Source organism: Otolemur garnettii, unplaced genomic scaffold, assembly GCF_000181295.1.
Source record: "Otolemur garnettii isolate 467f Iridium unplaced genomic scaffold, OtoGar3 scaffold00008, whole genome shotgun sequence".
Classification (NCBI taxonomy): Eukaryota; Metazoa; Chordata; class Mammalia; order Primates; family Galagidae; genus Otolemur; species Otolemur garnettii.
In genome coordinates, this window is record NW_003852403.1 from 36,302,760 (window position 1) to 36,374,848 (window position 72,089).

Consider the following 72,089-nt stretch of genomic DNA (forward strand, 5'->3'; position numbering starts at 1 on the left):
ATCTACTTTTAATCTGCTTAATCACATTTCTCCTAGGCAAATCACAAACTTCCTTTGATTATTTAAAACTCCTTCATTTTAGGTGTTCTTGGTGACTCTCAGCCTTCAGTTGTCAAGTTTCCAGACATATTCTTATTACTGAAACTTCTTCCCTAAGGCATTTCAGTAACTCTCTGTGATTCCACACTATAGTAATAAAACCAAAGGAGAAGGTAAGAAATAGGAAAGGTGCAGAGAATTCATTACTGGAAGCTCCACTGTTTCCAATTTCATTTATTTCATCACATAAACCAACCTTCTTCAATATATGATGTTTTCGGAATTTCTTTGCATTATGCCTGAAAGAAAGGGGCATTTCAATTTTCAAATAAAAAACAAAGATGAAACCAGTTTTTTCATGGTGTAAAAATCATGGGTGTTACATACCAGCTCTTCCACGTTCAGCATCATCATGTTGGCTGAAGTGCGTCTGTGTGTTTTTCTCCTGGAGAAGGAACCCTGCCGGGGCCCTGCACACCGGTCGGCTTATATAGCGTGGGCTGGGTGAGATAATCTTCCAACCTGGGAACCCAAGTAACACCCCTCCCCCCACCAGCAGCCAACTCAGAGGCAGGTGAATTTTCATTCCAGACTCAGTGTCTGGGAAGCCAAAGAGGGACAGGATGACAAGCTAACCCCGCTGAATCTGTGATTCAGGAAGAAATGTGAGAGGGCCATTCCTTTGGCAGTGATCACACCGCTCAGCAATGCAAGCCATCCTATTTATCGAGAAGGCAGGGGACAGCTGTCTGTTGATGTTGCACCATGTTGGTGCCCTTTTCCCTTCTTTGTCAGCTTGCATATGACTAACATATCGGGAAAATGCCCTGCGTATCACACTGCCAGTAATATCTTTCTGATAACCAGACTTATCAACACTTCACTTGGGGGCAGTTTGCCTCGGGACATCCTATTCCGGTGGGTAAACAGCCTCAGAGGAAAGGATTGGAGCCCTACGGGCACTTGTCTATATCTGTTTGGAATTCTCTGGGGTGATGTCTGGGGCTAAAAAGGCCCCATGACAGGCCACTTTACCATCATTATAAAAAATTGAAAGCACCCAGTAATGCACTTTTGTTTTATGATGTCACTGGCCCTAATTAGCACATGACATGCGTAGTGTGCTTTAAAACAGCATACCAACTGGAACGCTTTTGCTTCAAAATGGCTCAGCGTGGTCAAGAGAGAGCTTGTGTGAGACCAGTTATTAATCACGTGACCCCGATTAGGTCATGAGCCAGAGATGTCAAATGCTGTGGGAGAGAGAGTCACCTGTGGGAGTCTGTCCAAAATGCAGATCCCTGGGCCCCACTCCAGGGGATCTGAGTCAGTTTATGGTGACTGCTAGGAATCATCTTGACTTTCCAAAGCACCCAGATGATTCTGATGCAGGGACATTTGAGACCCATTGCCAGAGGGGTAATGAATGAGCTTTGCTGGGAAGGGTTTCGGTTTGAGGTCTGTTTTAGATTCTCATCTCTGAGGTGTCAGATTATGTAAAAATATTTAGGTCTGTCTATGTTCAGGGGAAACTGAAGTTATAATCTTCAAGCCATTTAAAACTTATTTAAAACTATGTATATGTGTGTGTATATATATATATATATATATTTCTTTTCAGTAAAAGAAAGAAGAATGGGGGGGTATTAAGAGAGGGGAGTATTAATTAGGATGTTGGTATTTGGTCTTTCTGTACCTCCCTCTCTTCAACCTCACCCAGTCAATAAACAGGGCTGCTATGCTCATCTTCTGCCCTTGAAATGATCAGCTGTGGGTGGTGTTTCTAGAATTTGTGGAAAGTTCTAGAAACTCCCCAAAGCCACAACACTGACAAAGAGGAAGCCTCCCAACCCCTGCTGCATCATATGTTCTGTTTTTTTCTTTCTGTCTGGTGTCTTCTTGGAGGAGAACACAGCTATCCTTATTTTCTTTAATCTCTTCGTCTAAGTGAAAAGTGGCCATGGGAGCTTTTCTTATGCTTTGTTGTTCTAGGCCTGATCCAAAGGTGGTTATTAAAGAAAACTTTTTTTCTTTTTTGAAACAGAGTCTTACTCCGTGCCCTGGGTAGAGTGCTCTGGCATCATAGCTCACAGCTACCTCAAACTCTTAGGCTTGAGTGAGCCTCTTGCCTCAGCCTCCTGAGTAGCTAGGAGTACAGGAGTGTATCACCATGCTCTGCCAGTGTTTTCTATTTTTTAGTAGAGATGGAGTCTTGCTTTTGCTCATGCTGGTCTTGAACTCTTGAGCTCAAATGATCCACCTGCCTCAGCCTTCCAGAGTGCTAGGATTACAGGTATGAGCTACCATGCCTGGCCCCTGACACCATTTTTTCAATAGCATGTGCTCACTTCCTATCTCCCCTATGTCACATTTTGGTAATTTTCACAATATTTGAACCTTTCATTGTTATTGAGCCCAGAGCAGACTTTTTGGGGCAGGTCTCACCTAGAGCCACTCAGGATGCAACAAAAACTTATTAAAAGGCTCTTCAGGGTTCAAATCACCACGGAGAATGCAAGTGACACTGGGTAAGGGGGCTTGTCAAGCCCTTTCTTTCCTCTGGTCATTAATTATCCCCTCAAACCTGGTTGATTCTAAATGAAAGGCCCCAGAAAGTGGTAAAACTTTGCACAGGATGACACTTGAAGAAAGGTTGATGGAATGGGCAGAACGTGTAAGGCGTGAGCTGGGCGGATGTGTGCATTTTGAGGCTGGAGGTCCAATTTGCCTTAACGAAACACAAGATCTGCTTTTCAAAAAGAGATTCTGGGGCAGGACACAATTATAAGAGGGTCTTTACCTAACAAATGCAATCAGCGGAAAACTAATTCTTTGTATCCTCAATGAATCCCAAACATTAAAGAATAAATAAATAAATAAAGCATTAAAATAGGAAAAAAAAAAAAACCAGAAAAGAGATTCTGGCTACACTTAGCTCCTTAACAACTCATAAAACAAAATTGTATTTTCAAATCATCCTTATTCATCAAAATTTAGAACAAAACTCAACTGGAGGATAGTTTTTTGTCGTTTGTATTTAAGGATGCTTCCCATAAAATTTCACCTGGTGGGGTACAATCCTGCTATTTCTATGTTTGGCTTTATCTTAGTTTCACACTGGACATAACCTTTCCTTCCTAAGATGAATGAAAACAACAAAGGTCCTAGTTGGCTCAGTATCAATGGTCTATGACCAGAACGAAGGATGATCGCTGAACTCTGTCCCTCTTAGGTACCTCATGAGCCTTTCCCCCTTTCCTCAGGATTTATTCATTTCGATGGATAAGACATGTGACCAAAATTATAATCCTATTTATAGCTGGAAAAAATAAGGAGGGGGACATAAAGCACTTCCTGCAGCCATCCAGGGGCCAGAAGAGGCGCCCAGACACCAGCAGGGTTCATGTGCCATAGCTCAGCTTCAAGGATAATTTTGCCTTTCTGTGTAAAGTCTGAAAATTTAAGATGTTCTACTTCTGCCCAGACTTTTCATTTTTCGTACATTTTAACTTCATAAGCAATATACACATTGTTGTTAAACATTAAAATGGCACAGAGGAGGTTGCTTAGTTGAGGTCTTACAGAGTGTTAATTTGATCCTTGATTTTTTGTTTCCGCTCAGTAACATGTCTTGGAGATCATCTCTGTCAGCACAAACAAATCTATCTCGTTATGTTAAACGGCTGCATGGATTTCCACATGTGGACATACCATCTCTTATTTAAATACTTTCTGGTTTGTGAGCATTTAGGCTGTTTTTCAAAATGGTTGCTTTTACTTGCTACAGTCAGAGGCATTTTATGGCACAGAAAATTTTATTGTTATTAACGCTCCTTAGAACATCCACTCTGATAGTTAAAAGGAAGAGCTCCAAGGACTGTAGCCAGATTCTGCCTTAGAAGCCTCCTCATCCCACTGGTGTACATATAATTGCCATTTGCCATCCCCTTAATAGCCTGCCCAGTCCCAGCTGCTACTCACCTTCCTTGGCCCAGAGAAGTGGATGACTTAGCCTGACCGGGAATCCAGGCGTCCTAAAGGCCATGCCATGGCTCAGTTACACAGTAGAAAATGCCAAAGGGGGGTCTTAACAGTGACGTGAACAGGTTTGAGGTTTTCCCACCTCCTCTGCCAACCTGGAATGAAGTTACCTGTACTTAAAAAGGGAAAAAAACATTTTGAGCAGGGTTATAGCATCTATCTTCATCTCCTCTCAAAGAACAGAATCAAAACTAAAGTGTTCTGGCCAGAACACGCACACAAACTGTCCAAGATGATTGGACCACCACAGAAGAGTCCTCTTGGGACATCTCAGCAGTGTCCTGACGTTAGAGGTGGGGGAAGGTGTCTCACCCCAACAGTACGCTAGGTGCCTTGTCACAGAAAGTAATGCGTCTCAGTACAAATTCTGCCACATATGGAAGCCCAGGTAAGCAAAAAGGCACAAACAGCTACACAGACTATTCTGTAAACTCAACGAATCCCAGCCTTCTGGTTATTTAGGCCCTTTGATGGGGCTAATGAAGCAAATGAAACCACATTCTAGCAGCAGATTTCAGCTAATTTCCTAATCTCAGACTACAGAATCCTCCCTGTATGGCCAGACACAAGACCTGGTGGAATTCTAGAGCACCTAGTGTTAGGGATCTAGGACTCCAAAAGGCTTAGAAGCGTGCTGGACCCACAGTGGGGCTAAATAAATATTTAGCTGAGACCTGGCTAAGCCAAGCACATCAATTTTCCTGTCAATGAGAAATAATTTGCAACATTTCTCATGCTAATTAACAAACAATCCTTTAAACATGACCCAGAGGTAAACACAGTCAAAGCATTTGTGGTCGCCGGGAGTGGGAGGAGCTCTTTGTGTCTTTCAAATGCTAACTTTCCCTTCAAACGTCATCTCCTAGTTAGGGCCGCTCAGGTGTGAACTAACCTAGAGCAGTGGGTCTCAGGGCTGAGTACATCTTAGAATTGTTAGTGAAGCTTTCAAAAATTGCTGACATCCGGGCTTCACCCCAGGTAAATGAAATCCAGCTCTTTGCTCTCTGGTCCAGGAATTGGTATTCAAAAAAAAAAAAAAAATTGCAGCTGATTCTAATTTCCACCCCACATTAAGAATACCACAAATTGAGAACTAAAATGAAATCTTCAGGCTCCCTCCTCAGCGACTGAGTGACTAGACCCCCCTCTTGGCCAAGGGGATCCCTAAAACTGAGTTGCTGGCCATAACAGAGGAGATCAAACATGCCTCAACATACCCCCTCTCCTTCTTAGAGATGTCCTCTGTGACTCATTAAGAGGCCCGAGGCTATGCAAGACTTACCTACAAGTCCTAGATGCATATGACAAACCTCTTGGTCTGTCTGTAATTAACAGACCCATTATCTTAAGCTTTTCTTTTCACTGACTCCTGGTTTTTTAGACAAAGCCTAACTCTTTCAGCCAATTGTCAGCTAGAGAATCTTTACATCCACCTGTAATCTGTGTCCCTCTCCCAAATGTCCCACCTTTGGGGGCCAAACTAAGGTATGTTTTCCACGTACTGATTTATGATCTCCCTGGTAATCCCTAGCTTCCTAAAATGTATAAAACCAAACTATAACCCACCAGGACAAGTCCACTTGTTCAAGGCTTTTTGGGTGTGGCTCACGGTCATGGTCCTCAAATTTGGCTCAGAACAAACCTCCTTAAATGATTTTACAGAGTATGTCCTCTTTTCTGTAGAAAAGATACACATGTATACTTTCTTGAAGTTGTGTAGACAGTCAAGCTATCTTTAACCTGGTCTCAGTGTTTCGATTGTTAAAGACTCTGCCTATGCCAGGACCATGGGAAACGCACAGACATAACGTTTACTCATTTAACATTTATTTACCCTACCGTGTGTCAGGTACTTTTTCTAGAACTGAGGTATAATATATTAATGCTCACAAGAGATAAAATGCTTCCGCCTTCATGGAATAAGTATTTAAGGAAAACTGCAGACAATATAACAAGCATCTTTCTCTGTGAGGCCAAGGAGGGTGTGGCAAGTTTGCAGTTGCCGAGAGAGAGGTACAGAAAGGCATGGCTGAGGCAAGAGAATCACTTGGGCCCAAGAGTTTAAAGTTGCTGTGAGCTATGACGTCAAAGTATTCTACAGAGGGTGACAAGGTGAGACTCTATCTCAAAAAAAAAAAAGTCATAGAATAAGGAATTGGGATGCTTGCCTCTAACCCTGTGCCCTGTGTCCACTTGAGGAAGTCCTCTCACCTTTTGCTGTCTCAAATCCTATATAAAAGGAGAGCTGTGAACAAAATGATTTCTAGTGCCCTAACATATCGTGCTTTCAAAATCACCCAATCAAAGGGGGGGGGGATGAACATTCCTAACTTCAGCATCACATGCAAACAGCAAAGTTGATTCCGCAGTGCCTCTAAAATAGGAACCGGTCCATAAACCTTTGGCCAGCACAGAGTATTCCAAGCCATGCCCCCATTTGATAAACATAAAAATCTCACACCTTCTGTTAACATGAATAGAAATTTCACCTTGGAGCCATAAGGAGATCAAAGCAATGGCAATTCTGAATGTGTGGTTCCAAACTTCCCAAGACCTTAGAGACTTTGCTAAGGCCTCCACCCTCCTCCTTCCCTCTCTGAGAATCCCTGCCCAAGGAAAGGTAGTGATAAGTGCTCCGGAAGGGCTGTCAGGGACTTTCTTTTTTTTTTTTTTGAGACAGAGCCTCAAGCTATCCCCCTGGGTAGAGTGCCATGGCATCACAGCTCACAGCAACCTCCAACTCCTGGGCTCAAGCGAGTCTCCTGCCTCAGCCTCCCAAGTAGCTGGGACTACAGGTGCCTGCCACAGCGCCTGGCCATTTTTTGGTTGCAGCCATCATCATTGTTTGGCGGGCCTGGGCTGGGGATTCGAACCCTCCACCTTAGGTGTATGTGGCTGGCGCCTTAGCCGCTTGAGCCACAGGCGCCGAGCCAGCGACTTTCTATTAGATTCTTATTTCCCCTAACAATGGGTAGATAGGCCTCCTACAGTAACTCCCACCATATTAGTAAGGCAGAGCCTTTAACATCAACATTCTGAGTCTGTGATAAGGATGACCCGACTGTCTAGTGTGACTTCAGGAAGGATGGATGTGGGCAGAGAATCAGTTAAAATGTGAGTGCCTAATGACTCCTTCCCCCACCCCTCAGTTTTCTGAAAAGCCAAATTTACTTCATGAGATGAAATTTCACTCAATGGATGGTGGGATGATGGAGAGTTGCATTAAATTGATTTTTTTTTAAAAGAAGTTCGATTGTCATAGCAACCCTCTGAAAAGATTTTGATGCAACTTTGGAATTACTTCACACCCAATTACATAGGGCATCCACTTGGGGTGAGAGATAAGTGCTTCTGTGGCTGCAAGCATAGAAAAAAATCCATTTAACCTTTTTTAGCCATTTATTAAAGCAGAAGAGAAATATTATTAAAATGCAATTTCTGACTTCATTTATTTTCTTGGTGTACTTTGGAGTTTCCTAATAAAAAAAGAAAATGCTGCGAGATATCGTAACTGTGAATTCTTTGGGAATCAGAGAAATGTGGGGCCCATAGAACACTGAGGGGGTCACTGAATCCACTCCCCAGCCATCAGGAAAAGCCAAGCTCAGGCAGGTGGGACCCTCCTACATTAAAGACTGAAACCTCCTTTGTCAATATCCTGATGCTTAAAATCTTACTGAAACACAGCTTCTTAGGGTTTACCTCGATTTCAGTTGAGTCTGTTTGTCTCATTCTAGCTTCAGGAACAACCATCACCAAAAGCATTTGCTATGCACTTTTTTACAATGACTTTTGCTAGTCAAGGGGAAAAAAGCTGGAAGGCAAAGTTCTTGTTATTGAAATCTTATGTGAATTGAACTACCTCCCTCCATGGTTCAGAACCCCTTACATAACCAGGTATTATTTAGTTCTTCAGAACACAGACTTTTGGAGCACACAAAGAGCTTTACTATTGTCTAATCCCATCCCCTAATTACACTCATTGGAGCAAATGACACCTGAAGAGGTTATAGACATAGGTATCACTTAGTCATTCAACGACATGTTTATTAAGCCTGTTCCTGTGTGGCAACCTGCCATTATGCATTTTCTGAAGTGTTGCAGTAAGTAACACAGTGCACACCATCACTTACGCAATATTCTTGCCCCAAATGTTCAACCCGAATCCAATCATGGGACAACATTCAAACAAATCCGACCGTAGGACATTCAACAAGGCAACTAGCTAGAGCGCTTCAAAAAGATCAATGAATAGAAAAGCAAACAGACAAGAAGTGAGGGATTGTTTGAGATTAAAGAAACAACCGCATGAACATTGGTTCGATCCTGTCATTTAAAACACAAAAACCATGAAATGCATTTTTGAGACAATGGGGAAATACGGATGGCATGTTAGACCATATTCTTGACTTTATGATAGTCTTCTATTGTGTAATAGAAACTGTAGTAACGTAGGCCTCTCTCATTATTTTTAGGCAATGCATTCTCAGTATTTAGGAATGAGATGTCATGCTTTCAAATGGTTCAACACAAATGTGTGTGTGGAGAGAGAGAGAGAGGAAAAAGAAAGCAAGACAGCACAGTGAAGAGTGAGCATACGGGTGCTCACTGTCTTTCAACGGTCTATATACTACTTCAAAATTTAAAAATTAATAAAACAGGCTCGGTGCCCGTACTGCAGGAGTTACGGTGCCAGCCACATATACCAAGGCTGGCAGTTCGAACCCAGCCCAGGCCAACTAAACAACAATGGCAACTTCAATAAAAAATAGCTGGGCATTGTGGCAGGCACCTGTGGTCCCAGTGACTTGGGAAATTGAGGCAAGAGAATCATTTAAGCCCAAGAGTTTGAGGTTCTGTGAGCTGTGAAGCCATGACACTCTACCACTAGTGATGTAGTGAAACTCTGTCTCAAAAAATAATGATTTTATTTTTTAGTAAAATAGGTGCCCTAGAACATAAATTCCACACAGCAAGAGATGTTTGTTTCTTCCCCTGATGGACACCAAACCCCTAGAGGGCTCCCTGGTACACAGCTGGCACTCAACAAATTATATTTAATGAAAAACAACAAAGAAGGTGGCCCCAGCTTGGGGTCAGAGGGAACTAGCCATGGCAAGTGGCCCTGATGTCAGCAGTTTCGAGAGGCGCCCCCAGAGCCACAGGAACGCTGCGGAGTGGGGCAGCTGTGGGTAGTGCTCTCTCAGCTGAATCCGTTTTTGATGCAGCCAGTTGGGCAGAAGGCTGGGGAAACTCATTTAGCCAGAATGGCTTCCCTGTGACCTGCTTTCTCTCCACCTGCCACCATCGGACTGGAAGTGGCATAGAGATGTTTCTGATGAGAGTATAAAAATGTGGACATTGGTCAGCACACACCCTGCCTCAGCCACCCCATGTACTCAGGGGGAAGCCTGAGCCCTGTGAAACCTCAGGGAACATGAGACTTTACATTATGGTGCAAGGCAAGGGCTGACTTCTTCATTTTATCTCCTTTAATCCCATTAAAATTATATAATGTTTTAAAAAGAAGAGTTTTCAAAGATTCTGCCAGTTGCTGACTTATTACCTCATTTCCAAATTCCAGGGTTAGGGAAACATATAGGCTATGAAGAAATGGCTAAAATGTGAATAAAGGAAAATGCCCAGGAGGCCGATGGAGGAGGAGGCACCAGGCTGGTGGGGAATTCCACAATGTGCCATATTGAAGGCCAAGGAGCTAAAGTGTCCTTTTTCTTTCTTTCCTCCTCCTTCTCTTGTTTTCTTTCCTTTCTTCCTTCTTTCCTTCCCTACTTCCTCCCCCACTCCTATTTTAAAACCCACAGTGAAGCTGAAGACCCTGTGATGCTCCTGCCTCCCTCTCAGGGTTGCAGGCTGATAGTGACCGCTGAGAGAGAGGCATAGACCCTTTTAACGTACACCTCCTCCCCCCAGGCATGTCTTTCCTTTCCTGTGTCTACTTGCAAGGGAAGTGATTCTGCATGCCTCTCCCACTGAGAAGGAGACTGGCAGTTCTTTCTAAACTGAATTCACATAAGAAAGGGAAGAGCCTGTTTGCAAAAACATACTCTTCTGCTGCCAACACAAGCAGATCTTTTAGGGAGGAGGGAAACTGTAACCCCTCCAAGATCTTTGCTCTCTTTTGGAGCCAGAGCGGGGGCTCTCAGGTTTCACAAAGGAATTTATAGAGCAGACTGACGCCTCTGTGGTTGGAATCAGCTCAGGACTGAGTGGAGAGCAGGAGAGGGACAGACACCCTTGCCCGCTCTGTGGAGGTTGGGAATTGTTTACCAGGGGATGAAAATGTCCTCTCCCTGGAAAGGAATGTTTGGCAAGGAAAAGCCCTCTGGAGGCACAAGTGAATGGCTCCCTGAGGAGTCAGTTTGGGTTAGTAACAGATCAGAAGCACCAACCTGGACAAATCACCCTGGGCGGGGCAGGCCATGATCACAGGGACTCTGGGATGTTTAAAGCAACCCAGCCTTCAAAGGCAGCTGTCTCCTTTTCTAGATAAATTACATATGGTAAAAGAAGAAAAAGGCAAAAAAACCAGAGATTAGAAATCAAATGAAAAAATTAAAGGAATGTTTGATTTGTCCAGACACATTTACTAACTGTACCAGTTGTTTACTGCTTGTCCTCGATCCTCTCAAAACCATATTCGGGGGAGTGAGATGGCATGGAGTGAGTTACTCTGCTTGCTGCCATCCACCCTGGGATGACAGGAGAAAGATGTTGTCCTTCCTTATTTGGTGGCTCAGGAAGCCACATTCCCTTTTCATCTGTCTTCCCATAAAACCTGGGGCTGGTCAACAGACGCTCAGGCATTGGACAGCCCCCACCCTTGGCATTTCCTTATCTCGGAGTCTTCACTGTGGAATTCCAAGGCCCACCCAATGCTCCGGATGTGCCTCAATCCATGGCCTGCCACTTGGTTCCTCTTGTGATGACAAGCAGATAACATAGCTCACATGCCTTCTTTTCCTGCATACCAGCCAGACCCCAGCTCCAAAAAGGAAACCAACCACAAACCAAGAGAGATGTTTTACTTTTATATAGACATTGTTAAGACTCTGCAATAAGCCTGCATCGTGGAAAGTGTTTCCCCATGTTGTTCCAGTTAATCCCTCCAATTGCTCTTGTACTTAAAAAATGAGGAAATCAGTGGGTGCAGAGGTTAATTAAATATATAAAGTCACATAGGAAGTGTGTGTGGGGGGGGGGTTTGGGGGTGATGCCAATTCAAAGTCAAACTCCAAGCCCACAGCACCTTTGTTGCAGTTAAATCCCATCCAAACTAAGCATGACCCCATGAAGAATCACTGTCAAGAGCCTTACCCAGTTCCCACACTGTTAACTCCAAGACCACTATTTGTTTTTCAAGACATCGTATCAAAAAGTTCACTTCTATTATTCATCATCACTACGGTTACAACAACAGCCCATCTGCAATTTGCAAAAACCCTATGGCTGAGACACAACAGAAAAGGAAAGAAAATATTTGCTGAACAAGATAGTAAACAAATGGATATAAAATATGACACAAAGTGAGTGTCAGGAATATATCCAAATCCATAAATTTGAATGAGTTAAATGCCTCTTTTAAAACATAGATACTCTTAAGATCCAACAATTCCAATTTTGAGCATATACTCCAAAGAATTGAAGGCAGTCTTTTTTTTTTTTTTTTTTTTGAGACTCAGTTTGTAGCCCTTAGTAGAGTGCCTTGGTATCATAGCTCACAGCAACCTCAAACTCTTGGGCTCCAGAGATCCTCTTGCCTCAGCCTCCTGAATAGCTGGTACTATAGGTGCCTGCCACAATGCTTGGCTATTTTTAGAGATGGGATCTTGCTCTTGCTCAGGCTAGTCTTGAATGCCTGAGCTCAAGCAATCTGCCCACTTTGGCCTCCCAGAGTGCTAAGATTACAGGTGTGCACCACTATGCCTTGCCTAAAGGCAGAGTCTTAAACAGATACGTAGTATTTACACAACCATCTTCCACAATAGCTAACACGTGGAAGCAACCACATGTCTCTGAATGGATAATCAAAATGTGGCATATGCAAGCAATGGAATATTATTTGGCCTTAAAAAGGAAGGAAATTTTGAGACATGCTTGTAGCATGGATGAATCTTGAGGACATTAGGGTAAGTAAAATAAGCCAAAAAGAATACTACCTTATAATTCCACATGTATGAGGTACTTAGGGTATTCAAAATCATAGAGACAGAAATTGAATGACGGTTGTCAGGGATTAGAGAGTGGGAGAAATAGAGAGTTACTAATGAGTGTGACATTTCAGTTTTACAAGGTGAAAACACGTGTGGAGATGGGAAGTAGGGATGGTTGCACATTTTGAATGCATTTAATACCACTGAACTATGCTTTTGAAAATGGCTAAGATGGTAGATTTGGGGAGGGGAAGGAACTGAAACCCTAACAATTAAAAAAAATAATTTTCTTAAAAACAAACCCAAATACTCTTTCTTTCTTTCTTTTTATACACAGGCTCTCACTTTGTTGCTCAAGCTAAACTCAAACTTCTGGACTCAAGCAATCCTCCTGCCTCAGTCTCCCAAGTAACTGGGACTTCTGTGTGTGCCACCATTCCCAGCTTAAAGATAATCTTATATGGTATAAAACAACAAAAACCTAGCTGCTGTTTAGAAAAGATATACCAGAATGGTACTGGGAGGTTGAAAACAAAGGCGGAACGAAAAAATACCATGTAAATGCCACCAAAATATGCAAAGGGAGCGATATTATTAGCACCAGACAAAACAAAATTCAAAGCTAAATCACTAAATGTGAAAAAGAGGAATGAAAGACAATCCAACAAGAAGTCATACCAATAATTAATTTTTGTGCAATAAGTAACATGGCATGAAAATATATGACTACCTAAATCTGTGTACTTAGGCATGCTAAGAATGGGGAAATATAGTAAAAAGTACTGTTTTGGCCTGGTAGGCACGTGCTATCTCTCTTCCAGTGGATAATTTATCTGCAGTGTATTTATTTATTTATTTGGAGACAGAGTCTCATTTTGCTGCCCTTGGTAGAGTGGCGTCATAGCACACAGCAACCTCCAACTCTTGGGCTTAATCTCTTGCCTCAGTCTTCTGAGTAGTTGGGACTACAGGTGCCCGCCAGTGCCCGGCTATTTTTTGTTGCAATTCTCATTGCTGTTTTAGCTGGCTGGGGCTGGGTTCAAACCTGCCACCCTCGGTATATGGGGCCGGCCCCCTACTCACTGAGCCACAGGCGCCTCCCACTGCAGTGTATTTAAAGCAGGGAGCTTACGCTCAGACTTCCAGATTGGAAAGATCCAAAGTACTTCAGGGAGAGGTTATTTATGCTGTATGAGTATTTTACGTCAGGGAAGCATTATAACAAATAGACCATAAAAATCACACCGCGTCCTAGGGAAAAACAGAAAGCCACAGAAGGTTCTTGGAGTGTCTCTTCAGGAAATCCTCAGCACTCAGGCCCTTGCCAGTCAGGGTAATGAGTTCATAAATTTCTTCTAACAAACTCATTCCAGCGTCAGAAAATGACAAATCAATCAAACTTTAGGGGATTGATAGCTAAACTCTTCCAGGACTGTGGGCATGAATCCAGGAGAGGAATTTGTGCCAGAAAAATTGAACTGCTTCCTGCCAGAAATGGAAATAAAGACAGAAAGAAAACAGAAATAAACAGTTCCTTCATTTCGACTCCGATCTACCGCATTGTAGGCAAGAGAGCAAGGATGCAACTTAGAGCTTCTCACAGGTGAGACGAAATTTTTAGCAAAAGTAAGGGACTAAAGCACTCTGTTCTTAAACAGCGCTCATCTTCTCCAGGAGGTTATTGGGTGAGCGGAGGGAAGGGGCCAGGGAGGCCAGTGACAGGGGGCAGGATGAACTGGGACCGAGGTTTCTAAATGACATCTTTCTAGGGGCATAATTTGAGTTGATATTAAAGAGAAACCTGAAGCTACTAAGTGCTAATCTAGAAAGTTTTTGTTCTGAAAAGGCTAAATTAGGCACAGTGAGTCAGTGAGTTGGTTAGAGAGGCTGGGTAAATAATTTCCAAGCAAAGAGGGCTTTTTCTTCCAGATCCTTTGTCAGACACACTGAGGCATGACCTCTATTCTTGGCAGGGAGTTGATATCCTTGAGCTCACTGGTATTTTATGTTCCCCATCTGAACCAAATAAATACCCCCGAACTCTGTGAAAATAGGGATAGAGACCGTACTGAGTAAGTCCTTGGCCAGCAAGATCTTTTTGGTGTGTGAATGGATTGAACACACACACACTCTCTCTCTTATGTGTATCTAGAGAGATGGAGGTTAATTTCGGGTCTCTTTCTCTCTCTCCCTCATCTTTCCTTGCATTCTCTTTTGTCTTTCTGCCCTCCTTGGTCTGCCTAGCTGTCCACTTCTGTTTCATTTCCTTTGTGTCTGCCAGCAGGGAGGTCTTGTCCCTCTCCGTGTGTCTCTCCATGGGACTCCGTGCGTGTCCCTCCGTCTGTCGCTGGCTGTCTGCCCTTATTTCTTCCTCTTGGCTCCTTCCCTTCCTTTCGTCTGCCTTCTGCTCTGGTGATGGCTGCTTCTTTGGCTGCTCTGATGTGTATGCTATTGATGGAGTGAGCATTAAGGAGGCCCAAATATGGTCATGGGTTTCTGTTAGCACTGATATCCTGGCAGCCAGGCAGTGCTCGCCCCCTGCACAGTGGTTGAGACATTTAGGCCTGTCACAAACACTGGCCCACCTTATATCCAGACACCTCAAGTCAGGAGGAGACAGAGTGATTTAACCAGAGTCCTTTTTATAAAAGGCAGCAAAGTCTCTCTGCTGGCAGCTGCCACTTGTTACAATACAGCAGTTTCCATCCCACAGCAATCTACATTCATGTCTGATCACTTTGCTGTGCTCTTATTGGAAGGGAAACCATTTTCCTCAGCATCATTCAGATAATTAGAGTAAATCCACCGGTTAAGCAAAGCTCAGGTACAACAATGAAACTATTGAAATATCTTTTTTAAAAAAAAACCCACCCTCCTCTTAAAAGAACTTTCAAAGAAATTGCCACATCAAAGTTCTGAAATGTCAAGAATTCCTACCATTTCCTGCTGTGCCTAATGCCAAGAACCTTCTAGAACACTATAATTTCTTATTCCTTAGAGTGAAGGATAAAAGATAATTTTGTTTGCCTGTAATTTCACCCACCTGAGAAGCATTTTTTCCAGGGTGATGCTTGCGCTTTTAAAAGGCTAGCTGAAAAACTAACCAACATATGGGGAAATCACTTTTTCATTAAAGACCTTTGATTTTTCTCCTTTTTTATTTTTTGAGACAGAGTCTTACTATGTCACCCTCGGAAGAGTGCCATGGCGTCACAGCTCACAGCAACCTCAAACTCCTGGGCTTAAGCAATTCTCCTGCCTCAGCCTCCCAAGTAGCTGGGTCTACAGGTGCCCGCCACAACACCCAGCTATTTTTTGGCTATAGTTGTCATTATTGTTTGGCAGGCCCAGACTGGGTTTGAACCCACCAGCTCCGGTATACGTGACTGGCACCCTACCTGCTGAGCTACAGGCACTGCGCCAAGTGTTTTGATTAATCAAGCACCCCACCATGGCCTTTTAGGGAATTCATTTTTACTGAATCCTAGAACCTACAGAAAATCTTCAAAATGGATAGCACCAAGGTGAGCCACCGAAGACAGCTGCAGCTGAGTGGCAGAGACATCAACTGTAAAGCAGAATGTTAAGGACACAGCTCCATTTTTTGACATTTCCTTTTTGTGAATTTTTCTTTTAGTAGAATCTAAGTCAGAAAATCAGGAATGCCTGTGTCTTAAATTCATGGCTCAGGAAATTATTAGAAAAGGTTTTTATACCAAGGGGAAATTGGATTGCTAAAAAAAAGACTTTTAAAATCTTGTGGAAAGGCTATGTAAGGTATGAAACGTTCCACCAGGACACAAATTCTAAACACTGTCGTGGATTTTTCTTCGAACCCAACCTGTTTATTACCATTTATCAAGCACTTACTATATGCCAAGCCCTAGAATAAGTATTTAGTTTGCTCATTTAACTCTCACAGTAACCCTTTCATACAAATCTATTCCTCCCCTGCCACCCCCATTTTACAGATGAAAAAACTGAGCCTGGTGTGTTAAAGATGGAGATCACCAGCTAGGAAGGAAGAGATCTGGAATTCAAACATTCTGGGTCTGGGGACCTTATAGTCTGTGTTTTCAAATACCTGTCTCATGGCCAGGCCAGCTGCTCAATGAGTCCAGAAAGAAAGAGAAAATTAGCTCCAGAAAGTGGCAGAAAACGACCACAGACAAATGTATAGGATGGGTAACCTGCTTACCTGGGGCCTGTGCAGGAAGCCTGCATAGTAAATTCTGTATGGAATGTTACAGAGACTCTAGTAGCAAGAACTGTTTAGATTTGTCTAGCTAATGCTACCTGCAAAGTCTGATAACTGTGACCTCAGATGATCTTTTCTAGGACTTTATGACTTAGAGGTTTTTGTTTCCATTCAAACAGGAAAAAAGACTAAGACCAAGGGCAGTGAAGAGACTTGATGGTTGCCCTATCCAGGGCCCTTTGAACTCCTTCTCCTGGGCCAACTCCAGTCTATTGATTATGATGACTGTCTCAAAGTGTTATTTTAAAAAAGTAGTCCCAGGATGTGTCAAGACTTGGCAAGAAAAAAATGTCACAGTGATAAAAACATATCCACAAGGACACCAGCATGAAGGGTGGCAGCTCACGCACCACAATGCTGTCACCTCTAATCTGTTCAGTGCAACCTCATAATTCCACAGACAAGGAAGTGGAGGTCCACTTCAGAGACTCTGAGACTTCCCCAGCTACTCTCAGCAAGGCTGCTGCAGAGTCAGGAAAGGATGGCATTTTGAGAAGTCCACATCTATTGTCACAGAATTTTAAATATGGGATTCAGGGTCATGCTCACTTAATTCTAAGTCCCAGAATCCCTCATGGGTAAGGGAGAGAAGGTATTAAGCAAATTTATGTGGGGCTGTTTCCAGGGAGGCCAGAGAAAGCTGGTGTTGGTACCATACTGCTTCTGCCGCCAGAGCCTGCTCAGCCCTCACAAAACACTTGGCCTTCTGCCTCCTTCCCTCACTCTCAGCATCACCAACACTGACCACTCCCACCCCTGGCCCGAGACAATCCTTCTTGCCTTTGAGAAGGAGCCATATTCTACCCTATTGCTCCCACAAAGCTGTAAGCCATCCAAGGTCAGCTCTCGTGCCCTGCCTGGCCTGGCCTGGCATCTCACCCCACAGAACCCCTGCACATATCCTTATTAAATTGAATTGATTCCATCCGGACTAGAACTGGCTTAATTGAATTGAATTGAACTAAATGTACCTGGGTCAAAGTAAGTAATAAGTTAGGCCTGGTAATCAATTTATTACACAATGAAAAGTTGAAATAAAACAGACACAGACTTTGTGAGACAGAAAATTCAGGGCATCTTCCTATCCCATGTTTCTAATATCTCCCTCCAAATCACCAATAAATTAATGATAGTAAATAGTGCCACCTAATTTACACCTATAAGGATGCATTGAGCGGTCCTCTTCAGCTTGTCCTAGATCTCGTGACTAGGGCCCACAGCTAAAAAAGAAGACCATCTACACACTGTAAGATTTGGGGCCAAAAACCCTACCATGGGGAAGAAGTGGTAGAACTAACTTTATGGAAGCCCAATTACCACGCCTTCCACACTCCTCCTCAGCTTATATCGATGACATCAACTCCATTGGACTGCACATCTTCTTTTAATAACAAGCAAAGCCAGTTTGCACATCAAATAGAATGAATAGATGGAACAGCTCTGTGTATGTGTATAAAAATTTCCTCCCAAACCAATAAAATGCCCTAACTTTATTGAAATAATACAAAAAGGAGGAGATTTGTTATAATTAAAATAACATGTATTTTAGTGGGTATTTCCTGGGGCACAGCAACTCTAGAAGTCGTAATGAAGTAGTCAATTGTTTGCTTATAATGAATACGTTTGGACTAAAAAGAAAGCAAGCCACCAAGTGTGGCTGCTCATATCTGTAACCCCAGCATTCTAGGAGGCCGAGGTGAGAAGATTGTTGAGCTAAAGAGTTTGAGACCAGCCCGAGCAAGAGTGAGACCTTGTCTTTACTAAAAATAGAAAAATTAGCCAGGTGTAATAGCTGGCACCTATAGTTCCAGCAACTTGAGAGGCTGAAGCAGGAAGATCACTCGAACCCAGGAGTTTGAGTTTACTGTGAGCTAGGCTGACGCCATGTACCCTAGCCTGGGCAACAGAGTGAAACTCTGTCTCGCCAAAAAAAAAAAAAAAGAAAGAAAGAAAGTCAATATGAAGTTGAATATTGTCAACACGTTGTCTTTATATATTTAACATATTGAAATAAGAAAAAAATAAATTTTTTTAGACCTAGACTTATCGTCAACTGAGCAGATAAAATGCAGATTGACATAACCGCTCTTTAAACGGCACAGTTATCTCACCATGAGTGATATGATTGTTCAAACAGTGAGCAGTTGCTGGTAAATTTCCGAAAAAAACAAGTACTGTATGGTCTTCCTTTAATTAACCTGGTAGTTATGTTTCTGGAAAATTCAGTGTATGTTAAAGTCATACAAAGATACTTTGCCATTTTTTTTTTTTACATAAAGTGGAATTAGGTTATAACACAATTATAAAATGTTTGGCAGGACACCAGAAAGACACGCAGAGCCTCAAGCTGTCACTCTGGGTAGAGTGGCGTGGCATCACAGCTCACAGCAACCTCCAACTCCTAGGCTTAAGCTATTCTCTTGCCTCAGCCTCCCAAGTAGTGGGGACTACAGGTGCCTGCCACAACGCCTGGCTATTTTTTGGTTCTAGTTGTCATTGTTGTTCGGCAGGCCCGGGCTGGATTTGAACCTACCAGCTCTGGTGTATGTGGCTGGCACCTTAGCCACTTGAGCTACAGGAACTGAACCTTGACTCTATTTTCAAACACAGTCGCATTCTGAGGTTGTGAGGGTGAGGACTTCGACATATGAACGGGGTACACAATTCAATTCATAACAATTACTCATCATGGGAGATTGAAAAACTCAGCCATAATATTTTACAGCTCATATCATCAAGAGGTAGAGTCGGTTCCCTCAGCCCTTGAGTCTGGGGAGAATCTGTGACTCATTCTGGCTTATAAAATGTAGCAGTGGTGACACCAAGTGAGACCTGGTGCCCGGGGCTCAAGAGTCTTGCAGCTTCTGCCTTCTCCCTTCTGGAAGGTGCCCTGCGACTTCCATGGACAGAGCCTCCTGGGGGAGAAAAGGCCTTGTGGAAGGGAACGGAGGTGCTCCAGCCAGTAGCAACTGCCAGGCCCATGTGTGATACCACTTTGGACTTGCTAAGCTAGAGACTACATGTGGCCCACTGTCTACTTTTGTATGGCCAGCAAGCTAAGAATGGTACTTTATAATTTTAATGGATAGAAAAATCAGAAGAACAATAATATTTTGTGATTAATGAAAATCATATAAAATTCAAATTTTAAAATGAAGTTTTATGGGAATACAGTCACATTCTATTGTTTATAAAGTGTCTGTGCTGGTTTTTAGATATAATGGCAGATTTGAGATGGAGACTATATGGCCATCAAAATGTAAAATATTTATTTTTTGATTGATTTTTTAGAGACAGGGTCTTGTTTTGTCACCCAGGCAGGAGTGCACTGACATAATCATAGCTGACTGTAACCTTGTACCCCTGTGCTCGAGCAGTCCTCCTGCCTCAGTTTCCCAAGTATCTAGGACTCCAGGCATGGACCACCACACCCAGCTATTTTTTTTTTTTTAATTGTAGAAATAGAGTCTTGCTATGTTGCTCAGGCTGGCCTGGAACCTGTCACCTCAAACGATCCTTCTACCTTGGCTTTCCAAAGTCCCAAGATTACAGGCATGAGCCACCACTCCTGGCCAAAGCTTAAAAAAATTAGTATCTAGCTCTTTGTGAAAAATGTTTTCAGACAACTCTCTAGCTGAATACAATTGCTTGAGTGAGCCTAAGAGAAATAAGCAGAGGAATTATCCACCTAATCCACAGATCACAAGAGGAATAAATCAATGCTTGCCTTCTTTCTTTCTCTCCTTCCTTTCTCCCTCCCTCCCTTCCTCCCTTCCTTTCTTCACTTATTGAGACAGAGTCTCACTCTGTCACCCTGGGTAGACTGCCATGGCATCATAGCTCACAGCAACCTCAGACTTCTGGGCTCAAGCATAAATCACTGTTTTAAATGACTGAATTTAAGGGTGGCTTGTTACACAGCAATAGATGATCATTTTTAGATAAAATTTACCTGACTTCAGCTAAGTGAAAAATCATTTTGAGTATGAAGCCGTAACAAAACATGCCTGTTTTTGAAAATAGAATGCTTAAAACACCGAGAATCCGAGTGCTAAGCTTCTCAAACCTTTTTTCATGTGCATAGCAATTTTTCCAGGTAATTATTTTTAAGTAATAGTTTAAACTGCAGTGGTTCTCAATCTTTCTAATGCTTCCTAATGCTGAGACCCTTTAATACAGTTCCTCATGTTGTGGTGACCCCCAACCATAAAATTATTTTCATGGCTACTTCAATAACTGTAATTTTGCTACTCTTATGAATCGTAATGTAAATATCTGATATGAAGGATGTATTTTCATTGTTACAAAGGCGTCGCGACCCACAGGTTGAGAACCGCTGGTTTAAAGAGAAAATGACTGATAGAACCAAAACTCTCCACTAGCCTATGTTAAATGCCCTTCGTTCATACTGGATTTTATCCTAAACTCCAATTTTCAGAATTTTTGTGCGCTCTGATTAGTGGCCTAAGATTTTGACAAGATCTACTGCAAACAGCTCACCCCTTCCTTGGCAGAGTGGTAAGAGAATTGAGCTCCTCCAAGATGCGCCTGGGAAGACCTGTGTGTGTCAGTTTGTTTTCTGAGTACTGCTACAGTTAACGGACTTCCTGTGCAGGAGACACAATCACCGCCTAACCACAAAAACAGGTGGTTTCCAGCTTCTAACGAAGATGAGAGCTGGGAGGTCTGGGAAAACCTGGGCCTGAGTCTTCCCACTGGACTTGGGGCTCCTTCCTCCACAGCCAAGTTCCCACAGGTATCAGGGAAATCACCGGATCAAGGGCTAGAAGAACCACGGTGTCCATCCTGTGCCACCTTAAGCATCTTCTCTACAGGCAAGGACCCTAGTAACCTCTAACACGTCCTTCATTCAGATACCACGTGTTAACAATGTGCTGAGTATTGATCTAGGGCCAGAGCAGTAAACAAAACCAAGTCCTTGCTCGAGGAGTGCCTCCTGGATGAGAGAAAATTCCACGGTAGGAGGAGCTACACGATAAACATGTCAACAAGTAAACGCTGTGGGCTCGGGGTGATAGCCCACCACGGAAAATGAAGCAAGGTAAGAAGCAGCCACGCAGCACAGGGTGAGGGGAAAGGCTTCTCCACAAAGCAACAGCTGAGCGGAGGCCCGAAGGAAGGGGGATCCTCGGGGACATCTGCAGAAAGCGCCTTCCAGGCAGAGGGAGGAGTTCTGAGGCAGAAGCAGGGGCAGTGCGCTGCTGGGGAAGGAAGGCTAGGAAGAGGAACTGGGGCAGGATCATGTCAGACTTTTTGAATCATTTTGCATGAGATGAGAGACCATCAGAGAGCTTGAATAGTAGAGTGATCATTTTTATTTAAATGCCCCAGGCTAGAGTGCGGTGATATCAGCTTAGTTCACAGCACCCTCAAACTCCTGGGCTCAAGCCATCCTCCTGCCTCAGCCTATGGAGTAGCTGGGATTATAGGCACTCACTGAGGAAGCTCAGCTACTTTTTCATTTTTTAGTGGCATTGAGGTGCCACTCTTGCTGAGGCAAGTCTCAAACTCCAGACCTCAAGGGATCTGCTCCCTCAGCTCCCCAGAGTGCTAGGATTAGAGGCATGGGCCTCTCTGCCCAGCCAGTTTCAGTTCTTTATACATATGCCCAACACTTACCCAAGTCGATGTTGTGATAATACACTTTAGTGGAGTCAAATTTACAAAAAAAATTGCATAAAATGAATTAGAACTCTAAAAATATCTATACAATTTGTACCTCCAATATTGGAAATGATGCAAAGATAAAATATACAGCTTAGCAAATTATAAAAAATAATGCTGATAACTTAAAAATTGTAAAGAAAAAGACTAAAACAATGAAAAATAAAATTCAACATATGAGGCTCAGCACCTATAGCTCAACAGGCTAAGGCGCCAGCCACGTACACCTAAGGTGGCGGGTTCGAATCCCCAGCCTGACCTGCCAAACAACAATGACCGCTGCAACCAAAAAATAGCTGGGCGTTGTGGCGGGCGCCTGTGGTCCCAGCTACTTGGGAGGCGGAGGCAGGAGACTCGCTTGAGCCCAGGAGTTGGAGGTTGCTGTGAGCTGTAATGCCACGGCACTCTACCCAGGGGGACAGCTTGAGGCTCTGTCTCAAAAAAAAAAAAAAATTCAACATATGAAAAAGTATATTACAAGGAGGGATTATAAGAGCCAGTAGACTTTCATGCCCATTGCTGTATTTTGAAAACTTGTGTCATGATGAATACCTACTTTTTGTCTTTTGGGACATGACTGTCCTCAGAGAATGCATTCACGCCCATATTCTACATGGCACTGCTCTTTTTGAAATTTTCCTTAATTCATTAACATGAGCATTCATTAATGAATTTGCCCATCTTCTGTGCCTGCTTCTTTGCTGTTTGGATATGCAGAAATCCATTTTGCACGCATTTGTATACAGACCACACATTCAGTGGGAACAAAACTGGTGTTTGAACAGCTTTACCAGGTTTCTACATATGTTATCTATCTATTTATTTATGTATTTATTTTTGAGATAGAATGTCTCACCTTGTTACCCCTGGTAGAGTGCCCTGGCATCATAGCTCACAGCAACCCCAAACTCTTGGGCTCAAATGATCCTCCTGCCTCAGCATCCCAAGTAACTGGGACTAAAGGTGCTCACCACAACACTCGACTTGCTCAGGCTGATCTCAAACTCCTGATCTCAGGCAATCCACTTGCCTAAGCCTCCCAGAATGCTAGGATTACAGGTGTGAGCCACTGCACTCACCCAGCCTTTTCTACATAGTCCTTAATCTGATCACGTTGATACTTGATTTTTTTTTTTTTTTTTGAGACAGAGACTCAAGCTGTCACTCTGAGTAGAGTGCCATGGTGTCATCATAGCTCACAGCAACCTCTAACTCTTGGGCTCAAGCAATCCTTTTGCCTCAGTTTTTCTATTTCTAGTAGGAATGTGGTTTTGCTTTTGCTCAGGCTGGTCTCAAATTCGTGAACTCAAGCAGTCCACCCTCCTCGGCCTCCCAGAATGCTAGGATTACAGGCATGAGCCACTGAGCCCAGCCAGACACTTAAATTTAAGACCAAAAGTTACACTTGTTAACATGGCACTCATGGGTTAAGATCTCCTTAACCCATACTTGATTTCTAAGTAAAGACAGTAGCAAGGTAATATTTCTGCCTGACATGATGCAACTATCCTATGATTTTGATTTTCAGGACTTTTAGAGGTCAGTGATTTTAAATTTTAGGGATTTAGATTTTAGAGATCTTTCAGGATTTCAACATTCGAGATTATAGTGTTTGGAATTGTGTCTTTAGGGATTATGATCCAAACCTCCCTTGCCGTGACCTAGCAATCGTGTGATGAACAATCAGTGCCACCATAAGGCTAGCAAGTTTCCTCAAGGCACAGTGCTCAGGGTCAGTCTGCAGCTATTGGGAAGGACCTTCATGAGTGAATGTAGTTAGAAGAGCCCTAGGGAGAGGAATCCCATGATCTTGGGCCCATTTATAGTCCCATACCTGCCACATGACCACTCCCTAGTACCCAAGTAGTGGGGTATCTGGGAGAAGAAGCTGGCTTATTATATTCATAGGGTGACTGATCTTGCCTACATGCTCAGAGCCTCCTCTTCAAAGACACAAGTGTGATGCTTCCTTTTTCACATGACTCCCCAATCTTCTTTTTCTCTGGCCTTTCATTTTCTCCTTCTAGGATTGTAACCAGCCAGCCAAGCCATTTCCACATCTCTAGGGTCTGTGTGTATCTGTGCCTCCAGCTGTTTCCTGCTGTATACACACTGAATGACCAAGTGCACTGCTGGAAGTCTTGCTGACTGGGAGGATTTTCCTTTAACACTCCCCTTTGGGGCTACCTCTGAATAGTTCTGAAACGTGGCAGCTGTACATATGATTCAGCTAGCACCCATCTAGTGAACCAAACTGGAGTTTTTCTCTGCTCTGGTACCTGATTGCAGGGGACTCTCCAAGACCCCACAGGTTATTGCTGAGGATGAATCATTCATGCAACAGAGGTAGGTGACAGGAAGGTTTGTGTTATCTGTTCATGTAAATATACTTGTACCTTTTGGGTCTGCTTGGGTACAAGTTTGAATATACTATTTTTGTCCTATAATGGATTTTTTTTTTTTTTTTTTTTGAGACAGAATCTTATTCTGTTGCCCTGGGTAGAGTGCAGTGGACTCATCATATCTCACAGCAACCTCAAACTCCTGGGCTCAAGTGACCCTCCTGCCTCAGCCTCCCAGAGTGCTAGGTTGCAGGTGTGAGCCACTGTGCCTGGCCTTCTATGATGGACTGCCTGACCTCATGACTTTGTGGACCCAATATACCCATCTCATTATTAGAAATTTTGTAACCCATGCTTAGGTGCTCAACCTTTAATAGGAGCTGATACTACAGCAGATACTACTTGCAAATGGCAAATAGTTCTCGTCCATCAATGACACAACCTTGCTTCAGAACATTTGGGTCTGTGCTATGACTCTTTTGGTGGACCTCTGTCACCTCTTTTGGTGGCAGAGATCCCATACAGCACTGATATCTGCCATAGCTGTCTCCAGCACCACTGAGTCTGATGAATCATGTCTTACTGTATCACAGCCTGAATCTTCTGCAGACTCTTGGTCCAGTCCCACTCAAACCTGGAAACCTCCGAGTCACTCAATGAATGTATTAGAGAAGTAGTCCTAAGTATAACACTTGCTGCCTCCAGAATCCAAAGAAAGTCACTTACTGTATGCCTATTCTTCAAAGTACAACTTGTCCTTTACCTTGTCTGGGATAACTCAAAAATTTGACCAGTGTTGAGAGTCTTCTGAAGACTCATCTGAATCTTCATAGGATGTGGCTCCTGTCCTCTGGTATGTGTCTATTTTAGTACAGTATTTAAACCACTTGCCTGCCACTTCCCAGTTATTAAGTTCAGTCAATCTAGGGACCTGAGTGATGTTCTCTACAATAACAAGATGATCAAGGCCTTTCGGACTATACTGCAACAGAGAACAGAAGGACACCTGGAGCCTCATCCTAGATAAAATAGTGGATGTGTGCTGCTCTCCAGCCTGAACAGTTTTGATCCTCTTTTTGGTGCTGGATGAAGAAAATATTTTTACCAGATTAATAGAAGGACCGAGTAGAAGCTCTATGATTATTTTATAGATGAAGAAACTAAAGCTCAGAGGAGGGACAAAACTTCAAGTGTTAGCCCAACTAGGGTACTACACTACAGGATCAGAGACGCCTGGCCAGTCATAGTGCCCTGAGGTTACCTGGACCCTGGGGAGAGAGAGAAAAATGATAAAGGAAGACCGCTGACAGATTTCACTTGCTGCACAGGGAATCATTGATCACAGTACTGAGGGTGCTTTGGAAGTCCTTTAGCACAGACTCTACCTGACAATAAAATTCCTCTGCTGTGATGTTAAATTTAAAATTGTAACTTCAGTATAGTGGGGAGAAAAAACCACAACTTTGCAGGTTTGGAGATATACTGCATCAGTCAGCTTTTGCTGTGTAATAAACTACCCCAAACTAGGTTAACATATTTTTATTATTTTCTCTGAACCTATTGGGTTGACTGAGGGGTTCTGCTGAGTTGAGCTGGGAGCAGCAGGGCTTACCCTTCCATGCATCTCTTGTCAGCACCTGGTCAGCTGCAGGGTGGCTAGGTACATGGCTTGCTGATCTTGGCAGGGCTCTCTCACATGTCTGGGAACCACTAGGCTGGGCTAGCTGTACTCAACGAGTCTCATTCTCTAGTAGGCTAGCCAGGCACAGTCTCATGACAAAGTCAGATAAACTGGAGTAAGTACAAGGGAAAGAACTATAATCATTGTGTGTCCCATATGTTAATAAATGGAATAACACATGTCTCATTAGCTAAATTATGTTGTGCAGGGCAGCTAGTCATTGAGCAGAGCAGCATGCTCTGGCCACAGTGGGAGGCATGAAGATGTAGACCATCTACCACTCGTAACTAAATTTCAGTCTCAGCCAGAGTACTTACCACATAAATTGCTCTGTAGGCCTTAGTTTCCCTAACTGCAAAATAAACAATAATAACATCTATCTACTTACTATGATGATCAAATAAGATTTATGTAAGGCACCTACCTAGTCCTTGGAACATGAGGCACAGTGGTTCATGCCTGTAATCCAAGCACTCTGGGAGGCCGAGGTGGGTAGATTGCCTGAGCTCAGGAGTTTGAGATCAGCCTGAGCCAGGGCAAGACCTCATCTCTCTAAAAAAAAAAAAAAAGGCCAGGTGTTGTGGCAGGCATCTGTAGTCCCAGCTGCTTGGGAGACTGAGGCAAGAGAATCACATAAGCCTAAGAGTTTGAAGTTGCTGTGAGATGTGATGCCACAGCACTCTTCCAAGGGTGACAAAATAAGATTTTGTCTCAAAAAAATAAAAACAAAAGTGGTAGTTCTGATAATGAAGAATGGTTTCTGGGTGGATAGGTCTTTGCTTCCTACAGCAAGGACCTGGGAAGGCCCGCAAGGTAGCCCAAAGCTAATGTCTTTCCCCAGACATTTAGTCTAGGGGGCTGACTTTCAGAGGACCCACATTGGCCACAGCTAGAGGGCTCACAGGCCTGTGGGGACTGCGGTGTACTACATCCCTAGAATGCAATATTCCTCAATGCACCACAACCATCCTCCAGATGGAGAAACTTTGTGCCTCTCTGAAAAAGGCAATATGAGTTTTTACTAAGAGTCAGACAGACCAGCACTCAAAATTTGGCTTTGCCACTTATGAGCTGTGCATCTGTGAACAATATATAATGTCTTGAGCCTCACATTTGTCTTGTCTCACAGGCCTGTTGTGAACTCTCAGGAGATGCTGTTTGGGACACAGGCTTACATGGACAATGCCCAATATGAGGAATGGAGGCTGGCGACAGAGCTGATGATTCTGGGTTTTCCTTGTGGATAAGAATGTGTCTGGCCTGACAGCAGGCTTAGTTCAAGAGCCAGGAGAACCCAGTGCCTGTAAACATTTCCTTACAGCTAAACCTATAGACTTCAAGTGCAATGTCTCCCAGAATAGGAATGTGATCCCAGGTATAGAAAGGCAGTGATGGAACAAACAGTGAGCTCTCCAAATCTGTGAGGACTTTGCTTTGAGTGGATGCTGTCACCAGAAGTTTACACCCCTTGTTAGGGACCCTGGAGCATGTCTCCCTGTACATAAACAGCACTTCCTCCCGCCGTGTGAAACTACCTGTTCTCTAAGTTTCTGGATTATTGACTGGCTGGACAAATCAGGCACACAATGTAAGCACACGGTGGATTTGAACCTAGTTTTTCTTTGCCTGCCCGCCCACCCACAACACACCATCATTGCTGCAGCATACAGAATACTTAGCATAGCACAAATTCTGGGGAAAGCACCCGGCAAATGCTGCCTCCTTCAAACTCTCCATGCCCCTGAGAATATCACGTTAGGTTTTAGAACTTCCTATCACTTTTAGTTATTGAAACAGCCTCCTCAGGTTGTGGAAACTTACTTATTCTTTCTTTTAGAGACAGAGTTTCACTCTGTTACCTGCGTACAGTGGCATCATCATAGCTCACCGCAATCTCCTGGGCTCAAGCAATCCTCCTGCCTCAGTCTCCTGAGTAGCTGGGACTCTGGGTTCCTATACCACATCTGGCTAATATTTTCTATTTTTAGTAAAGAAAGGGTCTTGCTATTGCTCAGGTTAGTCTTGAACTCCTGGCCTCAAGTGATCTTCCTACCTCGGCCTCCCAGAATGCTAGGATTACAGGCATGAGCCCCCCTGCCTGGTCCAGAACACTAATTTTTTTTCTTTTTGTACTTTCTATTTTTTATTAAATCATAACTGTATACATTAATGCATTTATGGGGTACAATGTGCTGATTTTATATACAATTTGGAATGTTTACATCAAACTGGTTAATATAGACTTCACCTCACTTAATTATTGTGTTAAGACATTTCTATTCTATACTTACTCATTTTTAAACATTCATTCCAAGTTCAATTCAGAGCTCTCTTCCTCCTAACCCCATATCCCAGCTGAGGCTGCTGTGGGGGCTCTGCTTGCCTGGAATGGGGTGGAAATGCAGTAGGATGATCTGCCTTTCAGAACTCCAACTTACTTGCCTGCTACTGGGATATGGAGCAGGGAACTGGAAAGTCCCACAGGCAATCTCTCTGAATGTGACTGCTCCTGCAAGGTCCTCTCCCGCATTCACACTCCTTGCCCATGGGTGGGACAAGTGGTGGATACAAGGAGCCCCGCTGGCCAGTTATTCCACCCCGAGCAGCTCCCCAGTCCTGGGCATTAGTAGCCCTTTTCGAGAATTCATTTCCTCTGCCACCGGAGGCCTCACACTCCACACTCCACAGCATCTTTGCTGTGTGCTCAAAGCCCCCACCTGCTGTCCGCCCTCAGTCTCATCTCTCCTTTGGAGGCTGGCACAGGAGGATTGCTTCTCTGTGCCTTTAGAGAAATGAGGTTTTGAGGATTATGTTCCTTCCCTTTGTAGTCCTTTTACCCTGTCTCACATCTCTCCCCTGGGCTCCGATATCACTAGGGTGGACAGCAAGTCATGAGGCTGAGCAGAAGTTCAACTATTCAACTTGGGACAGAAATGGCCATCTGCCATGGTTTATACGATGGTTCTCTCAGGCCAAACTTCTGTGGCTCTAGAGGGGAACTAGTTAGTTGGTGGGCTTCTTCTTGAGAGGAGGGCTTTCTAAAATGAAGGATTTCTCCCAAAGCAACTTCCTTCAAGATTTTCTAGTCCCCTTTTACATCTGTCCTTCCCACTGGGCTCTGGGGTGGCTACCCCAGCACCCTATGACAGAAGTGGCAGGTGAGACGGGGGGGTCCTACAGCCAGTGTGGGGGTTTCCTTGAATTCCAAGGGACTTGGAGAGCTGATTAATGCCTCAATAGTTTATTATCTCTGCTCCATAAAGTGAAGTTGGGGGCAGGAAAACCTTAATCAATATTCATAACATCCCCGTACATAGGAATTGTTGGCAAGGCAGAGATGGGTGTTTTCCCCTAAGGACTTACCATCAGCCATGGGGGCCCTGTTCCAAGGCAATTAGGGAAATTCCTACTGACAGAAGAGATGTTGAAATATCTGTTTCCCACTAATGTCAAGGCCAGGGGTTGAGTTACTGGCCTAAAATAACCTTTTCTGGACCAAACAGCCTAACAGCACACTTAACCATTCTGAGACTCAGTTTCCTGATCTATACAATGATGGATGAATTGGTCTATATGTTTCCCCATTTAGAGATTTTTAAGAGTTAACATAATGGAATGTGGTGCTGTTTATAAATTTAAAAAACAAGAATTTTTTCTTTCTTTCTTTCTTTCTTTTTTTTTTTAAGCTGTTTGGAAGTCCCCTTCACAATTTGTGGCTAGAGATAAAATTCAGATTTATAACTCAAGATAATCTTTTCCTCTTTCCCCAAATATTTGCAACTTACTTTTTGGCTTACTATTATATTCCATTGTGGTTTAAACCAAATGTATTTTGTCCTGATTAAAACAAGCAAAGTTTCAAGTGACTGCTTCAAATGGGTAAATAAACTCATAAAACAGAAGAGGTATATAGGAAAGGCATTAACAAAAACTCACCAAATATATTATAATAAAGGACTCTAGACACAAATGGGAAAAAAAGCAAGGGTGTCTTAGTCCAAGACCATTAAAATGATCTTAAGACTAAATGCAGGTTTGTTGAAAGGTTGTGTCACATAAGATCTCCCGCAGCCCAAGGGCAGGCAGGGCAGCTGGCCCCATGAGCGCTGGCACCAGTGGCTGAGCCACAGGGCAGTCCGTCCTGCCAGCCACCCAGGCACATGGTCTCTTATCTCTGCTTCTTTCTGTATCTGCTTCACTTTTATGATGAAGGGGTGTGGGCAGGGTGGAAACAGATGAAAAAGGTGGCTACAATGTGCAGGGTTCTCAGTGAGGCTTTTCCCTAATAATACTGAGTCTGGGGTTTTAGTTCTTTGTGGTTCTGATTTTAAAGGACTTTGCTGCCATGGATACTTAAGAAGCTTAAATGTGGGGTGCCTTAGGATCACCAGTAAGGAAAAACAAACTAATATAAAACTGGATAAGAAGACAGAGAGAGCTAATGGAAAACTCCATCAGTGAAAGACCTGAAGAAGGGATGGAGCCTCTCACAGCTCTCATTCATCATGTGTCTGGAGACAGGTGGCCTGTTGATGTAAACATATCATTTAAAAGGGTCAGCTAGAAGGAATAGCCATGTCAGATCCTGCTAACCATGTTGAGTCTGGAGAAAAAGTTAGCTCAATAGGAAAAAGTGGACCTTTGCCTATTACTCAGACACCTCTAGCTTGAAAAAAATAATAATTTCCAGACCTCACTGTAATTTGGGTAGAAAGTTAAAAGCCCCGGATTTTAGTGCAGGCTTTGCTACTCGTTTTCAGAAACTCTTCTCCTGGACCTGTCTGGTGAGTGGCACAGAATCCCTTCCCTGCTGCCTTCAGTGGCTAAATATTTCAATGTTTTAAAGATGGCCGGGATCCTGGTTCCATTCCTTACCAGCTGTGTGCCCTTGTGCATGTAACTCAACCTCCCTAGGTTTTGGTCATTGTAAGGATGGATTGTTAGCTTTCTTTTTATGCCTATGTGGTTTGTAGTTTTTATTATATTTTATGTTTTTCAGCTCTCTAAAAGCAGTGCCTCTCACCTGTAATACCACTGTTAGCATAATGCTAAGCTGGGAGCTTGTGCTCAATAAATGTGTATCATTTTCTTGAGTTGGGCATAAATGTTGATACTTGTTCAAGATTCACTCTGGGTAAGATATCGAGTCTGGTTGAGATGATGTGGGGCAGGGGAAAGGACAAATAAGGAATAAGTGTTTCCTTAAGGAAGGTTTGATCCAGCGTGGGGGCCAGACAGGTAGACACACAGCTAATGAGCTGGCAGGCCTTTCTTCTCTCCCACAATGTGAGACTCTAGAGAACCATCTGGGGCGTAGAGATTGTTGGGAGCAGAAGTATTTTCTCTATGATCTGGCTTCCTGGTGGTCCACATAGACGCAGAAATGGAGGTATTCACTGACACCCCATTTTCTTTCCTTTTCTTTTTTCTTTTTTTTTTTTGAGACAGAGTCTCACTTTGTTTTCCTGGGTAAAGTGCTGTGGCATCATAGTTCGCAGCAACCTCAAACTCTTGGGCTTAAGAGATTCTCTTCCTTCAGCCTCCCAAATAGCTGGAACTCCAGGCACCCACCACAATGCCTGGCTATTTTGTTGTTGTTATTGTTGCAGTTGTCATTGTTGTTTCAGCTGACCTGGACCAGATTTGAACCCGCCAGCCTCAGTGTATGTGGCTGGCACCTTATCCACTGAGCTACAGGCACAACCCTGGTGCCCTGTTTTCTTTCTTTTTTTTTTTAAATTTTTTAATTTTTATTTATTTATTTTTTATTAATTAATTATTTTTGGTGCCCCGTTTTCTGAAAACAAATATATCCTGAACATCAGAGGTATGCAGTTTCTTTCTAAAAGGTTCACTGAGTTGCAGTGAAATAAGCACAGGTGGGAAAGGGCAGAGGTGAGGAGGAGGGCTCTTCGTGTCTGGTACCTCTGGCTCCCACACCCCCAGTGGTCGTGCAGTCCTCAGGACCTTTCCTCTGGACATTGCCCCTCATCCTTCTCCTGCTCATTCTCACTGTCTTCTGGGGTGGAAAGTGAGACTGAGAAGCATGAGCCCTGATTCCATGGATGAGAGAAGGGAGCACAGCTGAATGAGAATGGGGAGGGAGGGCGAGGGGAAGGAAAGATGGGCTTACATCTCAGCTTACCATTAGTTTCCTCCTCATCAATCTAAAATCAAAAATCAGACACTCTGCCAGTAGGAGGATTCCCTGTCTTCTGATAATATCCATGTAAGCATAGCTTGTGTGAGAAGTTCCTGTTCCCCTCTGAACAGAACTTTGGTCCTGTTTCTTGTGGAATGGTAATTCCAGCCTTATGGGGCTGGACACTCATCCCCTCCGTGTCTGGGTTATTGTGTAGCCTCCTGGTGTTAACTGATAATGGTAGGTACCTCTTATCCCCAATGTCTCCCCTTCCCAGGTGGTGGAACAGGAGAAAGGGAAGAGTGAGATTCTGCCAACCTCATAATGACGCTTACAAGGGCTGAAGTTCATTCAAGCAGTGTCCTTCCATTAGATCCCAAGAACTGTTGGTCCTCAAAGAAATTGTGGAAGTCCTTAGTAGACTGTTGAATCTTAATGTTAATTATGTTGCCTTCTCCATGATTTCGAGAGAAACCTTTTGACTGGCAGGAGTGCAGTACACACCCAGTGTAATTGTTTTATTCATTTCTACCACTCCCCACCTTAGACTGGGAGACACTTGGTGGCAAAGGCTGCTCCAACCCCACCACCAACAAAGATCACACCACCTGTCCCCCTCCCCACCAACCCTGGCACGCAGCATTTTGTAAAAAGGAAAGAAGGACTCTTTCCCTCCATTGTAAGTATTTAGTAAATTCAAAATCCTCTCCCTGCCAACAATGCTGAGTTTTGTTTTGTTTTAGAGTTTCCAATATAAAGTGAGCCTATGACTGATGAGACAAGATATGTGTGTGATTTAAATGGCCAACTATTATAAATTGCCCATGAACTTTATGGACACTCAGTATATAAAGACGAACAAAAGACAGATTACCTTCCATAATTGATGCAGGAAAACTGGGGAATCCTAGCTCCACTGGCACGTCTAAACTAGCACAGGGTGAATGGCATTACCAGGGCCCAGAAGGGTCTAGAGAGGTGGATGACCATAGCTCCAGAAAGGAGAGTCTAGGAACCAGGCACCTGCAATGCATCTCCAGGGCTGACCCACAGATATCACCTGTCTGTTCTCAGCTCTGTAGCCACAAAATATTTGAATCGTACAAACAATTCCCCTTGTTTTGATTTCATGCTCACTAAGCAACTGACAAATTACAACTTGATTCCCATGTATTTATGAGTGGTTCACTTTGTTCTAAAAAGGTACAAAGATGTTTATAAAAGTGTGCCTTCTTCAGTTTAAAAAATAAAATTGAAGGCAGCGCCTGTGGCTCAGTGAGTAGGGTGCCAGCCCCATATACTGAGGGTGGCAGGTTCAAACCCGACCCCCCGGCAAATTGCAACCAAAAAATAGCCGGGTATTGTGGCGGGTGCCTGTAGTCCCAGCTACTCAGGAGGCTGAGGTGAGAGAATTGCCTAAGTCCAAGAGCTGGAGGTTGCTGTGAGCTGTGTGATGCCACAACACTCTATCAAGGATGATAAAATGAGACTCTGTCTCTACAAAAAAAAAAAAAAAAAAATTGAATATAAATCAATTCAGTGGGTTTGGGTTTTGCCTGCCTCATATCCATTTTACCCTTCTGTTTTCTCTGAGGAAATGATGTACCTCTTGGGTGTAACTGGCACCCCCCTCGTCACGGGTTCTGAGAGAAGGCGTATAACCCACACCTGGCCAGTCCGTGAATGCCATCCATGTGGTCTCCGGGCTTGGCCAAGTCACCCCGGAAACTCAATTCTGGGAACTTTGTTAAAATTGTGGGGAAAGAACTCTTTTTTTTTTTTTTTTCTGGCACTGCTTCCTGTAGGAGACATCATCCCAGTGTGGTCAGAGCCACCAGGTGAGAAGGCAGGTCTCTAAGAAGGGTGTCAATACAGGGGAGAACAGAGGGACAAGATGGAGAAAAAGATGTGGAGTGCCTATGAAAATTAGGGCGTTTTCTGAGTTCCCCAGAAACAAATTCCTGAATTGTTTTAGTAGACATCTTATATTGCATTTTTTAAAAAATAAATTTGAGTTTCCAGCCACTCTCAACTGAAGGTTATGATTAATTCAGCATATGAGAAAAGTGAGGTGAGGAAAAAAGTGAGATTAGAAAAAAGAAAGAAAGAAAGAAACTAGTAGTAAGGTGAGCACAGCCCCTCAAAAAACGCTTATCGTGAATGGCAGAATATTCGCTAATGTGGGCCCACCATGTCAACTCCAATTTCATGACTATCAGCACAGAGGTAAACCCGCTTAGTCATGTTAATTTGAATGCCCAGATTGAAACTAATTAAGATGCTTAGAAGAAATATAATTATTCATGATTATAAAACTAGAAAGGAAGCTCTGTACCTTGGGTGGAGGTACTGTGTGAAGCAGTGAAGTATATACCCTCAATAAAATGCTTACAATAACTATGGGGGTGTGACATTGAATTCATGAATTTTGTGGGACTGTTTCTTATAACAGTCTATGGAATAGACTGATGAGATGGAACCAGAGCACAGTGCAATGACGGCAATTTTAAAGAGGGGGAAATTGTGCAGGTCGAGTGTGCAGCATCCTGCTAGAATGGCCAGCAAGACAAGAGTGACCCCCGCCAGGAGCACCTCTAGGTGACAGAGTGGTTTGGAGCTGTAAGCCAGTTAAAATTCCTTTGCTTGAATCATACTTAAAATTCCCCTTGTTATGATTTCATGCTCACTAAGCAACTGATTAATTACAATTTGATTTCTCATGTATTTATAAGAGGTTCACTTTGTTCTATAAAGGTGACAAGGGTGCTTATAAAAGTGTGCCTTCTTCAGTTTACAAAATAAAATTGAATGTAAACTGATGCAGTGGGTTTGGCGTTTGCCTGCCTCCTCTTCATTGTGTTCTTCTTTCTCTCCTGTTTTGGGAAGCCGACCCACGTCTTACATGTGGTATTCTAAGGTAATTAGATAAGAAAAATCATTGTGTCTTCAAGTTGTTTGTACTCTGATTTCATAAAACCACATCATGTGCAGAGAAGAGAATGTTTGTCTTTCCCTTAGTTATGGGGGAGGTGGGCCATGGGAGTGGGCTTCCCATCTGCATTCCCTCGGAGTCCCTCCCTGCCTTTCAGGCATTAGATCGCTTTTGGTTTGTTTTAATCTTATGAATTTCAGCACTAACGGTGTGTGACTAGCACTGGAGCAGCCCCTGCTTGTTTCCCTATAGTGTTGCCAAACATGTGTGAGTTGGACGCGTGATAATCACACACTACAAGAACGTCTAATACAGGTTTTCTGTTCCTGCTGAGGTGAAGAGGTCTATAAACTCCCTAATAACACTTTGCCCACTGGATGTAATCTTGGAAGCTAGGTTTCCAGCATTTTGTGTGTCCAACCAAATCTTTTGATTTATGTGGCCTTTATATGATCATTATCCATTTTAAAATGTATGAGCAGTTTATCCTTAATAATCACAAATTTTAATTCATTTCTTTTCTCCCTTGACCTATATTTCCATTCTATTTCTTCATAGAATTTTATTCTGATATGGTTTTATATTTGAACATCTTTTGCTGATACTTATCTTGAAGAAATATACATTTGTAACTTGAAATTAATTCTTTTTACTCTTGTGACTTTAAAGTTCTTAGTGTGAAAATTTTTATCTGGATTCAGTTAAAATATAGGAGATAGTAAAACATGATTGATCAAAATAACATAATTATATTACAGTTTTTAATAAGTGTTTTTTAAACATGAGAAATACAATTTTATAGAATAGTCTTCTCTCTCTCTCTTTTTTTTTCTGAGACAGAGTCTTGATCTCTTGCCCAGTCTAGAGTGCTGTGGCCTCAGCCTAACAACCTCAAACTCCTGTGTTCAACAGATCCTCCTGCCTCAGCCTCTAGAATAGCTAGGACTATAGGCATGCATCACCACATCCAGCTAATTCTTTTACTTCTAGTAGAGATAGTGGACTTGTTTTGCTCAGGCTAGCCTCAAACTCTGGAGCTCAAGCAATTCTCACACCTCCACCACCCAGAGTGCTAGGATTACAGGTGAGAGCCAAAGCACCAGGACCAAATAGTCTTTTCTTAATGAAACTTAATGAGACTATATTTATTTTCAGTTAAGTTATATATTCATGGATGAATATGAGTTATTGCATGAATGAAACCAGATTCAACATCAGTTTTAATTCTCTATTCTTTTTTTTTCTTTTTACAAATATAAGCCTTAAGAAAACTAGTTCACCTAAATAATTAGATGAGAACAGAAAGAATTTTGGTTTTTTCAGAGCAACTGAATTATTTAAATTCCTCCTGAGTTACATTCAGAAAATCACACAGGGATCTATATTAAAATAATTTTTAATGATCTTTGAAAAAATTATTTGATCCTCTTTTAATTATCTTTCTGAAGCAAAATGTTGGGGACCACAATGCTTGGAAAATTATTTTTCTTTAAAATCTTGTTATTAAAGTCATATACTTTTTCAAAACTTTTATTTTTAATGGCCCCTTTTTCCAATCCCAGACTTTTTACACCCAGAGTGAGATAGAGGTGAATGACAGGCATGTAAGTCAGAGAAACACATTATGAGATTAGGGAATTAGAAATGGAAAATTGGTGTAATGTCTCCATTGTGGGTCAGTTTCATGTGAAAATTAAGTCTCTGGGAAAAGCTTTAACTAACTCTTTATGCCGTCATATTCTTTAGAAGGCCTCATGTACCTCTGGAGGTATGTGCATCTCAGTTTGAGAACCAATGTTCTAGAGGAAACAAAAATGTATAAAGAAATATACAATGTGATACTTCTGGTACAAAAAAAAAAAAAAAAAAACCACTATAAAAAGGAAACATATGGTAAAAAACCTGGAGAGAGAGTGCTATGTGAGATGAGGCAATGGGAGAGGCCCCTTCAAGAGGCATCACCTGACCTGAGCCTGAAGGATGGGCCCAGGCAACCTGCCCTTCTGGGAGGCGCGTTCAAAGCTGGAGGATCAGCGCTAGGTTTTTATTGGGGAATGAGCTTCGCGTGTTTGAGTGGCAGGAGGAGGACCCGTGGGGCTGCAACATGATGACCAGGGGAAGAGTGGAGGGAGGTGAGATCAGAGAAACAGGCAGGGCCAGATTTGTGGGCTCCTGGAGGGAGCTGTGTATAATTTTCAGCATGATTCAAAGCCATCTGGGGTTTCAGACAGGAGAGTGACAGAGCAGAGTGGTGCTTTAGAAAGATCATTCGTTCTGAGGACTGTGAGGGAAGGGGCAGTAAACGGCAGGGACGTGAGAACAAAAGCAGCAGTAGCAAGGCAATCACAGACTATCGCCACTGTCTAGAGACTGGAGCTTGGAGCAGTGGACAAACAGTGGAGCTGGTAAGAGGGATTAAATTTAGGGACTATGTGGAGAAAAAGCAACAGGAATCACAGATGGATTGGGTGTGCAGTATAAAGAAAGGAAAGGTCTACTTCTAGGATAAATTCCCTAATTGCTTCATCATGTCTATGACATATTTCAACACTGAAAAACTGGGCAGATGTTTTGGACATGGCACTAAGTGACCAGGCATGCTCATCTGAAAACCTACCTGGATAAACAGCGATATGACCCTACTGGTGGGTCATTGCTCCCTATCATCATATGTGCACCAAGCTATGGAAACTGCCAAATAGATGCCCTCTGAACAGGGTCTATTTTCAAAGGGCAACTATTATTGGCACAATTTTGATTAATCCAACCTATATAGCTATCAGGTTTGAAGGAAGGTTACTTTAAATATTGAGTTGTGATGCAAAATGAGTGTTTTGAAACTATCCATAATTTTTTAAGGTAATTTTTATTATTCTAGCAAAAGAAATTGCCTGAATTATTCTCCTATTCTTGCTATGGAATGTATTACAAAATAGTTGTTAGGCAAAATGGCAACCAAAGAGTAGGAAGCCAAAATGTAGGGGGAAATACAGAGATAGGTCAGGCAGGTAATTAATAAAATGTTATCTTTCTCCAGAATAGCTGGAACTACAGGCACACACCACCATGCCCAGCTGATTTTTCTACTTTTAGTAGAGATGGGGTCTTGCTTTGTAAGGATGGAAGGACAGTGGAGAATGTGGTGGCAGGTGCAGGTAGGCAGACGTCTGTGGGTTGGGAACATGAGGTCGTCCTCATCTGAGCATATCTACTTTCTCTATACAACACAAGGAGAGTTTGGAACCAGAGAATAACTATTCTGACTATTGGGAAAGGGAGACTAGAAGAAATATGAAAAATTTGAAGAGAAAAAAGAACGGTGAAATAGTTCTTGAGTGGAACACAATTTTGTTGTTTGCATACTTAATGAAATTATAAACTCTTTGGGGAAAGACCTGTGTGTGACACATTTATGGAAAACCCCATCGAGTTAGCATGTCATCTTCATAAAGTGCCCTCAATGAACTCCTCTTGGCGGGGTAGATGGAATGGATGAATTAAAAGAGCCTTGAAGGAATCTAAGAGCAGAAAAGACCTCATCAAATGGAGGAAAATTTGAGTGATGGGGAGAATTGTAGATGGTAGAATGGTATGAGTGAAGACCCAAGCGCAGCTTCTTCTGGGGGGTGTTTGATCTGACCTGGGGAGAGATACCTGTTTGAGATGATGGCAGATAACATTCATATGTGTTAGTACGATAGGCCCAGATGTGTCCTGCCTTGAAGGTTCCGTCAAAGAGGTTGGATTCCAATTGTAATTAGCATACAAGTGCCTAGGCTGAGACTTTTTTTTTTTGGAAACTTCATACAACCTGGACCAACAGAAAATTTAAAACTACAGGTAGTTTTCCGTTGCTCAGATTGTAGAAAATTAAATTTAAAAAATACAGGCTTCTGTTTATTTTGAGAAATCTGTGTCAAAATTACAAAAATGTAAAATAAAAGTTGCTTTATAAAATAGAGATGTCATTAACTGCAAGAGGCTAAGCTCCTCCATAAGATAGTGGTGTGTGGCAAGAAAGAATTGCTTCTTTGCAGATAGGTTTCCCTTAGAAAAATGTTTCCTGATGCCTGCCAGGATTCTAGTGGGATGTTGTGTTCTTGTTCGGGCAGATACTCACAGGAGGCCAAGAGGCAAGAGGGAGGGAATGGTGAGTGGACACTGGCTTCACTTTACCGAGGGAACTGGTTTGGGTTTGGCAGGATTCAAGCTAGAATAAACTGCTGGTATCCTGTCATAGTATTGAAGAATGATGCGCCTTAAAAGTATCATCGTGTTATAGCTGAGTGGGGGCCCGGGGTGCAGAGAGAGACACCAAAGCCTTGGGGATGAAGAGTGGTTTTTCTCGGAAGGAATGAGCATCACCACTGTCAGTCACCCTGGAAAGAAGTAGACCCCAGGACAGGAAAAAGAAGGAAGGAGCTCTTGAACTAGAAAGGAGGAGGAACTCCTATCCCAGGGCCCCCAGTGATGTGGCTGATCATGCTCGGAGCACTCCCAGTGGTGGGCCTGCGTGAACACCAGGTAAGCAGATCACCATGGAGGCAACTGGAAGGCAGTGGGTTGGCCTGTAGATTCAGAGAAGCCAGGTCTCATTGTAGCTCAAAGTTCTCTTCCTGTGCTTCCCTGAGCCAGGAGCCAACTTCAATCCCCTGTTAGCCTGGCCCAAGCAAAGTGGTAGGGAAAGAAGAACAGGCCTGGGACATGTTTGGGTCCTGCTTGTGAAGGGCAGAGCAGAGCCCCCTTCCTGACACCAGAGTGGTGAGAGTGTCATACAACACCAACTTGTGCCATGGAGCAGCGAACCCTCAGAGCAGTGATGGCAGAGGCATGAAGTATCATTGTTAGACATTTGAAATAACTGAGAGAAAATCTACAAGAGCATTTGGTGGTCAAAGTCACGTTTTAGCAACGTAATGAAGACTACTGGAGTTTAAGCAGTCATGATAAGGCATTTCCACTACCACCCCATCCTTCTGAATTTGAATCCATAGAGATTTAGACACAGGAGTCTAAAGATGAAAACATCATCTTTGTTGCTAGTAGAACTGGCTTGGACATGTCATATAAAATGATAAGTGACCAAGCAGCAGACACACTAGCATTGTTGGGGCAACATTCCTTGGGGAAAGCACAAAGACAGGAACAGTAGCAGGTGTGTGCGTCCACGATTCCCACTGCCTTCTAGGGCAGAACAAAGTGATCAGTGGGGCTGGACACCAGATTCCAGGAAAGGGATCCTGAACCTTGGGTTGTGAAGCTTTCAAGCTGCATTCATAAACACCAAGCCCTCTTCTGGAGTAATTAGTGGTCAGAGTACAGTTCAAGGTTCTGGCATGGCAGAATCTTGGCTTCTGCCTAATTTTGCCAGCTCAGGGTTTGTGGCGGGGGAATCTCAAGTCCCCCCTCCCTTGCATGACCAGAAAGTGGGGTCAAGCCCAGCCATTGCAGCTAGATACCCTGGCAGCTCAGCAGCAAGACTTGTCCCACAGCGTTTATGATGGAGGAAGCACCCCTTTTCTCTTGGCCAGCTCAGAAGCCTGGTCCAAGCCTCAGGATTGCCTTGGATTGGCTGCCCTCAATGGGGGCTGTAACTCATTTCCATGGAGCTTTGCATTCAACACCTTTTCTAGAAGGCTGATGAGTGAGAATCAGTCTTAGACAAATAAAGACATAACTTTCTGAGCTATACCCAAATGTGCTTCCTACTTCCTCTGGAACAGCCCTCACATTTTCAGAGCTGCTGGTCTTGTACAGGGACATAGAAAGTGTGTGTCCCAAAGTACAATGCTGTGAAAGAGAAAACCCAGAAAAGGCTGAACGTCAGTCCCTCTCTCAAATCACAAGTCAGCTTCATTACTCACCTACCCTTGCAGAAGGGAGCGAGGGCTCTCTAAATTACTGGAAATATTCCGCTGATGCTTTTCCTTTCTGGGATAGAAAGTAAAGTTTCTTGTCTTCTATAGAAATGTGTAAAAGTTTGACTTTTGGATCAAAAATGAACCAGATCTAAAAGTTTGGGGGATGGGTTGTGGCGATGACACCACAACAGCATGAATGTACTTAATGCCATTGGACTGTACACTTAAAAATGGTTTAAATAGTACATTTGTTATTATGTACATTTCTCTACAATCAATCAGCCACTGTCTACAATGAACTGGGTGTAATCATGGTTTTGATTTTGTTTTGCTTTGTTTGAATAGTTAATACATTCAGGTGGTTTAGACAACACAAATGGGCCATCCATGCAGCCATAGTCCCCCGCTAATCCATTTTCCTCTCCAAAGTCAAACAATACTACAGCATTTTGGTCTTCTCCCAGATATGTTTTATGCATTCCCAGCAAATACATTGTATTTAATTTTTTTTAACCCAAATCATATCATATTTTACATTCTTGTTTTTTGCAATTGGCTTTATAACTTAATGAAATTTCCTGGGGAATGCTCTGTGTCAGTACATTAGAATTCCCATACATGGCGACATGTTTCGCCAGAGCACACATTTTCATAATTGATTTAACCAGTCTCCCCTGCGGTGCAAATCTAGGTGTTTTGACTCTTGCTATTCCAAATGGCAAATAGCTTCTCATCCGTGTCATTTCTCTGATCTATCTACTCATAGGATAAATTCCCAGATGTAGAATTTTCCATCTGTGGTTTTAATAGTTTGCATCGTAGGCAAACGTGACCTTAATTCTGTTGAGTAGACGTTTGGAATGTGGTACTAACTGACCAAGTTAGCAAAGGGGCAGGGTTTTACTCCAGGTCCACAACCTAATCCCATGCTTTCCCCACTAATCTGTATTGTCCTTTTTCTCCAGTTCTTAAAAGTAAATGAACTATTCCTGAACCCACAGGACCCTGGGGAGACCTCAGTTTATGAGAGCCAATGACTGTGTCACTTTCTGGAACTTGTCCTGATGGTCTGCAGATGTCGAAGATAAAGAGAGAGCTATCTGAGGCTTAAAAAATATCATCAAACAAAGGATGTCAGGGAAGGCTGATATATTCTGGGCTTGCCTATAGCCTTATGTGGTTCACAAACCAAGATGGAAACAGGTAAGTCTGAGCTTGGAGAAGGCTTGATACTGCTACTCAGGGAAGAACCAGGGGTGAGTGAATTTTGTGCAACAGAGAAGAGATTTTCCCATTATGCTACCAAAATGCTCTGAACTGTAGTCATGTGCTGCACAATGGCATCGTAGCCCAGGGCCTCACTCGTGTGCTTGGTGACGCTGCTATAAATAAATGTACCACACTGGCAGTTGTATAAAAGCACTGCACCTACAATCACATATGGTACACAGTACTTGGTAATGACAATAAAGGACCGTTACTGATTTTATACTTACTAGACATTTGTTGTCATTTGAGAGTGTACTCCTTCCACTTATTGAAAAGTTCACTGTAAAACAGCCTCAGCAATTCCAGGAGAAGGCATTGCTGTCACAGGCCATGACAGCCCCACATGTGCTACTGCCCTAAAGACCAATTAGCAGGACAAATTAGCAGAAGATGTGGAGGGGGAAGACAGTGATATTGATGATCGTGACGCTGTGCAGGCCTAGGCTAATGTGTGTGTTTGTGTCTTTGTTTTCTGTTTTGTTTTTTTTTTTAGACAGAGCCTCACTTTATCACCCTTGTAGAGTGCTGTGGTGTCACAGCTCACAGCAGCCTCAAACTCTTGGACTCAAGTGATCCTCTTGCATCAGCCTTCCCAGTAGCGAGAACTATAGGTGCCCACCACAACCCAGCTGTTTTTAGAGATGGGGTTTCACTCTTGCTTAGGCTGGTCTCTAACTCCTGAGCTCAGGCCCACCTTGGTCTCTCAGAGTTAGGATTATAGGTGTGAGCTACTGTGCCTGGCCTTTTGTACATAGGCCTTAATCTGGTCAAGCTGACCCCTAGATTTAAGTCCAGAAGTCTACCCTTGTCAACTTGGCACCCATACAGATCTCCTTAACCCATACTTGATTTTTAAATAAAGATAATAACAAGGTAATATTTCTGCCTGACATGAAGCAACTATCCTATGATTTTGATTTCCACGACTTTTAGATGTCAGGGAGCTCCTGCCACAATGCCTGGTTAGTTTATTTTTTTTAAGACACGAGGTCTTGCTCTGTCGTTAAGTAGCACCTGGCTGTATTTAAGACCCCTCCCGTGCAATGCAGTTGGACAGGAGCCATTCTGCCGACACCTCAGGCATTGCACTGGATGACAGCAACTCTGAATATACAAATAGTCAATGAGAAAGTTACTCAAAGTCTGAATTTTAAGTCACAGTAGAGAGAGAAAGTAAGAATTCTTAGAAATTAGTATTTGCAGGCTTCATCTAAGGGAGCATCTGTTCTGAGTGTTGTAACAAGTGACCCCCAGATTCACTGGAGAAACTCAGTGATGGCTTGTGTCTCATGGCCGTCACAGTCCCACACAGCTGTCCAGGGGAGGGCAAGTAGGGCTCTGCTCCAGGCAGTCAGGGCCCTGGTCTGAAGGCTAGAAGTGAGCCTCAGTGAGCGGTTTATGGGGACCAGGAGGCTGGGAAGTGATTATGACTCTGTGCACAGGAGAAGTAGGATTTGGGGGAGCACATACAGTGTCTCTGCTCTGTCAACATAAATTGACTCAGAACTTAAATGGAAAGGGACACAGAAGAGGGAGGACAATGTATGCAAACCAGAAGCAGATAAAGACATCCGCCTGTAGACAAATCTCTGGTTAAAAAGGACGTGGAAATTGATTCCAGAACTTCACTCTATATTATTTACAGCTCGTGGGACATAGAAATGTATTCAGGTTAACTGTGTAATGAACAAAACATAATTCTCATTTCATAGTTGGAGTCAATCCCTGTCCCTTTGCCTTTTTTGCTGTCTTTACAAAGTCACGGGTTTAAGAACTATACTGGGTACTTCCAACACGAGGTGTCTAGGCTGGGAGGATCTTCTTTCTTTATTATTGTTGCTATTATTATTATTTTTTGAGACATAATCTCACTTTGTCACTCTCAGTAGAGTGCCATGGTGTCATAGCTCACAGCAACCTCAAACTCATGGGCTCAGGAGATCCTCTTGCCTCAGCCTCTCAAGTACCTGGGACTATTAGTGCCCGCCACAACACCTGGCTATTTTTTAAAGACAGGGTCTTACTCTTGCTCAGGCTGGTCTCCAACTCCTGAGCTCAAACAATCCACCTGTGTCGGCCTCCCAGTATGCTGGGATTACAGGTGGAAGCCACCATACCTGGCCTGGGCTGGGAGAATTTACTGGCAATTAAGGTGAAGAGTCTTGGTCCAAGAGTGCTTACTTAAATAGGCCACCCTGGCTGGGTCTATCCCCATCTGGTAAGCTACATGCTTCACATATATCCCCTAAGAACTAGTGAGTGAGCAAGTGTTGACATCAGGGTCCCTGACAGTGCTTTCTTGAAGCCACACACCATGAAAAATCTCAGGGATGTTAAAAAACAAACCATCATAACCAAGGCAGCTCAGCTATTTCAAAAAGAGATAGAGCTTCCTTAACTTCAAACCCAAATTCCTGTGAGCCTGGCAACTACCCTATGTCAAAATAAACATCCATCTGCCAGCCCTCGTGTTTAAAAACACAGTAAGCTCTATTCTCTGAAATACGAGCCTTCTCTAACCTGAGAAATGTAAATGTCTTTGAGGGTGGGTTTGTGACTGTGTCAAAGTTGTTACACTGTATCTGTGTATGTGTATGTTAGTATGTGTACCAGATCTGTATGTGTGTATAGATGTGTATGTTAGTATGTATGCACCATCCAGAGCGGAAAGAGGAAGGTAATTCAAGTGGATCCATGCTTTACATAACATTTTGTGAAACTCTGGTAGTTAATTGGCTGTAGAGAAATGGGAACCCACGAGTAACTTGACATGCAAACTGTGGAAAGGCTCCCAGACGACCCAACCCTTGCTGGCTATGTAATCACACGCATCTGCAAAGCTCACTGCCTCGTGCAGAGAGCAGAGCACACACCTGCCAGCCAACATCTGCCTGGAGGAAGAAAAGACAGGACTTCAACCCTGAGTACAAAGGCCACCGGCCCCTCTTCCTTGCTGGGCTGTCATGCTCAGTCACCAGGTGCCTGGGTCTGCCTGTCAGACAGGGCTGACTACAGCCCTTGTTCCAGGCATACTATATACACCCTGTTCTGGAGGACCTGTTGCCCCTCCCTGCGGGCTCTCAGAGAACTCTGGTTTCTATAACAACAGACCCCGCCCCCAGTTTCCTCTCACCTCCCAGTGTGGTGCAGCAGGCCACCTGCCAATCCTCACTGGTTGGTCTAGCCCCCAGCTTAACCCCTCCAGACCTGCTGCACCCACTCCTGTTCTCATCCAGACACCAGTGCTGGTCACCAGCACTCCCCAAGAGTGGAAAGAGAAAAATGGAGGCTTAGACAAGTAAATCAAAGCACAGCTTTCGTAAGCATTCTGATCTTGGCACAGTGCATTTCTTTCCCTGTTGCTTCATCTGGCTACTTCGAAGCTTGCGGCAAGGAGAACAGGCAGTCAGCTGTGGATCGGCTGGCTGGAATGTGTTCTCAGTCATCTTTCAGAAGAGAAGTTGAATCCAAGAGTTTTTAAAATCTAGAAGCAGAAGCATGCTGCATTTATGGAGATGGTACCGTTTTATGGGTTTCTCTGTTTTTCACGAGTAGGATTTTTCTGAGAGACCAACTCCAGAGTAGAGGATCAGTAAAGAGTTGCTCTGTGAGCTTGTTGCAACCCAGGAGGAATAAGATTGTACCAGAGAAATAGGAAAGCCTTCAGGACTGTGATTCAGATTCGAATTTGCAGCCATCCTTTTGACCAGAAGAGCCACAGGAATAATGTGTTCTCTGCAGGAGAAAACACAGCCGCCCATTCTAGTGCAGCGGGGTGGGGGGGAGGAGGGCTAGTGCACCACAGGTTGCATGAGTCATTGTCACTTGTGGCGGCTGGAGGGCCCTGTGAACACATCTGTCTTCTGGGGAGATGCTGGACTAGTCCCTTCTATACCAGTTGTATTTGCTAAGTGCAGGTGACCTCACAAATGGTTACTGCTGGGAATCATCCCCTGGGGAACCTCAGAAGCTGGCAAAATAAATCTTTGTACTTACTCTGCTTACATTCCGACAGCACTGACTAAAATCCTCTGCTTTGAAAAGGAAATATTTTTTTCCCAAGCAAATGTAACTTGATGGAATAGATTACCTGCACGGGGCTTTGAAGGTGTTACAGTAATAACAATAATTGCTTTCGTTTTGATAAGCTTTGCAGGTTCCAGCGCTCTCACGAGTTCCATTTCACTTGATATTTGCAGTTACCATGTGAGGTAAGCAGAGCTGACCTTGACTGGCTGCCCTGACAGGAGCTCAGTGGGATTAAATGGCTTGCCAATGTCACAAGGTGAGTAGTTGACACAAATTGCGATGCAAATATTCTGACAAATAAGTTGCTGGGCTTTCTATTCTATAACTCCTCTAAACTTAGAAAACAATCCCATGGATTTTAAAAAATGTAATGGCTACTCATGCACAAGCCCCTGGAAAATTCACAGACCGATGAAAGGGAGCTATTTTGGTGATTCAAGGGACTATTGAGCTGCTGGGTTTGAGCAAAAACAGCTGATGCAAATAAGCATGATATATTCATATATTCATCCATTTGAAAGCAATCTGATGGCAGGAATTTTCTTCCAACAAAACAGATTCTAGGATGTGCCAGCATCTGTATAAATACATGTGATTCTCTGCCACCTCCATGCTTATCGGGGGACCACAGATGCCAGAATCTTGGAGATTTCATTCGACCTCCTGCTACCCAGGAGGACAGCAGGTTCAGAGAGCAGTGCCACACCCAGATCATACTTTTAATGGGTGTCAGAAGTAGGACGAGACCCCAGACCTTCAAGTGACACCTCTGAATCCCTGGAAGATTCCAAGTTACTGAAGCACCCTAGGTCCTACTCAGTGCAGGAGTTAGATGTGTGCAGCAAGGCCTTTCTAGAGAATTTAGAGCGACAAAGGCTGAAATCAAAGGCCTTGGACTAGATTAGAGTTGTTCTTCTGACAGTGGGTCTCTCCAGAGTGTGGGTTCACTGGAAGTCCACTTCAGTCCCACTCTGCCTGAGCCTGAGCATTGGCATGGGAAGCCACAGTTGGCTGGTGCCTGGTGAGGGGTGATGGCTGGTATGGGATTTGGCTCTGTGCTTCCTGTGATTTCTTCATGGCTTAGTTTATCATCCAGGGCACAGAGCAAGTCCCAGAAAACCAGGCCAAACAATCCTACTCATGCAGCAAGGGGCTGTGGTGTTTACTCAGGGCCGTCACAGAAAGGCGTTCCAAAGAGTCCACTGGAAGGTTTTTTCATTTTGCTTTGTTTTTAACAAACCCGAGTCTGAGACCAAACCACTCCCAGTTGTGTCAGCAGCTTTGCCCAAGGTGTCCCTGAGGTGTTGTCAGCTGAAGCTTCTCAAAGCACAACACAGACCTGGGATTTGCACTGTGCCTTTTGGGAAGGAAGGACCTGAGAGCAGGGTCAGTAAGAAGCTTTCCCTTACAGCTCTGCATTAGGGACTTAATCACACAAAACCATTCATGGATCCTCCCATGGTGTGATGATGCCGTGGTGCGCTACTCTGATCCCCTCAGGACTAAAGCACATACCCTCGCAGATGTCAGGAGTGTGGCCCCACAGCTGAGTCCCTCCCCAGGGCCTGTCCTTGGTCAGAGGTTGCCGCTTCATGCAAGATTACAGCCCCTTCCCTGGGAATAGCCTGTCTCTGAAGACTGCTCAGTGTAGTGGTATAAAGGGTGCCCCACACTTTGCTCAATTTGGGACACCTCTCTAGGGCCACCCAGCTCCACAGCTTCCTAGGGAATTGGCGAGGCCTCTGTGTTACTGCGTCCAGTCCCCCAGGAAACCACATAGATGCAAATCTTTGCTTTACAATCTTTTTGTCTTTTCCTGGGCAACTTGACCTACCACAGACACACACACACACACACACACACACACATTCTCTTTTACCTTCTTAGAGGTCAGAATCTTGATTCTGTCATCTGATGGAGACTGCTCTGTCCACTCCATATCAAATGCCTGGAAGCCTCTTTTATTAAAACAACCAGAAACTCCGCATCCATTCTTCATGGTTGCTGTAACAAATTACAACAAACTTGGTGGCTTAAAATAACACACGTGTGCTCTTAGAGTTCCCGAGGTCAGAAGTCCAAAATTAAGGTGTCAGCAGAGCTGGGCTCTTTCGGAAGCTCTTGGGGGACAATCTACTTCCTGCCTTTTCCAGCTTCTGCACCTGAATTCTTTGCGTTCCTGGGCTCCAGACCCTGCCTCCATTGTCAAAGCCACTGTGGTTACACTGTTTTCTTCTTCTGTGTCAAAGTCCCTTTTCCTCCTTTTAAAAGGACATTTATGGTTGCACTTAGGGCCCACCTGGATAATCCAGGCTGCTCGCCTCTCGAGGTTTACTTTGATCACCACTGCAAAGTCTCTTTTGCCATTTAAGGCAACAGCACAGAGAGTTTAGAGATTGGGACCTGGGTGTCCTTGCAGGCTGTTGTTCAGCCTACCACAGGGCCACATAGCGAGTGCTGAGGGACATGCATTCTGATTTCACTCTGTAGTTCATCTTCACCCCAAAGTGAGCTGGCCTCTGGATCTTGCGATTTCAGTCTGGATATCTACTTCTTAATTCAGGACTTTATTAGGAAACTCCAGTAGGCTCAGCGCCAGCCACATACACCTAAGGTGGCAGGTTCAAATCCAGCCCGGGCCCACCAAACAACCACAGCTGCAACCAAAAAATAGCTGGGTGTTGTGGCGGGCGCCTGTGATCCTAGCTACTTGGGAGGCTGAGGCAGGAGACTCACTTGAGCCCAAGAGTTGGAGGTTGCTGTGAGCTGTGATGTCACAGCACTCTATTCAGGGGCACAACTTGAGGCTCTGTCTCAAAAAAAAAGGAAATTCCAGTAATTGTTACATTTTACCTGTTATCACTGGAACCCTCTCTCTAGCTGGGTGTGTGGTGTGCGCACTTATAGTCCCAACTTTTAGGGAGGCTGAGGCAGGAGGATTGCATTTCCTGTTGATAGCAACTAGGATTGATACCCCATGACCTTTCAGATCAGAATTTGAATGGCTGATTGTCACACACTAGACCAGAGATAAGACTGATACCAAATCCTGTTAATGCCAAGAATTCCTCTGCAATGTCCTTTGTACCCTTCACTCAATTCTTTTTTTTGGAGTTTTTGGCCAGGGCTGGGTTTGAACCTGCCACCTCCAGCATATAGGGCCAGCGCCCTACTCCTTTGAGCCACAGGCGCCACCCCCTCCCCCAATTCTTTTAGCATGTTGTTTCTACCTCTTTTATGAGCCACATCGCTTCATCTACGTGTTTTTCTCCTCCTCTGGAATGTGAGTGCCTTTCTTCATCTTTTCATCCTAACATGGCCACTATCCAGGGTCCACCTGAGAGAAATCGGCCTCTGCAAAAGAACCCCAATCTGCAGTCCGAGAGCTGGCCCAGAATCCCAGTGGCCCCGGCTGTGACACACACACACACACACACACACACACACGGACCAATACCCACTGACATTTTGGCAGTCACAGGTTCTCTGTGACAGCCAAGGTTGTGACCCTGGGGAAACCCCTCCACATGGGTCTTTCCTTGTTGCATTTATTTTTAGCTCAAATGAAAACTGCAGCTGTTTTTCTCCGTGACACGTATCAAACCATAACCAAAAGGAATACGAAATAATTATTACCTTTCTCCCCAGTAGGACACTTACACCTTGCGTGTGGGACTGCGTCTCTCTGACAACTAGCTCTCCCGTACCAGGCTCGTGGGATATGTACAAATGTTCATTGCCTTGAAGAAGATTCAGAGGGAAAAGACTTCAGTTCTGACTCTAAGCTTGAAAAAAATGTTTCTACATTTTAATTTTTTAAATGAAGAAATATTTGAAACACATAGAAAGGTGCAGAAAATAACAGACAACCCTATGCTTAACATCCGGATTAAACAGCTATTAGCATTGTCCCTTTATTTACTTCAGATCACTTATAGCAAAAGGCCAAAAGACGTAGCAAAGGCATCGCCCCTTCCCTCAGGTTCTTCTCCTTCCCTCCGCAGAGGAACTGCTGCCTGAAGTTGTGTTGTGTCATTCCCAGGCATAACCCCATGCTTTCTTGAAATGTTTGTCCGTACAACACAACATTTGCTGTTGTTTTGTGCGCATTCAGAATTTGCACCAATGGCATCCTATTGTATATGTGCTCTTGCAACTTAATTTGCTTACTCAACAATATGTTTTAGAGACTTATTCGTGTTGTGTGGGCACGAGACGGACCTAATTCATTCATTTAAAGCTAATTCAAATACCACAGTTGATGTATCCAAGAATTCGTCATTTGTCCATTGTTTGCTTACTTCCTGTCATTTGTTGCAGTGAACATGCTTGTGCACGTGTTTTTGTGCATACGTGCGTGATTTCATAGCGAAATACCTTGACGTGAAATTGCTAATTAGTAGGAAATGTACTTCGCCTTCCTCCTTCTTGACAAATTGTTCTCTCAACTGTTTGTGCCTATTTGAATTCTCACTAGATTAGAAATTCCTATTTTCTTACATCCTTATCGTCACTTGTGAGACTTTTCAATTTCCCAATGTGGGTAGGTGCAAATGGCATTTTATCGCTTTAATTTACACTTCTGTAATTAGAGAAGTGATTTTAAGCATTTTCACATGTTTGCTAGCCAGCTTCGTTTGTGCGTAGAGAGTGTGCTTGTGTGTTTACGTGTGGCCTTCTATAAACTTATAATTGTATTTATTCTGAAGTTCTTGTTTGAGTTGCAAAGATCTTCTCACAAACTATGTTTAGCTTCTGTATTTTGTTTATGTTACTCTTTATTGTAAATAACTTTTAAATTTTCGTGTAGTTCAACCCATATGTCTGGTCAAGATTTGTGGGTACTTGTCCTTTGGTTAATAAATCGGTTGCTAACTCTGCACTCAAGATACTCTCCCACATTGTTTTCTAAAAATTCTAAATTTTTGATCTACTCATTTACATCTATGTCCATCTGGAATTTACTTTTGCTTATATGATGAGTAAGGATCTAATTTTACTTTCTCCAAGCAAAAAGTTAATTGTTAAGGATATTCCAGACTTTCCTACTGTTTGAAATGGCATTTCTGTTAAATATAAATTCTCATATGTAAACGGTCAGCTGCCATTCTGTTGGCTCATTTGTCTATACCTACGCCCATACCAGAGTTTTAACATTATTGTAGTTAAATATCAGTTTTAATAACTGGTACAGTGATTTCTCTCTATTTTTTTTTGGCCTAAAAAATATGCATCTGTATGTTTCTATAATATTTTGGCTTTCATTACTTCTTCCATTATTTTAGGATCAGCTAGTGAATTCCTATGAAAATGCTATTGGACTTGATATAGGACATATATCTAAAAAAATTAATTTGGGAAAATTTTGTCCTTTATATAATACTGATTCTTTTCAATCACAATTCTGTTTAGGTCTTCTTTTTATATTTATGTTATTTAATATGGATTTATAATTTTTTTGTAAAGATTTTGCATGCTTTATTAGACATATTATAAGGTATTTACCATGCTCACTATAACTGTAATTAGTATCTTTTTTATTTTATTTATTTATTTTTTGAGACAGAGTCTCACTATGTCGCCCTGGGTAGAATGCTGTGGCGTCATAGCTCACAGCAACCTCCAAAGATTTTCTTCTCTCAGCCTCCCAAGTAGCTGGGACTACAGGCACCCACCACAACTCCTGGCTATTTTTTGGTTGTAGCCGTCATTGTTGTTTGGCAGGCCTGGACTAGGCTGAAACCTGCCAGCTCCAGTGTACATGGCTGGTGCCCTGGCCACTTGATCTACAGGTGCCAAGCCAACAGTACCTTTTTCAAAATTACAGTTCCTAATAATTTATTATAGGTGTTCAGGAACTATTTTTAAAAATCAGCTTTAAATTAGGCAACCTGTTGAATATCCTTATTTCTTCTGATAGTTGACTATTATTTCTCTTGGATTTTTAAGAATAGATGATCATAGCACCCGTAAGTAATGATACTTTTATTTCTTCCCTTTGAATCTTTGTTTTATTTCTTCTTGTTATCACTTCCCTGGATAGCACTTACAAAGCAATGTTAAATAAGGGCTTTTCACGGTAGGCATCCTTGCCTTGTTCTTGAACTTAAGTAACATCATTTTAGAGACTCACAAAGTGTGGCTTTTACTGTACACTTATAGTAGATGTTTTTATTGGTTATTCTTTTTATTCCTAACATGCTAAGAAATTTGGGTATTAATGGGTCTTAAATTTTTTTTAATTTTTTAATTCAAATTTTTTGTTTTTTTTAGAGACAGAGTCTCATTTTGTCACTCCCGGTACATGCCGTGGCATCACAGCTCACAGCAACCTCCAGCTCTTGGGCTTAGGCAATTCTCTTGCCTCAGCCTCCCGAGTAGCTGGGATCACAGGTGCCCGCCACAACACCTGGCTATTATTTTGTTGCAGTTTGGCCGGGGCCGGGTTCAAACCTGCCACCCTCAGTATATGGGGCTGGTACCCTACTCACTGAGCCACAGGTGCTGCCCTGCGTGTTGAATTTTATCAAATATATTTTCTATATCTTTTGGGATGATCATATATTTTTTCTTCTTGATAATGTATATATAGTAAATTCCTCAATAGCTTTTCTATCATTATACACCTATTTCTTGAGTAGCCCAACTTGGTCATGATGTGTTTTGAAACACTACTAGATTCAATTTGCTGATATTTAATTTCAAAATATTATACACATTTATAAATGAGACTATATTATGTTATACATTTCTTCTTTTGTATTTCTTTTCCAGTTTTTGTTGTCAAGGTTATATTAATACCAGATAGTGAGTGGAAAAGTTTTCCTTCACTTTCTTTTGTCCTGGAACAGATGGTACAAAATAGGAATTAAATTTTTCTTGAAAACTGGGAAAAACCTATAAAACTGAGTTATAGACTACTTTTTTATGGATAGATTTTAATTATTGATTAATATTTAGAAGACCACATGTTTATCTAGCTCTTCTAATTTCTTTGAGTTATGTTTAATAGAAATGTTTTTATTTTTATCTACAATTTCAATGTTATTGGCATAAAGTAATATATAGTAGTCTCATGACTTTGTAAATGTGTATTATATCTAGCCGGGTGCTGTGGCGGGCACCTGTAGTCCCAGCTACTCAGGAGGCTGAGGCAAGAGAATCACCTAAGCCCAGGAGTTGCTATGAGTTGTGATGCCACGGCACTCTACCGAGGATGATAATGTGAGACTCTATCTCAAAAAAAAAAAAAAATGTGTATTATATCTATATTTACATCTTTTTCTTTCCTGATATGATTCATTTATTCTATCTTTCCTTTTGTCCTGATTTTTACTTTTGTTTGCCATCTCAGTTGCTTAATTATTTTCTGTTTCACTAATTTTTGCTCATAGCTTTGTCTTCTTTCCTTTATACTTTCTTGCATTTGCATTCTTATTTTTTTCTAACTTCCTGGATTAGATGCATTCATTAATTTTCACCCTTTCTTCTTTTCAGGTATACATATATGTGTGGGGGGGGGGTATCTGTAATTTTCTCTCTGGAATATTGGTTTACCTACATTTCATGGTTTTGATATTCACTTTTCCCTTTTCATGCATGTCTATATATTTATACATTTCCATTACGATTTCTACTTTGACTCATTAATCGGCGTATTTTTAATTTTTAAACAAACTTTTTTTCTGTTTTTCATTTCACTTTTATAATTTATTTTCAGTTTAATAGCATTTTGAAAGGGAATATAGTCTGTATAATTGGTGCATTTGTTATTTTTAGATACTTTTTTGTGGCTAAGTATGTGGTCATTCAAAAACAAGTTCAATGTGTATTATTTAATTGTTAGGTATAAGAAATGTTACATTCAGTTGGGTGCGGTGGCTCATGCCTATAATCCTAGTACTCTGGGTGGCCAAGGTGGGTGGAAAGCTTGAGCTCACGAGTTTGAGACCAGCCTGAGCAAAGACTTCATATCTACTAAAAAAATAGAAAAACTGAGGCAATAGCATCACTGGAGCCCAAGAGTTGGATATTGCTGTGAGCTATGATACCACAGCACTCTGCCTAGGGTGACAGCTTGAGACTCTGTCTCAAAAAAGAAAGAAATGTTACATACGCTCAAAGTTATTAAATGTGCTGTTTCAATCATTTATGTGTTTACTAATTATATTGTTTGCTTGAGCTATTTAGTTTCAATCATTTGAAAACACAAAAGTTATGTGTTTACTAATTATATTGTTTGCTTGAGCTATTTAGTATTGAGCATTGTGTTAAAATGCCTTATTGTGCTTGTGGATTCCTTGGTTTGTGTGTATATGTGTGACTCCAGCCATTTGTGGTTCACATATTTTACGACGACATTCTTCAAAGTCTACAATTGCAGAATTTTTAGATCTTGTGGGAAAGCTCCTAGCCTACCTGTGTGACAACCCTCCTTTGCCTTTCCCTGTTCCTCCTTTTGGAGCTAACGAGGGTCCAGGGACCCTGACACCCTTGCCCGTACCCCATTCCTACCACTTATTGGGTATAACAGCCCTCCTTGAAGAAGTGATTTTGCTAACTCTGCCACACGGTGCTCTCTACGTTTTCACCTGTGTACCTCCTTGCTCACCATCCAGTGCCATCAGGCAGCATTCCTACTTTGTGATTCAACTTTCAGCTGTCTCCCAGTTTAGCTAAAATTGGAGGCGGACTTCTATTTTTTTCTTGTTGCTTTTGGATGCCTTCCTAGAAATACTGATTTTTGCTGCCATCCTCACATTAGGATTTTGACACAATGACTTTCAACATGATCACTACCTTTGCTCTCCTCCTGAACGTTACCTTCGTATGTGTTAATTCTGGTCACTGCTCCTTGAATTATATGCCCTCTTTGTATAGTATTTTAGATACACCTTGTTTTTGTAACCCCAAACTAATCACCATTATGTTGTCTTCAGATCAATGCCTATTTAGATTTGCCTGTGTCTTTACCAATCTCTGCTTATTTCTTTTTTCCTCACTTTCCATGCCTTCTCCCACAGAATAGAGCTTTGGGAATTCTTCCATCGGGGGTTGTGAATAGTAATTTATTTAAATCTCTGCTTGCCTAATGATGTCTTTATTTTACTGTCGGTCTTGCATTTTAGTTCATCTGAGAGCAGAATGCTAGAGTGTCAGTTGTTTTCCCACAGTGCTTTGAAGTTGTCTCCTTATTTATTTCTATTGTTGCTATGAAGAAGTCACCTGGCAGTTTAACTTACAGTTTTCCAAACTTTGCTTGATTTTCCATTCATATGAGTAAAACCAATTTTGAGTCTACACTTCAAGAATTAGTCTTTATTTTGCATGTAAGTCTATACATGCGAAATTAACACATTAACTGATTTAATTAATGTATCATTAATTAAAACAACAAATTAGTTAATGTATTAATTTGTACATAATATACATAAAGTAGAAACATAAAGGATGACCTATTTGATTTGAAAGCAGTTTAAAATCAAATTTATTTTATTGATACAAGTTCTGACAATGAACGTGCCACCGTGTGCCTGCTTTGGCAGCACTGTTGAGCTTGGTGAAGTTTCAGAACCTTGGCGTGTTGGCGTCTTGCAGTTGTGTTTGTGTCCATGTGTGGGGGCGTCTGGCTGAGAGGAGCTCATTATTCTTGTTGCATGTTTCCATGTGCCGTTTCGAGAATGTTGGAGCTTGATTTAGAGCAGTGGGTCTCAACCTTCCTAATGCCGTGATGTATTTTCATACATCACAACTCACAAGTTGAGAAGCAATGAAGGAACATTAATGTCTTGTTGAACTTGGCAAGAATGAAAATGAAATCAGGGACATGTTAGCCCAAATTTATGGGGATAATGCCATGAAGAAAATGACAAGTTACAAAAGGAGTAAACATTTTTCTGAGGGGAGAGAAAGCAGCATGGATGAAGAGAGGTCATGGTGGTCGGTAAGGAGCAGAGCTGGCACACACATTGAGTTTGTCACACTGTGCATGGTAACGGTCCGCTGACCGTGAGAAGCACAGCAGGCCAAGGAAGCATGGTAGAGTAACAAGAAGACTTCAACCAAAAACCTTGGCATGGGGAAGGTTTGACTCTTGCATCATGACAACGGCACTGTCTATGAGGGAGGTTTTAGCCAGTAAATAAAAAACTGTATTGGAACACCCCCCTACTCACCTGATCTGGGCTCCCATGACTTTTTTCTTTACCTAAAGATAAAATAAATATTGAAGGGAAGACATTGTAATCATATTCGGGACATCAAGGGTAGTACAACGACAGCTTTGATGGCCATTCCAGAAAAAGAGTTCCAAAATTGCTCTGAAGGGTGGGCTAGGGGCCAGTGTCAGTGCAGAGCTTCCCCAGGGGAGCAGTGCAGAGGTGACGGCAGTGATACTCACCAGTCAGGCATGTTGCACTTTTCCTAGCATGAGTTCGTGAACTTAATTGTCAGCCCTTGTACTATAAAAAGCATTTGCTCTTGCTAAATTGTTGATAGTTACAATGAATAATATCTTAAAGCGTTAAATAAATGTAGCTATAAATTCTTCACTGGTTTTAAAGTATCTCAATTTAACATTTGATTTAACATTGCTTTAACGTAAAACATTAGGAAGATCTGGTCTAATGTTGGGCTTATTTGATACTTGGGCACAGTCACTATAATAGCTAATAACAAAAAAAAATTAATTACCTCAAAAAGACATGTGGCTACAGATGAGAAAGGCAGTAGCAGCCCTTACTGGATGACGATACTCACTTTTTAACCCCCATTTACCAATTATATAAAAGTTTTTATTTACAGTCAACCATTACATTTCTATTTCCTCTATGTCAATCACTTGTTTTTACAATTTGGAATTTGTTGCGTTTCTAACAGTTTTTTTTTTTTAATGTGTCCAATCTTCTAAAACTCTTCATTTGGAAGAGCCACAGACAGATTAGACAATTCTGTTCCTTGATTTGTTTTGTGTCCTTTTTTTGCAAATATGCAGATAGGAGATTTTTTCCCCTTTTATCTGTGACACTCTTACATTGCTCTAGTGACAAAAAAAAAAAAAAAGAAAAGAAAGAAAGAAAAAGAAAGAAAGAAAAAAACACATAATATGGAAAATGGTTGATAACCCTAACAGCTGGAACTACTTTTATTAGCTCTCCATGTCACTTTAGGCAAAATACTTCCATTCTTTGTGCCACATTTTCCTTCTTTGAAAAACAAGAAGGCTAGGGGATGAACTCTGCGTGTCCTACTAGCCCTAACATACTGGGATGCAGTCCTAACCCAACCAAGCAGAGGTGAGCAGAATTGCAGGCCTTTGGGTGCATCTTGCTATGTGAATCACTGCACATCCACAGGGGGTGCACCCACGAAGAAATGAGGACACTCAGCATGCACCCATCTAGATAGACTTCCAACGTGTTATTAAAGGAAGAGGGCCAGGCAAAGAAGAGGATACAGAATGTGATCCCTATGCATGTTAAAAAAGAAAGAAAAAGACTAGGTTGATGGATGGATACAGAGGTGCTAGTGTGCACAATTTACGGGGATAGAGAATTAGGGGTTAACTACTGTTAGAAGTGGCATGGCATGGTGGCTCAGGCTGTAATCCTAGTATTCTGGGAGGTCTAGGCTAGTAGATTACTTGAGCTCAGAAATCTGAGAACAGCCTGAGCTAGAGTAAGACCCTATGTCTCCCAAAAATATAAAAACTAGATGGGCGTGGTGGCAAGTGCCTGTAGTTAAGCCCCTGGGTGGCTAAGGCAGGAAGATAGCTTGAGCCCAAGAGTTAAGGTGCTATGAGCTATGACGCCCCAGTACTCAACCCCGGGATGAGAGACTGTCTCCAAAAAAAAAAAAACTCAGTTATTAGAAGAATTAGGGAGTGGAAGCTCACTCACTCACTTTTCCTTTCATAGGAAGAGGTATTTGAATTGTGCAACTCAGCATACATACATATATATGCATGCATGGGTGCATGTATTTCAGATATGATAGACACGATACATCTATACCAGCAAGAGTTTTCTCAACAGGGAAACTGTAGACCATTTCTTTCCGCCTTATTTTTTTGTCTTTATACTTTTCTGTTTAAAAAGCTTTTAAAGAGAAAACATATAAAATTCTGGAAGCCTCCCAGTATGCCCACATTCATTTCCTGGTACTGCTGGAACAAAGTACCACAAACAGGGTGGCTTCAACAACAGGAGTTTATTGTCACATGGTCTAGAGGCTGGCAGTCGGAGATGTCAGAGTGTCAGCAGGGTCTGCTCCTTCTGAGGGCTGTGGGAGACCTGCCACAGGCCTCTGCCCCGCCTGGGGACAGCTGTCTTCTCTCTGCGGCCCTTCACGTGGGCCTCCCACTATGTGCATCTGCTCTGGGCCCAAATTTCTCCTCTTTAGAAGGACACCAATCAGATTGGAGTAGCGCCCACCTAAGGACTTCATGTTAACTTGATTACCTCTCTGGAGACCCTTTCTCCAAACAAATTCACATTCTGAGGTACCGAGAGTTAGGATACCAACTTCTCTCTTTTTTGGGAACACAATTTAACACATAACTAGTACCTAATAGACTAAGAACTCATAGAAATGAAGAAGATAAATATATATGTTTTTTCTAGAGAAGATGGTATTGGACTTTCTCCTTAAAGAATAAATTGATCTTTATCCTTTGCTATAGAAGAGAAGGAGCCAACTTAAAAGCCCCCTCCCCTCCTTCCCTGGATCCACATGGGGAAGGAGGTTGGCAATGAGGATTATATGTGACCAGGACACTCAGGAGACCTGTCTGCCTGGAAACCAAGGTTTCAGTCAGTGCAGTGAATGTAACATGAGGCAGAGTGATGAGGCCAGATTGAAGGAGCACATCTAAGTTGAATATAAGGACAAACAATTGTCTTGAGATAAAAATCAGGCATCTCACACGTAAGTGCATGCCTGGGGGAAATCGAGGCAAAAGTCACAGAGTTCCTCACTGGGAAGCCTGTTGGATTAGGCCAATTCTAGTCTTCTTGGGAAGTCCAGGATACCCAGGTATACGGGGAGAACCCTTTGGTACAGGACAGTATAAGAGAGTTATGCACTCGACACCCCACTTGGGGAGAAACAAAACCCCAAATATAAGAAGGGCAGCTCTTTTCTAAAATATGAATCACTGGCCATGGAGGGAACAAAGGAGGCAGGAGAGAAGATGCTGTAATGAGCAGAGCTTTGCAGCCATGATTGCTCGGAGCCACTGAGTCCAGCCCCAGGAATACGTAGGGTCAAAGGTATGACAATTTTGGCCCAAGATGAATGAATCTGGCCTCAACAGCTGCCACCCACTCTGGAAATGTGTATGTTCAAAGAATGTGAGCACTTGAGACTATTTCTAGTTCCAGCTGCTCCGTGGTATTAATAAAGGTCTAATTGCTAAAACCACGTGGCGTGGACATGGTGTTCATTTTCCTGACACATGGAAAATGTGGTTTGGAGGCTGAGCTGTCAGGCCCAAATCACCTCCAGATCCTGCCTATTGCAAGCACATTTCATCACCAGGCAGGACTTGCTAAGTTTGGGGGATGGCCTCATTTTGGCTATTTGAATCCTAACACTGGAGCCAGCATGACAGGTTAGAATCCCTGTCAAAGAAATGTGACACCAAGCTTCCTTTCGGCCTATTTCCCAGGTAACGTGGGATGGAGAAAGTCCATCAGGTAGTCACACCTGAAGATGAAGGAGCAATTTGTGCAGCACTTAGGTTGGGGGGGCAGGTAAAGTGACCCACAATTCTGACCAGGTAACTTAATATAGTGGATGCCACCTTGTAACTTGGAGACTCCTCTCTACTTGGTAGACAATTTTGATTCCTTTACAAATGGAGGTGGGCCAGGGTGATGGGGCCACAGGCACCTGCCTGTGCAGGGAGAGACACAGCAGGCTCAGTGGGGCACAGTTTCTTCTTGCTTCACCCCACTGCACCCACAGACAGTGGCAGCTACCTCTCCTCCAAATGTACACGCATTTTACTACCTTATTGCCTTATGGTACTGTACTATATATTCACAAAAGCTACTCATAAGTTGTCCCATGCTAAAAATATCAAAATCCACAAATTTATGTTTTAATACAGTTCCTCAATTTTTTATGGGGAATCTCCTTCTCTAAATTTACTCACTTTAAATTTATTTTTCTGGCTTAGAAGGGAGTTCTTTGCCAGACTTTGATCGTCACTGGGTTTCCATGCAAGCCTTGGACTTTAATGCATTAAAGCCCTCGGGAATCCATGGAAATATGCCTTGCTGACTTATGGACCTGCCCTCAGGGACACATAAATCCCTGAGTTTTAAGAAGCCCTGGGCACTGACAGGCTGTATGACGTAGTGATTAAGAGTCTGAACTCCACAGTCGGACTACCTGGCTTTAAATACTAATTTCCCCCTTTAAATTTCATGTGACCCTGGGCCAGGTCTTAAACTGGCTTTCTTAGATGCAAATCATGAAAAATAATAGTACTTCTGCATAGGATAGTTGTGAAAATTAAGTTACTATGTGTAAAATGCTTGGCGATACATGCCAACCATTATTACTGTCTCCACAGAAAGAAAGCGGCTAGACCAAGTAAGTGTGGGGTCCCACTAGCATCTGCTTGAATAGGAAGGTTCAGCTCAACAGCCTCTCCCACTGAAGATCAATAAACAAATGGCAAATTTCCTCCACAGAGCTGTGATGTTTCCAGTGTAAGTGGTGCATAACAGGCATGAAATGGCTAAACAAAATAAAATCAAGTATGGTTTCCACTACCGAATGGCTGGATGTTTCATGATGCTGGTTAGGAAGACCAGGCTGAGAGAGGCTCTTTGAAAAGTCCTGGTCCCTGGTAGCCAGAGACAGCTCAAACAGAGACAGATGTCCTGGATGTATAGTGAGCTCAGCAAAGACCCTGTGCAGGAGAAGAAAGGCCAGCCTCTAGTTAAGTGAGCGGCAGGAATTTTGCAGAACATGTTGTGGGGCCTTAGCAGTGCCTGAATCTGTGCAGTAGTCAGTAGGGAGAGCTAGAGAAGTTTGGGATAAAGAATGTGCTGTAAGCCTGAGCTTAGTGGAACCGCTAGCAGAGACAACTGGTGTGGTTCACAGGCCAAGCCCAGCAATTCATATCGAGCCAGAATGATGCAAGGGGATTCATATGTGACCACATTCAGATGTGATCTGTAAAGAGACATCTGCTTGGAAGAGACTGTCATGCTCACTGTGGGGTACTGGGATGAGACCTCCCCACCCTGATCCTCTGACAGGGATGCAAGTAGGACTTAGTCCCCAGCACACAGCCCTCAGCTGCAAATCTTCTGCGGAGTTGCCTTGGCTGAGCTGCCTCACGCAGGGTCAGGGTCATACCATCCAATGACAGAGCAACTTAGGGTGTAACTCAGGCCTGTCCTGAAGTCATCTCATCTTCAGAGCTTTCCACAAAAGCAGCGAAGGCTCCTGAGGAGCTGGCCTTGCAGCGTGACCTCTCCCTGTGCCCAGTCCTATTCACTGCAGTCCCTCCCATAGCCAGGGACCTCAGCCCTGCCCTGTAGGTATGCAGCGTGCTCAGCTCCTCCTCAGACTCTCTTCCCTGGAGAGCTGGGACTGTGTTTCCTAGTGAGTCAATAGGAGCCCTGTGACAGGGTCCTGGCCGCCAGGAAGTGAGCAGAGTGAACTGGCCCAGGCACAGCCTGGCATTCTCTTCCCTGTCTTGGTCCTTTAGGACACTGTGGATAGGGTGGCCCTGACACTGTGTGGCAGAGACTTTCATGAGTGGAAAATAACCCTTCACTGTATTAAATCTCTGAGATTTGGATTTTTTTTTGTTATTTTTTCCTTAACAAAGCTTAACTTATTCTATTTTATCTAATGCATCAACCACATTAATTGAAAGACTTTTCTAATTCCAGAGTGAGAAGTAACCACAAGTTACTATTTGAACCCTCTCTAAAATATTAGTTGCCATATGTATTTGCTTAAGTTAACTGTAAAGAGAAAATTAACATCATTTATACCATTTCATAGATTTGATTATTTCAATAATAATATCTTGAACAAGTCTTTTTGTTTGGTTTATAAATTTTAGTCATTCTAAGGTAGTATTTCTAACAAGTTCTTTTCCTGTGTATTTAAAAAGTGTCAAGTTACATAAACCAGACACTTCAACAAATGAATCTGAACAGAGAAGATTCAACCGAGAATTGCAGTCAATATTCTGAAGTCCTGAATAGAAAAGGTCCAGTAAATGTAAATAAATATGAACACACATCCTGATCAACACCCTTAACCAACACTAATTAATCATCTAGTATATGCATTAGGACCCTGAAGTTTTGTTACATGGTGAGGGTTTGCTAGGCTTGGGGAGCAAATTGGTCAGTGGGAGAGGTTGACAATATTGAAGCCTGCCACTGGGATCCCAGGCACACAAGTGGCCGGAGGGAGGGAGTACACTCAGCTCTGCCTGGAGAGGGCCAGAGAACATTTCACAGCGATGACTCTTAAGCTGCAACTTGAAGGATACTTGGGCTTCACCAGGAACATGAAGGAGGCGTAGGCATTTCAAGCAGAGATGCAGGAAACAGCACAATGCACTCAGCGCACAGAGCTGACAAGGTAACTTTTCAGTGTGCCATGGTTTGGTCCCCTCAAAAACTCGCCTTGAAATTTAATTGCTATCATGATAATATTAAGAGGGGGACCCTATGAGACGGTGACTAAGTGGTCATGGGGCTCTGTCCTCATGAATGGATTAATGCTGTTACTGGGAGAGTGGTTAGTTATCAAGGGAGTGAGTTCCTGATAAAAGAATGAGTTTGGCCTGATTTCCTCTCTGTCTCCTGTGCACACTTCCTGGCCACGCGATGCCTCCCACGATGTTGTGATGCAGCAAGAAAGGCCCTCCCCAGATGTGGCCCCTCAACCTTGGGCTTCCCGGCTCCAAAACCTTAAGTCAATAAATCTCTTTTCTTTGAAAATTACCTAGGCCGTGGCATTATGTTATAGTGGCAGAAAACAGCCTAAGACAGGGGGCCTGGTAAGTAGAAGCTGAGGCTGGAGAGAAAGCACAGGGTGAGTCCTGGGGGTCTCTGAGCAGTGTTTCCACTTACGCTTCCATTTGGTTGTTGCCCTGCTTGTTCCGGCCTTTTGAGCTGTTGCTCTTCTGTGATTTAATACAGACACAATTTATTTCTGAGAGGTAGAGTTGATGAAATCAGAAACTTCAGTCATCGGCAAAACTGATTTCCCACAGGTCATAATGGTAAAAATAAGACCCTAGTGACTCAGCCTGCGCTGCCACATCACAGGCACTTAGCCCTGGGTCCCATAGGGCTCCCCAGATGGCTCTGAGGGTCCTTACAGATGCTTTCTTGGGTGTATTATTAAGATAACCGACTCATCCAAGCTAGTCCAGGACTCTCCTGATTTTAAGCTCTGCACGTCCTGTGGCCCACCACGCCTCTCAGTCCAACCAGGACGGTCATCCTAAGTGTGTTAGAAGCAAGTGTGTCCTGCCTGTGTTTTTCTGCTCAGGATCCCTCGGGCTGTCAAGCCACAAAGCCTCTGCCTGAGCCAAACACCCCGGAGGCCCTGATGGCCTCCAGCAGCTCTCCCTGGCCAATCTCTGTCAGGCAGCACCTGCCACCCTTCCAGCTTTGGGAAAGGTGACACAGCCCTCCCACCTCCCCTCAATTCCAGGTCCAAATACTCACCCTCCCCCCCTTAACTCTCCACAGCCCAACAGAGGATTGAAAAAAAACTTCTCGGAAGGTTTAGAGATAGTGGAAGGAAAGCTCAGCCTCAAGAGTAATTTCAATTTTTGGCAGAGGCAGTTACCTGCAGTGCCCCTGGAGGAGCCATTCTCGGTGTCCCTGGTGCTGGATCAGCCTGTACATGAAAGAGTCCAGCACATGTCTGGCAGAGGAAAGTTTGGCATAACTGTCACATGGCCTGGAGAGAGAAAAGACTTCTCCACCCCCTTCGGTTTCAAACTGGCCTCCCAGAGAGGCAAAAACCTGCCACCTAATATATTAATTCTGCTGCATTCTTAGTTTTGTAATAGCACCCTGATTTATTTAGCATGGCTAAGAGCCTAAATAAAAGACTATTTCTCAATACCTCAGCCAGCTGTAGAAGTGTTTGGGGACTTCAGAAAGGCTATTTAAAGGGAGAATCAGCTGGGAGCTAAGGGATCTCAGCCCAAAACACATATAATCACACACTCAATTTTTTTTTCCTCTTTTATTTTTCTTCCTTCCAGGCTTTTTTTTTTTTTTTTTTTTTTTTGAGCTCTTCCCCTGGGTAGAGTGCCATGGCATCAAAGCTCACAGCAACTTCCAACTCCTGGGCTCAAGCGAGTCTCCTGCCTCAGCCTCCCAAGTAGCTGGGACCACAGGCTCCTGCCATAATGCCTGGCTGTTTTTTGGTTGCAGCCATCATTGTTGTTTGGTGGGCCCGGGTTGGATTCAAACCCACCACCTTAGGTGTATGTGGCTGGTGCCTTAGCTGCTCAAGCCACATGCACTGAGCCTCCTTCCAGGCTTTGATGCAGATATGCTGGCTGGAGCCTCAGCAGCCATCCTGTGACCCTGAGAACAAGCCATCATTGAGACTAATGAATCAAAAAGAACTTCTGTGTCCTTGAGAACCACAGGGTTACCCTAATAGCTCTGAATGCCTACTTCTATGCCTTCTTTTAGAAAAAGACCCAGACTCTTATGTATTTAAGGTGCTGTTATTTGGTTTCACTCTAATCCCAATATGATTGGTCTTTCCTGGGATGATTGACAGTGGGAATTTCTCCTTCCTTAAGGAGCAATCCCAACCCCTACCACTAGGGGGTGACCGTCCCCTGTAGGCCTCAACATGACAATTACATCACTGTTTATGAGTCCAACATCAGTACATTTTATGTAGTTCAGTCTTAAATAACAGTTGCATGTGACAGCAGTGGCCCAGCCTGGGCTGAGTTGTGCCAAACTCCATCCAGATCCTCTAAGAACTGTATCCAGTTCTTTTCTGCTTTCTCTACCCAGTTCTTCAGCTCCTGTATGGAAGCCCCAGAACCAAAGAAAGTGTGCAGAGAAGCTCCTCTGACTCCAGCAAACAACACAATTTGTATTTCCAACAGAACATTGAGCTTCTAGTCTAAACAATATCAGGTTAAAGATAACGTGGTACTTTCTTCTTCTTTTCTCTCCCCATTGAAAAGCAATGGGTAGGTCCTTGCTTTACACCTGTGTAAAGATACCCACCTGCTGGTTCTAATAATGACAGTCTGCCCTGACAGGATTATTGAAATCTCTACTTCCTACAAGGTGGAAAATCACTTGCAGCCTGTAAGTGATGGTTTTTGCAGTTTACACTGATCAAAGTTTCAAAAATCTCTAGGCAGAGAGTTTCGGTCATTAATTATCCGAGGTGAGGGAATAATTTATCTAACTCTCACTCAGGCTAAAAGCAGGTTGCTTTCTCAAAATGAAAGTACAGAACTGGTTCTATACAAACCCACTCACAACTAACCAACAAAGGAGCTGTGGTCTGAAAGGGACTTGTAAAACAATCCTCCTCCCATAGTTTCAGATCGCATCACTTGGGTATCACCTGTGCTCTCCTGTCTACTTGAATTTACATGCCAATACTGGACAGTTAATACTTGGGGGCAAGCGCCATCATAGAGAACTAATAATCCTGTATTTCCCCCTCATTTTTCTTACCATACTTCCATAGTAAGTAAGAGTAAAAAAAAAAAAGAAAAAAGTGTGACTAGCCAAAGAGCTTGAGAAATATTTAATTCTTTTCTCCCATCTCCTTAAAGACTATGCGGAAGGTTTTCACATATACTCAAGCCAGTGATCACTGGGCAATCTCAACATAGGAGAAAGAACCAAACCTGATCACTCACAAGAATAGAAACAAGTGTCCCTTGGGAGTACCATTTAGCAAATAAAAATGCAGGACACCCTGTAATTTGAATTTTTTTTTGCAATTTTTGGGACATACTCATACCATTAATAAAAAAATCCTTCGATGTTTATTTGAAATTCAAATTTAATGGAGTGTCCTGGATTTTGTCTGGCAACTCTAATTGGGGATAACTAATCTGTTCCTTCCTCATGGGGGGCGGGGGGTAGAAAGAGCAGCAAAAAGAAAAAACTGAGCAGATTCTGGACTCCGTCAAGGGGACTGCCCCTGGGAAAGTCATTGATTAAAAACAAAACAGCCACAAACCAGTAGGCCCTGTGCACAGGTCCCTTGGAGTAGCTAAGGTCTTCTTGTTATTTGCCTATGCAGAGTCGCAGGTGCCCCCCAGCACTGGGTATCTGAGAGCTCAGAGAGGGATGCTGGCCAACTACACAGTCAATGACCACTGGGGAGGCATCTCCTCAATCCCCAGATCTCTCAGGTCGTGTGTTCTGTGTATCCAGACACACATCTGTGCTGGCCTGGAAGACCAGTGAGTCCTCTTCTTACAGCGCAAAGCAACAGTGGCACAATCAGATGTGCCCCTGATGTCCATCCCCCTGTGGTCTTTCAGAGGGTATTTTTGTCCAAACTGAGAGAAAGAAAAGGTTTGATTTTATACTTTTAGACAGAGTTTCCTTTTTTGAAGTGCTTCTTCTACCAGGTCTGCCAGGGATCTATTTTCCAAATGTTCTGATTAGTCAGAACCGCCCAGCAGAAAGCATGGGACCCAGCGTTGTAAAGGTATGGCTCTTCCCCTCTGCATCCAGGGAAGGTGCCGGTGGGCGATGCCCCATTTTCTGCCCCCCCCCAATCTCCGTGATAGGCTTTGCAGACACAAACACATGAGCACACAGAACAGACAGTCAATGTCAGAAGAGAGCTGCAGGTGAGGATCCCCTCTGTCATTCCAAGTCCCTGCTGACAGTGACCATTCCAGACAGCAAGGTTAGGGATCTCACCAACTTTAACTCTGTTGAGTTTCATAGGGAGATACCTGAAGAATTGGGTCCCTGCCTGTGATGAGCTCCCTGCCCGGTTCTCTCCCAGTCCTGACTTGGCTCACTTGTCCTCAGGTTTGAGCCCTCTCCCCAAGCAGCTTCCTCCTTAGGTCTTGTCTAAATCTTTGCCCACCTCCTCAAGAAAAACCCTATCCTTGCGTGCAGTGAGAAGTCTCATTTCTTGGATCCATCCTTTTTGCCCATGCAAGACCCCAAGTCTATTTTCAGTCTAAAATAGCACTGCTGGGTGGTCAGAGATGTCCACTGCCACCCAAAGTTTAAAAATAAAATCCCATCATCATGGATAGATATGGTTACTTCTGGCTACAACTTTACTTTAATGCTCCTGCCAGTTTGAGCTGCAGGCATTATCAACTCTTTCAACCACAGACCTGTTAACCTGGGCACTTAGGGATAGTGCATGTGATAGTCTTAGGGATAGTGTAGTCTGAGTCTACACTGAGAGAGACCTGTTTTCTCACTGGCAGAACAACCAAGACCCATTATGGTAAGAACAGGCTTTCAATATTGGGTACCTAGAGTGGAGAAAGGAGCTAGAGCCATTAAGAGATGCTCTCTTGAAAGTTAGAGAGAGCTCCGGATTGGATAAACTATTTAGGGTCTCCTTCTGGGGGGAAGAGAAAGGGAGTGAGATTTGGCAGTTCTTCTCGCTACACAGCCCAGCGTGAACGTTCACAGAGGCCTTACTGTGGGTCCTCACCTTCCCTTTGAGCAGCCTCACTGATGTCCGCTCTCTCTAACTGATGACATTGCTTTTATAGCCAGGTTACTGTAAGATTAGTCTTTCCAAGTTCATCTTATTGTTTCTTCCTCGCTTTACGTTTTTTATCAGGGCTCTACCACCTTCTGATTGCTCTTCATTTCTTTTGCAATTCCTCATCTCTAACTCCTGTGTTCCCCACTGGTTCCTCCCACAGATCTGGTTTTCTTGGGCTTTCTGATCTTGGCACAGACTGTCCACCTAGAACAGTCTCCTCCCCGCCCCTCCCATATGGATTTACTGACTCTCATCCTTCCAGATTCAGAGTAAATGTTATTTCCTCATCTAGACCAAGCAGAACCCCCTTGGCAGAACTTCTCAAAGTTAGTACACTTAAGAACCACCTGGAGAGATTTCTCAAGATAGAGATCCCCTCTTCCTATCTTTGTCCCCCATCACAAAATTCTGACTTAGTAAGTCTGAAATGAAGCCCAAGAATTCACATTTAAATAAGCTCCGAAGTAATTGTGATCATGCTGCTCAGAGATCACTCCTTGAAGGTCACAACCCCAGACTAAATCAGATCTCCAACCTCTGTGGTCCTGGAGCACCCTATATAACTCTATCAGCACATCTTAAAGTTAACATCCCTTTAGTGTCTAAAAACACAGAGAAGGAAGACTGTGTTCATCTTACTTGCTGCTGAATCTCCATCAGTTAATACAAGGCCTATCACACAGCATGTGATTAATAAACCCAGAATTTCTATGAAGGAGGTAGAGGAAAGGGGAGTCTTCTCATGTTAAGTATCTTCAGCCTGGAGCATGGGACTGACGGTAGTTCTAAAAGGGGAATTAGGAATGTGTCAATAATTGCCTGTGGAAGAAAGGTCTAGACAAACCCAGTGATAATTTTAAATGTTAATGATTTGCATTATTGTGGGGATTTTTAGGGGGAAAAATCTATGAGACCATATTTTTAGTTATATCTACAAATATGCACTCAACCAGAATGATGAACGTATGTGAAAAGTTATCCAGGTGAATTTACTCATTTTCCATTCCGAGTATCTTTTGCAGGGAAGTCACTGCTAAGGAATCATCCAGGCAGAGAGAGGCTCTGGAGTTAGAGTCTAGAAGCCCAGCTCTACAACTTCCCAGCTGTGTGACCCCAGGCAAGTTGACTCAACAGTGCTAAGTAAGGCCAGTTTCTTCATCTGTAGATGAAGAGAAAGTGACACCCGCGGAGGGGCAGCAGGTACATTAGTTTAGAACCCAGACTTCCTGAGTTTGAATCCTGGCTCCTCCTCTTAACCACCTGTATGATTGGGGGCAAGTTATTTAACCTCTATCTGCCTCTCTTTCTACCTCTACAAAACTGCTTCCAAAATAATTGTATTGCATTGAACTACTTCAAACTACTATTTTGTAGGTCAAGAACAGTTGAATATCAGTAATTTCAAATGATTCAAATGAATACCTACCTCACAGGCTTGTTAAGAAAATTGAATGAGTTGAATTTAAGTCAAAATGATGACTGTTACATATTAAGCACCACACAAGAGTCAGCTCTTACTGCGTATTGAGTTTATTGGGGAATCAAGTGAGTACGATAATATGATAAATGCTTAGCATAGGAACATTGTAAACGTTCAGTAAAATGTACCTGGTTTTCTTAAATGTTTATTATAATCCTTTCTTAAGATGATCTGACTTTAAAATTATTATCATTATTATTATTATTATTATTATTATTTTTTGGAGACAGAGCCTCTAGATAGAGTGCCCTGGCATCATCAGAGCTCACAGCAACCTCAAACTCTTAGGCTCATGTGATCCTCTTGCCTCAGCCTCTTGAGTAGCTGGGACTCCAGGTACCCGCCACACCATACCTGGCTAGTTTTTCTATTTTTAATAGAGACAGGAGTCTCACTCTCGGCCAGGCTGGTCTCCAACTCCTCAGCTCAAGCAATCCACCTACCTCAGCCTCCCCAAGTGCCAGGATTACAGGCATGAGCCACCATTCCCAGCCTGACTTCAAAATTATTAACATTTTCAAATGATTGTCTGGGCACTATCCTCAAGTCCTCCAGCTCCAAACACACACAAACTTATTACCATGAAGTTTAGAAGCTATGAAGAGTAGGGATAGCTCAGGACACGGGACTTGGGGATGGGGTGGGTAGAAACACAGGGCAGGGCTCTCTACCAAGTGCTAGTCTCCTGCCTCCCAAAATGTTAGGTTGAAATATGTGCAACTCATTTATGTAGGTCAAATGATTACGTACTCACAATTTTGTGTGGTTAAACATACTAGAGTCTCCTAGCTAGCCTGAATTGTTTACATTCTTAACAGCCTATCAATTAATACCATGTCACATTTTAACACTATTGACAGGAGGATGCATCTTACAATCACATGTGTCCTTAATACAATTGAATTCCTTTCCCTTTTTCCTCCTGAGGAAATGGGTTCTGATAACCTCACTTTCCCTTCTGTCTTTGCTCAATGTCCCAGGGTGGTAGCTGCTTTAGTTTAGCCCCAGGGAAACAGCTTATTCCAATGTTTATTAATCACTAGAGCTCCTCAGCTTCTTGCTCTGCTCTTTCAGCCTTCCATCCCCTATGAAACAATTGCCTGTGTTACATCTCCTCTGTCTGAAATACTAGCACGGCTTCTATTTTCCTGGCTGTGTTGAAATGTTGCATATATTAAAGGAATCTCTTCAAATGCAGCTCAGAGGGTTAAGCATTCACATGGCCACGTGAATTGTACATACCAGATTGCTTTTCCTTTGTCATTACCTTTTTACTCATTTATTGAACATCTAGTTTGTGCCAGACCTTATACTCCTACCATAGGAAAAAGGTGAAAGAGAGACAGCTTTTGCCTTGCTCCTAGAGGAGCTTAGAGTAGGATGAAGCTGAGACATCAGCAGAGGCAGAGGTCAGAGTACGTGACATGGTTTGATCATTTGGCCCCTCCAAATCTCACACTGAAATTTGATTCCCAGTGTTGGAGGTGGGGCCTGGTGGGAGGTGTTTGTGTCATAGGGGCAGATCTCCCACGCATGGCTTGGCACCCACCCCAGGACAATGAGTGAGTTCACACTTTCTTAGTTCATGCGAGAGCTGATTGTTTATTTGTTTTTTTTTTAATTTTAAATTAATATGACAGTACAAATTTTTAGGTTACATTGTTCTCACTTCCAAAGTAAAGTTGAAGTTGTGGTAGAGCCCTTTACCCAGGGGGAGTGCTGAACACCCTCACATCATGCAGGTTAGGTGAGATCCCACCAATCGCCCTCACTCCTCTCCCTCCCTCTTACTAAACTATATTTGTGTTTTATCATTTGTGTGGGTGTGTAATTGTTTATATATTGGTTTCATGTTAGTATTAAGTGTTTTGGATATATTTTTTTCATTCTTGAGATATTTTACTAAGAAGAATGTGTTTCAATTCCAGGTAAACAAAAGATGTAAAGTCTCTATCTTTTTTATGGCTGAATAGTACTCCAGGGTATACGTATGTCGCAGTTTGTTAATCCATTCATGGGTTGATGGGCATTTGGGTCACTTCCATGACTTGGCAATTGGGAATTGAGCTGCAGTAAACATTCTGGAGCAAATGTCTTTGTGGAAAAAGGATTTTTGTTCTTCTGAGTAGTAGTAATGGAATTGTGGGAATTCAATTCCATTTGAATTGTGGGATCAAATGGAAGGTCAACTTTTAGTTCTTTAAGAATACTCCATACTTCTTCCCACGATGGTTATATTAATTTGCAATCCCACCAGCAGTGTAGAAGTGCTCTCTAAAGAGAGCTGGCTGTTAAAAGAGCCTGACACCACCTCTTCCCCCTCTCAATCCTTCCCCCACCATGTGATGTGGCTGCTCCCCCCTCACCTTCCACCTCAACTGGAAGCCCCTGCCAGAAGCAGAAGCTAGCATG

General features: G+C 43.0%; 1 protein-coding gene across 1 annotated transcript in view; it reads right to left on the minus strand.

The window, feature by feature from the left end:
- Positions 1 to 492, minus strand: part of ANKRD1 (ankyrin repeat domain 1) — an 8,938-nt gene extending 8,446 nt beyond the window's left edge. Inside the window, exon 1 of the mRNA XM_003783694.2 lies at positions 427 to 492. Coding sequence (XP_003783742.1) covers positions 427 to 453 — 27 coding nt within the window. The 5' untranslated portion in view covers positions 454 to 492. The remainder of the gene's footprint in view (positions 1 to 426) is intronic.
- Between the last annotated feature and the right edge of the window lie 71,597 nt (positions 493 to 72,089).